Genomic DNA, 72089 nt, shown 5'->3' with positions numbered 1-72089 from the left:
CGCAGCTTCACAGACTATTTTTGCAACCAGATCCATTTCTGAATCCTTGGGTGTTGTGTACACAGCACTTTTCAGTGCACCCCAAAGAAAGAAATCGAAGCTGTTTAAATCAGGAGAGCATGTTGGTCAAGGGAACCGGTCCACCACGACCAATCCATCGGAGATCAAACACCTGATTCAAATTTTCACGAACACATCTGCCATAATGTTGAAACCACATATGGTGCCTGATATGTTGTGGCACAGGGTCAAGTAATGTTGGTAGAACCTCTTGTAAAAAGATGAGATATTGTGCAGATGTTAGTGGCGATGGAAACAAATCAGATCCGACTAAGACGTCATCAACCACACCAGCCCAAACATTCACTGAAAAGTGATGTTGGGCAGCATGTGGTCTTATGCCATAGGAATTCTCGCCAGCCCATAAATGCGCATTGTTGTAGTTGAACATCCCATCTCGCATTAAGTGCGCTTCATCATTCATTAAAACGTATGATGGGAAATTCGCATCTTGGCAACATTGATCGAGATACCACCGAGAAATGAAGAGACAAGATTGATAATATTCACGAGGAGGATAATATGCGGGGAGCAGTAACTGTATGCTTTGTATGGGTGTAAGCCTTCACATTGCAAAACACGATGAACACTATCCCGAGATCCTCCAACGGCAGTAGCGACGGCTCGTACTCTGGCACTCGGATTCTAACGTTTTCTAACGTTAGAAGGAATCCGAATTAACGTCCAACACATTTTCTTCCATCCTGGGAGTTACAGTCACTCGTGGCTGCCCTCACTATGTCTATTACCTCGTAACGACCCATATTCAAGCAAATTGTGATGCAAATTACTGAACATACGGCGGTCCGGTGCATCTCTCTGTGGGTACCTTTCCCGATAAAACCTTTCAGCCGCTCTTGCATTTCCTTCTGCCAATCCATAAATCAGGTGCATATCTGCCAGCTCCGTGTTCGTAAAACATTCCATACTCCTCTGCGGACGATCGCAGCTTAAATGACTGAAGGATTGCAGGTCTGCTTCCTTAAACGCCACCTAGCGCCGAATGAAGACGTTTCGGACCACGGGTTGCTGTGCAAATCTGAATCCTTGTGATGTCCCCTACCTCCCCTTAAAGTTTGTCCCAATATTTATGGGACACCCTGTATATTAATAAAGGACACATTTAACCCAATAGTTATTTATACCATTATTATTAAGCGCCATCTTTGACAGTTTAAGTGCAAACAGCTATATTGGGCAATATTAATCCGTGTCTGTCACACATAATTTTATGAACATACAATAATTGTCACCGTGTTTCTCTTTAAACTGGTAAGGAATGAAACAAAAACTTACAAGACAGTGATAAGAAAATTTAACGAAAATTTTCTTTCGAAAATCACTGAGAAATAAAGCGAAAGATTAATTTATTGGAACAACGTTGTTTCAAAGAAATGCTTTTTTGCAATGCACAGGAAACACTTCTCGGCAATGAAAGAAGGAAAATTTTTCGCCTGGCAGATGCTACTTTTGACAAGCAGATACAACTCGAAATATGTTCCACAAATGTTCATCATGTCTTGAAGGGAAATTTAAAATGATAAGAACTGTTTATCTATTTTATCATTTCTTTCTGTCTTTCTTTAACTAATCAGAGATTTAATGAACTAAAATCCGTAAATTGAGACGCAAATTTATTCAATGGACTTGTGCTTCAAATGATATTTTTCAAATGAAAACTCTCTGCAATAGTTTTTAATTAAATAAAATATTCAAGCAATAAACTCTGGACATTAATGATAAAGTGTATTTTATAATATTGCAAAAGAGGAAAATTCTGATAAATTTTCAAATTTTAGATCTGCTTGAATTCGAAAGAGGCATATTTGGAAATGCTCTTGTAAATCTATTCCATGAGTCATTAAATATATTCCATGTGAATTTAAACTTTTCATTCAAATCAGTAAAACATCCATTGCAAGAAATAGGGTACGTGCTCTATACATTGAGGTTATAGAATGTTTTTATGAATCTTTTGAACAAATTTTCACATTTTCAAAAGGAGAAACTATGTTTTCTCCACTCGAAGAAGTGTTGCGCAAAAAAAGTGAATCATTTTTCGAAAACACATATTCAATGCCTTCTTGCTATTCATGTCCGAGGAAAATATTATCTTATAAATCAATATGTTTGTCTGCATGCACGTTGCAACTGCATCCTGTGAAAATATTAAATGCATTCGTTTGTGTGCAAGAAATATTTACATGAATCAAAACTCAATTTTTTAAAGTACTGAAATAGAGAAAAAATACAAGAGAATCAATTTATCATCATTAAATGGAGATTTCTTAAATTTTTGGATGTCGCAAAATTTGTTTCTCCCAGATAATATATTTTAAAGTCATTTGCCTCAGACATTAAAAAAGGAAAATCACTCATAACTTACGAGAAATTACTAAAAAATGTAATTTTAGTAATTTTTGGGGGTGTAAACAAAAATACCTCTCAATATAGTTATGCATTAGTACAATCATTTCTGACTACACGCTTTTATTATAATTCTAAAGTGGAGGTACACATTGTCGTAAAGGGGCGAATCGTCATCGTTTTCAGTGATATACATGAGCTTTTTTGTTTTTTAAAAATCAAAAGATTATGACTGTTGACTGAACTTTAGCCGTAATCAGAAATGGAAACAATTCTTCAACAATTTAGAAAATTTAAAAAACAATTGGTAGCAACTAACAGTGCTTGAAAGCGATTATTATTACACCTATGGTGTGATTTCCATTTCCACAATTGTATTGAGAAGAAAATACAATTAGTTTAATTTGCAGGAAATGGAAAAGAAACCAGACATTGTTTTTTAAAAAAACTAATCGATCGAATAAAATTAGTTTTGGAATTTTTTGAAGTCTTTCCATGAAAAGTGAAAAATAAAGATTTTACGATGAAATGCAAGTAATGATTGTTAAAGTTTATAAAACATATTAATAATTACTTCTTTTTAGTAAGTTTCAAAATGTGATTTTCTATTTTATACACCTTCTTTTTCCTAAAATGTTGTTCAAGCATAGTTTTATTACATTAACATTCATTTTTGTAACTATTCAAGAACTGTTTCGCAGAACTCTTCATAACGGACCTCGCAATTTTAAACAGCGATCAGACGACGAGAACGGCATCTCTTACAGTCAGATTTCACGTGCACATTCGCGGTGAATATTTAGTGAAATCGGATTTCGACACCAAAGTTTTACCACTGAGGTCATTATTCATATGATTCTTCATGAAGTACTGATACTTGGAAAGAAATAATAAATAATGATACTGAAATAATAATGATGATGATACATCATTCAAACTACTCTGCACGAAGAATTTTGATGTTTGATTTGTATTGAAAGTATTTATACATGGAAATAAATCTCTTAATCCATATACAAAAATTAATTTCTCTTTTGCTTATATATTTTTTGCTCCTATTTGATAAATCCTTTTCTCTCGTTCACAAATGCTGCAAAAATGTGCAGAGTTCTCTAATTTTATTGATTCGTCCATCTAATTATGGTTGAAATTATTATTACAATTATTATTTTTGAAATCTGTTAAAGTGGATATTTATTTCAGGTTTTTTTTTTATATGGGTAGTTTTAAAAAAATTGTATTATGAAAATAAAATGAAATGAACACATAAAAGAAAAGAATTATTAATATCAGAAACTCTCATAAGAAACTTAAAAGCTACTCTTTAAATATAAAAATAATTTTTGTTTTAAATAATAGTTTTTTTTTTTTGTCTAAGTCTTATTTTTATAATCAATAATTGTACAACTTATTATTGACTGTTACGGCTTAATATCTACTTAACATTCATTTATCTGCGGAAACTGGAGGAAAAAGGGCGTAAAAGGGATACTTTCAATGTTGATAGGATTCGTCATATTATTAATAAATAAATTGAAGGGTTGACAAATATTATATATATATATAGATAGATACAGAAATAGATAGTTATAGATTTAGATAGTTATTGATATACAGATATATAGATATAAGAAAAAAGATTCATTAAAATAATTTTTCATTTCAAAAAATAATAATTTATGATTCGCAACTTTAATGTACGAGTCAAGCCTTTGAGTTTCAGAAGAGAATTTTACTTTGTTCCCTTCTCTCTAATTACTCGAGAACAGGATAAGGACATTTTTAAATTGCTCAAAGCAAGCAAATCAATGAAGAATATTTTTAAATTAGAAAGAGATGAAAAGTATTTAGTTAAATTTGAAAAAATACACGTTATTTGATAAATGGAGTGCCAGTCGACCATTAAATAAATTCTGTTTATTCTTTTCTTTCAATCCAGAATTAGCTTTGTTTTGGATCAAATAATTTTTAACTGCACTAAAGAGGAGAAATTATAAAACAAATATTCACATAAGCGGATTTGGAAACGGCAAATAATGCTTCGAAAGCTCGTAGACATTAATGAGCAAATAAAAACAGAGCCGTCTGCAATTTTTCTTCGTGTTATCCATGTCAGTAGCTTAAAGAAATTCATTTTCTCAAATTAAATTGATATATGCGGAAAAAATTTGGGTTTTGCTGGTGATTTCATTCGAAGCAAGTACTAGTAATTTGAATAATTTTATGAAAATAAAGAATAAAGAGAATAAGTAAACCTAATTTTAGGAACTTTTGAAAAAAGACGGAAAGGGGAGGAAATAAAGCTCAGCAGCCAATATTTTCAATCGATAAGAAAATCCTTACTTTTTATTTTAAATTGAATTTACTTATTTTTTAAGTTCCTATAAAGTATTCTATGTTATTTATTCTGGAGTTTAAAAATTCGGCTTTTCAAATTGTCTAAGCCTTAAAGAAAATACTTAAATACTTTCCACTTTTAAATAATTCTTATAACCTTTTTAGATTCTTCCACTTTATATTTGAAATTGACAAAAATTTGCCTAAAATTGTATTTTAGAACTAAAGAAGTAAGAATCAGAATTCAAAATACAATTTTTTGTTTCCTATGGTTCTTCTTTTAAACTGGCAAATCATTCGAGAACCAAGCATAAAGAATTTTTTAAGTATTTTCTTTTTGAACTCGCAATCATTCGAGAATTCAGATTTGTTTTTTAAATCATCTTTAAAATTAACATCTTTTAATGAACAATCTTAAAATGAAATTTGCATCATCTTTAAAAGGAACAATTTTGTCTGACTTTACTTCATAGAATTGTTAGCTATTTTATTCATTCATTTGTAAATCCATCTCAAAATCAGGTGTTATTTTAAAGAAATATTCATGGGTAAAAATCTCATTTGCAATTTGATATGTTACAACTGAAAAAAAAGAGTTTCTCACTCTCGTTTTCTCCTTTCTTAGAAATAAATAGAATACTTTATTAAAATTTACTAAATGAATTTATTTGTAATAAATTGATTTTTTTAACATTAATATTGAATAAGGATTCGATTTTCCAGATATTTTTAGCTGAAAATAATTTTTGGATTAAAATGGGAAGGAACACGTAATATTTGAATGTAAATCTGATTATACAGTCTGATATAGAAAATTTCAAGAGACACAGTTTTCATTTCATTGCAATTGCATGTTTTATCTTTTATTGAATTTTTACATTCTCGTGCACGAAGTACAGAGGTTGTAATCTTCAAAAAATTTGAATTTTAGATTTGGACGAATCTCAACATTTTTAGATTTCCATGAGTTCGAAAAACACATTTTTTTAAAATCCCCGTCTGTCTGTCTGTGACAAAGATAACTCAAAAACGCTTTGAGCAAGACGGTTGAAATTTTGTGTGCGGTCTTTACTCCGAATTTGCAGATTTCTATCAAAAATATCTTCAGAGGAAGTCCGTCTATCCTGCTGTTCTAATATTAGTTAATAATTACAAAACTGAAAAAGCTAGATAGATAAAATTCGGTACACAGATTTAACAACTATAGTATAGATACTATCATATGTTGAGCCAAATTAAATAAAGTTTGACCATCTGTCCATCTGTACTATAGAAAAAATGAGAATGCGAAGATTTAAATTTATCAGCAAGTTTAAAAAGTTTGGAAATATATCAAATTTGGTTAAATAAATCAAGCTTGTCTGTGACTACACACATATAGTTCTGTATCAAATAAATTTTTTTTTCTCAATTGGTTGGCAAAAAGGCATCTATGACATAAATTCCATTTTTATATAATACTAACAACATGTGAGTGATTAACCGCCACAAAAAGTCACCTAGGATAGCACGACAGATTAATAAAAATGCTAAATTCATGCAAACAATTAATATGTCATAACTATTAGACGCTAATCGGATTCAAGGCGCTGTCTGGGATAGCATCTTTGTTAGGGATTATATTTTACAACAGAATCAGGCAGGTTTCCATGGAAGATGACAATGCATTGCACGAATCGATTTTAGAATCTAGTCTTAGTTTTTCAGAAGAAAAAAAAATGACTGATGCCATAACAAACATTGCGACAAAGTGCAGTTGTGTTGGGCTGTGAGGTTATGTGAATTTCGCCATTCAACAAATCCTGTCTTTTTTAAATTACGGCTCACTATTGAGGCAGTATTTTGAGTATATTGAGACACTATGAGGCATGTGAAACGTAATCATCTTCACAAGCTTTCACAAAACCCTTGAAATGAATATCTTGATATTTTTGACACCATTCTGATAAAAGAAATTGACGTACTAGCTACAGTTTACTTTTTTCCTTAATTTGGTCACGCTTAGTTTTTTATGTTTATTTCAAAATAGTATTCTTATCGAAGAAATCCTATCGCGGGCTTTTACAATTTTCAAGTTAATTCCTAGCTGCTTATCAGAAAATATCCGGGTTTTGGCGAAGTTGAGAGATTTCTTTATCGAAATGGTATTGCTTCATCTTATTTCGGATTGCGAAACAACTGAAAGTGAAAAAATCTTCATGTTTGCATATCTTTTGCAAAATGGCGTGTGCTCGGTGCGCGTGCAGTAATTCATAAGTCGCTTTTTTCAAAACATGTTGAACGATTTCTTCTCTCATCTTTAAATTTGTTTTCAGTAACTGCCTTTTTTAATGTCATGTAGATTTGATCTATTATTCTAAACTTATTAGAGTGTTTATGATGTATTAAAATATTATAAAGACTAAAAGGGATTTTTGATTCAGGAAGTAGTAAAATAGAAATTTGAAAGAATTCGATTTAAAAAATTACAATTTCTGAATTTGTGAAAAAAAAATATATTTATTTTGAACGCCCAAATTCTATAATTTATTATATTAAAAGTGTTCAAAGTTTAACTAAAACATGAATACAGTAATTTATTTCGAGATAAGTTGATTATACAGACTTGGATATGGATGCATTGCTAAACTGAACACGGGGTGGAATCCATTAAACGTCTTACAATATTGGAAAGAATGTGAAATCATAGCTGAACTTAAAACTTAAATTGGCTTTATTCTGAATCGAGGTCAGATAATATGTCGTCACCGCATCAAAGTCGTTTCTTTGATCAAAATTCGACTTCTCAGTGTGGCACCGGAGAAGAATCTACAAATCACGTGATCAGAGCCTATGCATAATGGCGAGAAAGCAGACTCAGATGGCCAAGAAACTGGATGTCTTTTAATGTCAAGAACTCATAAAAATTCCAGTCATTAAACCTTCTACCAGGGACATTTTGTCAAATCTTTTATATTTAGCTCTTTCTTAATGTAAAAAGTGAACCTCATTTAATGTATTTTAGGCAACTTTAATGTTTCACAACTTAAGATGTAATGTAAAAGATGAACGTTTTTTCGATTCTTTTTCTGTTCCAATATGCGTTTTCTCTGGAGGGATCTTTGTTATTTGCAAGGGTCCAATGTCATCAAGTGTCGTTTGTTCCTTCGTGCTAGGTGGGGTTGCTCTTCGGTCGTCCCATCAAGTTTCCCGCATGGCCTCTGGCTAGGTCGGAGTATTACACAATGTATACAGTCATCGCATGAATATTTTCACTACAGATTTTTGTTTTTACTAACACTATGTCGGATGTCAGGAAAATGCAGTTCGAACTAGAACTAACTTCGCTTTGATAATAGAGCCCAGCGCCTTAAACCAAACTATCGAGAGCAGAAAGATTAGTAAAAGCAGAAATCTGTATCTGTTATCATGAAATCCTATGTATATTCTCAATCTCATTGGTATGATTTCCACTAAAAGAGAAAAGAGACAGTCCAGAAAAATTCCAAAAATGATGGAAAGAAGAAAATTCCTCGTTTAAAAGTAATTTAATCCCAATTCTTTTAACTATGCAGTCAGAATCTTAAAGCACATCGGTTAAAACGTATAAAAGTGCGATAGCTGTACATGTCATTTAACATATGTCGTAAGATAAAATATCGGGAGTGTATTCGCCTATTTCCACATGGTGCATTCTCCAATATGTATACAATCAGAAACTGCGAACGGTTGCCAAAAGGCAATTTAAAAATGCAATAAGACTTTAAGCGTTAGTTAATATTAAGCATACATTTAAGCGTTTTTTATAAAATAATTTTCATTATTCTTGGTTTCCTAATTTGGTTAGAGGAAGGCCAAATCAATGAAGAAATCGAACTTTACCTGAAAGTAAGTTTTGGTTCTTCGCTGACCAGATAAAAAAAAAAAAAAAAAAAAAAACATTTAACTCATCTGGAAAATATTTAATTAAAAATCAATCAATGAAGGTATTTTGATAATTATTATTTTAAATTAGAGAAAAATGCTCAAAAAAATTAAAAAGATAACGAAATGTTTGATGTATTACTTAAAAAATCTTACATTTTTCGGAAAAAAGAAAAATTCTTAAAAATTTCTTAAATTTAAAAAGATAATAATAATATTTGAAAATTTTGGAAAAGATAATGAAGTTAAAATTAAAAAAATGTGAGAAAAGTGCTTTAGATTCGAGAAAGGTTACGAAAAAAACTTACCTTGCCTCTTGAAGAAAGAATTTTTAAAAAATATTTTTTTTTTTCTTTCACATTTTTAAAGTTTCGATTACAAAACTCTTTTACTTACTCAATAACTCGGATTCTAATCCAAACATATTACTTTTATAATAACAGAAAAAAGCACTTAATAGGCTTTTTTTTATATAATTGAAAAATAAAACGATGAATTCGTAATTTGTATCATAAAATGCTATTCTCTGCATTTAATTGAGTGAAGAATAATTGTAAGCAATAATCAATTTCTTAAATATGTTTAAAAAGCAATGATTAATTTCTAGTTCCAAATCGATCACAGGTTCATTTAATTTGTTCACATCCTTCAAAAGTTGGCTTCAAGAGCTCGTATTTGACAATATAACTATCATTTGGGGGAGAAGTTTTCTTTCTTAATTGACTAGATCAGTGTGTTGGAAGGATCACTGGCAAGGCTTATTTTATCTTGTATCATAAACCAGTAAAAACATGCTTCAACTACATCTCCTAAAAACTTTGGAACATTTTAAAAATAATCAATTAAAAATCAATGACTGAAGGTATTTGGATCGCTGCGGTTTTACATTAATAAAAAATGTTTAAATAGTCACCTTAAAAAATTTTTTTTAAATAATGAAAACAAAAACCCGAAGGCTGAAATTTTAATTTCAAATTTTAAATTTTTTTTAGAAAAAGGGACCATTTTTTAAAACTTTCTTGGAATTTAGTAAATTTAGCAAAATTGTTTAGGTCAGAGATCCGGAACAAATTTTTCTTAAAGTAACAATAGTTTGTTCTCTTTAAAGCTGAGCTACATTTTATTCTACATTCCTTAGAAGCTATATTGAAGGAAAATGTGCTCAAAAAATCGTTCAAAGCAATACAAAACATTGAATTTTAAAAATTTTAAATTAAATTTTAAAATTTGACTTCGAATTGCATTAAGTCACCATTATGACTACCGTTGTAACGAATTTCAAGCTTGTAAGTGCAATAGACATCTGGACATCGCCGACACACAAGAGCATCTTTTTGTAGGTATAGATGAAAATACATTATTTCACACAGTAAATACTAATTCCGTTTTAATATTTTTATAAAAACGTTTGCAAGTTTTTGAAAGGACCCTCTCTGCGAAATTAAGAACATCATTTACAAGCAGGGCCGGGCGTTGGGAGAAGGTGTGCAGCACAAGATCGTTTGGATGAAAATATTCATTCCAAGATTCAAGAGGACCAATGAACGCATCGTAATAAAAAAACGCAATGAGGCCACACAAAGTATCCGATACCTTAAAGAACTCGGAAAAAAGATTTGTATCTTCGAAAAATTAATTTTCGACTTAAAATTGTGCCCTCGAACATTGTGCTCCGGCAAGCAATCTCAGTCCGTGGATTCAATTCAATTCAATTTCAGTTCTGTGACAATTGCCTACTGGCGTGTGTGGCAAGTCGTTGGCGATTCTGTAGTAAAAGCATTTCGACGCGTGTATCACGCCTTTCTATCGTAAGTGGTTAAGGTTATACATAATACATCGCTCATCTGGGTGAACGAATTGAAATTGTATCATTATTGACATGTCATTTTATGAAACTAAAAAGAAAATATTGTCTTGGGCCATTAAACATTAGAAAGAAACTTTTTTTAAACTATTTTTCCAATCTTGGTAATAGTTTATTTTCTTCCCAATCACTTACTGATATCTGCATTATCATAACGAAACGGCATAACTAACTGACGAGTCTGCCATGTGCGACTAAAAAATTATCATATTAATCTCGTTACAGCAAGTACAGATACTTTGCCAACAATGGGACTCCCCTACTTTACGAACAGGCTCGTACGAACATTGAGAATCTGAATAATTATTAATTAGTGTCGCTGCAGTAACCACTTTGCAAGGGATTGTAATCACTCTGAAGATACAATTTTTTGCCCGTCTCATATATCACTTAATCTACTTCTAATGTGAAAATAAAATTTTAGGTAACCTATGAGCGGTCGAATGACAAGTATGTCTTATTTTCTAATGAAGTCTTAGTCACATGATAAACACAATTTCGCTTGCCATCCAGCATAAAACTTTACATTGCCTTTCGCTGTGCAGTAACGTCACATCTTCCAGCAACATATGCGGTGGAAATCAAAATTAGGCTATCTTTGGCAATGCAACGGATTTTATATAACTCAATAACTGGAAAAAATGGAAAAGAACTACTTGTTTCTTCGTCAAAAATCAAATCCTTTTATAACCAAAATGCACTTCCAGGTAAACGGCCCCTGGGCTCATTTATTTAGTAGCCGTGTTAAAATTGTTTCAATAAATGATAAATGTTACTATATAAATTACTCAAAAACATTCCCTCACATAGCAAGATGTAATTCTAAATGTGGTTTGAAGATATTTTTGAAAGAAAATAAACAGAAATGCATGAGACCTGCATAAAAAATTGTAGTTAAATAGCAATAAAATAATATTTATTTTGACTGCCTTTGGCGACTGCTGTTCAAATTAATAGTATTAATACAGTCATATAAACCAGCTTTTATAAAATAGATCTTCAACAAAAGACCGTAAAACTTTATTTAAAATACATATTAAGCTAAAGTTACAGAGATGCAAGTAGCTTTTCAAAAAAAAGTTTAGTTTAAAATTCTAACAAAACACAAATTCTATCCAATTCAAATGCTTATATTAAATGTGGACTCCTCAATACTTCTAATTTGATAACATTAGAACATTTTTATTTACCAGTAATATAGTGCCTTTTGAGATGGAATAACTTCTGGCAAGCAAAGATAATGTATACTTGTATCACTGTCATTTTAACCTATCCATATATTAGAAATCTTTCACATTTATAATTAAAAAAATTCAGGACTCTTGATAAGCATTTGGCCTTTCTTAGTATTTGATTTTTCAATCATCATCATAAAATAATTTTTTTAATGAGAAAAAAATTTTAATTTGATCATTTTTTTTTCAAAATGATAAATGTAGTCGGGGAAAAGTACGCATTAAAATTTAATTCTGCAGTGTCATTTCAGCTGCTAAGATATCTGAAATGCAACCCTCTGACATCTAGCATTCCCCTTGTTTGTTCCAATAGCTCTGACCTTGAAACAGTTGATTCAATCTGGACTCAAATGCAAGTGCATGAACCATTGAGTGGCATGTTCCGTAAGCCGGCCTATCAGAAAACATTGAAAAATTGTCCTTTTAGTGCAATATACCACTGTTTTGGAAGAGTTAACCCTTTAAAGGGCACTTTTTTTTTTCATAAAGTTCTATTAAGTATGTTTGGGACTCATTTCAAAAAGATGATCTGTTAAAAGCTTATCGAGTTATTTGTTTTTCACATGATTTGAAAAACAAGAATGTTATACTTTTAAAAAATAGGACGACAGCAAAATAAAAGAGACTTCAAAGGGTCATTGTTTTAGTAAAGGCCTATTAAAAAAATTTTGAAATGAGGATAAATTTAGAAAAATGATCTATTAAAAACTTATTAAGTTACTAATTTCTCATATAAATTAAAAATCAAGGATGTCATACTCTTGCTTGAGTGTAGGTCAAGATGACAGCAAAACCAACGAGGATATTAAAAAAAAAAACTTGGCATCATCATGGATTCAACAGGAATAAAGGAAACAGGAACGATGGATGCAGGCCAGGAATGTAGCGGATCCCTTCGATGCAGGCCTTAATGTGGAATACATAAATGACTGATGATAATATCTTATGCTCTGATAAATATCGAGGACATAATGGCTTAAAAGTTGTTAGACTTGAAGGAAACAAATTTGTGTGCAGATCAAATACAGTTTTGTTTTTATTTTTTAAGATACGACTATTGCATTCAAAGTGAGAACTCTGACAACTCCAGCCTGAATACACGAAAAATATTTCTCCTAGCAACAAGGTTTGCATATGGAATTATATGAAACAGCCCATGAAATCAGACCTGAAAATAAAATTTAAAAAATAGTAATAAAAAAACTATATGACGTACTTATTATGGTAGAAATGAAAACAATTTCACTCTATCACTTTCTTTGGAGCGACACTCGTTTGCGTGCAAAATACATATTAGCTCTGTGAGACATGCATGCAAAACAAATAGATGGCACAGATGAGAAGTGACAAAAATTGGAACAAACAAATATACACATCAATTTCATATCATTCATCAATGAAAAATTCGCATATGATTTAATTTTCAAATTCGATAGTTTAATAAGTTTGAAAATTTTATAAGTTCCTATATTTTATGTCATAAATTTTTATAAGCTTATTTGATGTCGTGAATCCCTTTATTTGATTTCCATTTTTCTGTGATTTATAAACTAGAAAGTTATGTAAGCAGCTGTATTTTCTAAGCCTTTTTTTTTTTTTTGCCGAAAATAAAATAAGATACAGAGAACATAAGCTACAAAATATTTTTCATCAGGAACTTGATGTAGTTAAACTTATATATGTGTTTTTTCCAAGAATAAATCCATTTAGAACTCAACTTTATTTTTGAAGGTATTTTTGTGCCATTTTAAGAGTGAAGTGCTACTTTGCATGCATATTGCTTATCAACTTTGCCCCTCCTCTTAACTATAGCAGAGAAAATAAAGTTGAATATAGTTAAATACGCGTAAATTTGGGGAAAAAATAGAATGGTGCTCAGAGCGCGTTAACCTGGTCAAATGTTCTATGAAAGTAATCTATGCGTCTGTAAAGAAAAATATTACCGATATATTTTGATCACAATTATATGACATAAATATCGCAAATTTTATTGAATTTTTTTTCTGTTATTTCATATATTTTCAGTTGCTCAGGGAATTTTTTCTTCTGCAATAAATATCATATCCAATTCGATTTCAGTTGCTAACGCATTTATTATAAAAGAAAAGCGTTTTCCAACTGCGCATTGCGTATTATCGATCATTTTGCAATCTGTTCTAATGATGAAGTTAAATTAAATTTTTAAAAAATCTTAGTTTATGAAATGGAAAGGATTAAAGAAGAAATGAGAGCATTTATAACAATATTAGCATTGAAAACTTCTACGCAGTTTTAGCATCCTTATAAAAAAAATTTAATGAAGAGACAATGAATGATGAATCATTTTAAATCCTTTCATTATTTATCATGAGATTGTGAATTCCTTTTAAAGATTTTTCGTTTTTTATATGGATACAACCTATTGATTAAATTGCCTAAAAGTAATTCAAGCTAGAAACGACACATTTCATCATCTTAAAATGAATTAGTTATTGATAGCATAATTCACAGACATTCGTAAAACCGCACGCATGATGACGATGACATGAACAGCTGCATAAATCTTTTAAAACTCTTTTTTAAAAATAATAATAAAAAAACCTAAACATTCTGAAGGCTATCTATGCTGCACTTTCACTTTGAAGTTGGTATTTCCCGCGAAAAAAATGTTCCTTTGTTTCCCCGAATTCGGGCGGGAATTTTCCTTCGGAAGAATAATGCACCGGGCATTTCCGTCTTTCAGGCTGCGGACGACACGAAAGCCTGCATCGAAGAATTCAAACAGCATAGAGCTGCTGATATCAGCCCATTTACTAGGTAATCTGTAATCTGAAATTCATTTGAGCCTGGTTTTCCCCGAACGCGTTATCGACTGCTCTTCGACAGGTATAAAAGAGAGAAGAGCATCTTCTTCATTTACTCAATTCATCTGCAGGCGTTATCGCTTCTTGGTTCCGTCGACATTTCCAAGTAAGCCCTTATCTTCTAAATTTTTATAGCAGCAGGATCAAAAAAGATCAATAATGAGGAAACCTTAAAATTTCTTCTTTCTTTTAGATTAAAAAATATTATAATTAGTCCAGGAATATATATATATATATATATATATATCAAATTACTTGCGCTTTTAAAATGAATTATTTCTTGACTAGTTAAAATCAAACTTTAAAAAGCATTTAAACTTTTAGTTCTGAATTCCTTGGATATCCAGCCTTTCTTTGTTTCCCACTGTCAAATACCTCCAATTTTAACTGCCCACCGTTCAGTTTCAGTATCACGTAAGAATCAAGTGTCTCAGCAAAGCAGTTTCATGTAAAGAAATTAAAAGTAAGGGATAAATAGAACTTATATAGGATAGAAGTTTGAATGATTTGCGTTTTATTTCCCTATATTTTTTCAGAAATGGAAATATTTGAAAAAACAGCTTGAGGATTATTTTGAAACGAAATATACACAACTCTTTTCCAGTGCTTCTGAATGAACATTGACTCCTTTTTCTTGGAACCGACTTTCTTTGGTTTGTATTCTGTCAGATGATAGAGGAGCCTGTGTTCACAAAAATGGTTCAGTAGGTGAAAAGGAATGAACGTGTGTAGTACAAGAAAGCAGTTGGAAAATGTCTGCCATGAAAGAGAATTGCTGAAAGAAAGAAAAATATCGAATGCATCGTCGAAGGGTGAAGTTACATATGTTTCTATGCATCATATCGCTGTAGAAAGAACCCCATGGGATTAGAAAACCCTTTATTTTAAATATAGAATTTCATTTCACAACGTTGATTGCTAGTGCTGCAATTTAAATAGCTTCAAACATATGAGTTACTATCATGCACAGTTTCAACCTATTCAAGGCCATTGAACAGCTTTTTAATTTTTCTCACACTGTCGATTTAAGGTGTTATTTATAATAGAGAAAGGCTTTCGCAAGAAAATCACAATTCCGACAATGAAGTTTTAAATTCACGCTTGAATTAAAATTCCATATTTGTTTAATCTTAACACTTCCAACAAATTGAAACTCCTGTTATCTCACTTTCTGTGCTTATATCTCATATGACTTACTTTTTGTTGATAATTCAGTTATTATAGATTTGTGTATGATGGTGTATGATTTGTGTATAGATATGTATGATCCATCAAAAGAGCTAAATTTAACAACAATTCTTTTGTGAATTCCTTTGCGAGATACTATTTAGCATTCATCATTTGTTCTGATTGGTTTTCATTTTTTTCCCCCTATTTTTCAGAAAAATGAATGCGAGAGTCCTGTTGTTAATCTGCCTAGTCGTCTGTGCTTTTGGTAAGAACATTTTTTGAATTTGCAACTCTCATTCTTTAAATATTACCCTTTGATATGACTGCAGCTTAAAGGACAAAGCTTTTCAACAAAAATAGATATTAAAACGCGATAGACAATAAAAATCCATACGCAATGCTTTAAAAAAATAAATTTCCTAAATACGTATAAGAGAAACAATAACAAAAAAGAGCCTGAAGAAATTGAAAACCGATTCGCATAAAAACTAATGAATTTTTAAAGCATTATTTAATCGATTATTTATTCTTTATTTTTAAACTTTAAGATTTCGTTTTCATTTCATGATCAACAATCGCAAATATGATTATTTTAGAATAATTTTTGCTGTTATTTTAATTAAAAATATTATTGATAATAAAAAATTACAATTTATGCATTTCCAATTTTGTATTCATGCATTTCATCACAAGTCTGATTCATTCGCATCTATTATGTTGATGATGTACTTCAGTTAAACGACGCAAAGGGAAACAAAGTTACAGTTCCTTGACATTTTCCTCCTTTCTAAAATACACTTATTTTCTGCCTTAGTCATTATTTCTCCACCTATTAAGGGAGAAACTTCCATGAGTAAGAAATCGTTCACAGTTGATGAAGTAAAACGAGATAAATTGTGTAGTGCTTCTCTAAGGGATGTTGGAAAAAAAGAATGTGAAGACATTGTTCCATTTTTCTTTAAAGACGCGATCGACTCCCTGAAAAGCTTCCAGTTTAATTTGTTATACAAAACACTAGAATATACGGTGAGCTGAAGACGGTTCGTGTTGTTGTAGTTAGTATTCATAGACAATAGCATGTTCGACGACACTTAAAGATTTTTTTAACTAAACCGCTAGCTATATGCAAATATATCGCATAAAATAAGAAATATAAAATTAGTACACAAAATTTGCAACAAAGATATGATTTTTCACCCTTTTGTGATAAACATTTGATTTTAAAATGTAATAATTGTTTCCGTTACTCTGCAGTAAACTATTAATAGTGTCTTAAAATTGTTAAGTGTTACATTTCAATGATTTTGCGTCGTAGCACTGAATTCGTAAATTTTGAATTAAATCAAAATTTACGAATTTGATTTAGATTTTGATGAGATTTTTGATAAAACATTTAAAAACATTTAAATGGGTTTTTTTTTACATCAGTACCTTGAACAACATAGAAATGGCGCTTTACTGTAGTAATCGAAAAAAATTTTTTAATCCAGATTAAAAAATTACCCTTTTCATGCAGTTTCTTTTCAAAAGTTTTCTGAATTTTTGCCCATCCACCAGAATTTAAGATTTTCTCCAATCCAAGGATTTCACTCAGTCCATACACAAGTATTTTAAAATTTTGGGAAAACAATCGATTAAAAAGAACTACTTTTAGAAAGCATTAGTATAATAAAATCTATTATATTTTTTATTAGATTATAGGCTTTTATAGTATTCTTTATTAGTATACTATAAAGTAGAATTGTTTTATTTTAATTATTTCCTAGTTTTTAATACATAATTATAAATATTCGACATTCGTAATCAGGATTTACTATCATTCATTTTTTATCATTCAGTTACTATTATTCATATTTTTAACCATTTTAATTAAAAAATTCTTCATCTATTAAAAAATAACATGAATTCTATTATAACGTAACTGCTTACATCATTGAATAGCATAAAAATAGCTCTGATAAAATTAGTCAAAAATCTTACAGCTTTGTGTTTATATATATATATATATACAGGGTGTCTCAAAAACCTTGACCGCGGCTTTTATTACGATTATTTTTTACGGCTTACGAAATTTAAATTTTTATACGGACTCAGTATTAAAAAAAAAAAAATCGCAATCAGTAAAATGTGACACATCCTTTAATAAGGTCATGTACGAAATTTCAGCATTTTATCACAAAAAGTCTCAAAGATATGAAACTACATAAATGCTGACTTAAACCACTTTTCGATGCCTGGATATGAGTTCGCAAAGAGGAAAAATCATGTCGAATGTTCGTGTTTTAGGGGACGTACATAAATTAACAAAGAAAGTAATGATTGAATAAATAAATAATAATTTTGCTATTTATTGGTTCAAAAGAATTAAAAATTTGTAGAAATAATAACTTAAAGGAAAGATTACATAACTAAAGGAAAGATTACATAAAGGAAAGATTACATAAGAAAAGATTACTTAAAGGAAAGATTGCATAAGTTTTTTTACAAGTTCATTGACTTTGCTGTTTTTAAGTTATATTCTGTCATTCATGATATAAAATTTTAAAGTATTTTTCAAGAAGAATAGATTTTAAAATTTGTATTTAGACTAAAGATATGAAACATATTTAATTTTCTTATGATGCATTTCTGCGTCGCGTCATCTGCACTGAAGCTATAAACATTTTGTCTTTTAATTTGTGATTGATCCTTCTCCAACTTTGTTTTAACATATCTTTGAAAATTTTCATGATAAAATTCTGACATTTTGTACATGGCCTTATTTGAGGATGGGGCGCATTTTACTCACTGGGAATTTTTTGTATTTTTATTGTGTTAATTTTTTATTTATTATTTTTTTTGTAATTTTTATGTCCGTATACAAATTTAAATTTTGTATTTTTTAAAGTTTAATCCCCTGAAAATTTTAATCGATTTCATAACATTTTGCCCCTTTTTTTACGCAACTTGTAATTTATTATATATATATATATATATATATATATATATATATATATATATATATATATATATTTAGTAAGAGAGAAACCACAACTATCATGACTGATATTCGTTTCTTTTCCCTCTTACTTTGCACAAGCTAATAGGCTTCAAAAACGTTGGGATGAAAACTTTTTCTTGCCTTTAATTTATATTAAAAAAAAAGTTTATTATTTAACTGAAAGTCACAAAACTTCACAAAAACCTTCCACGTATTTCAATATTTATGACCAACACAAAGCAAGAGTAAAGGATCAAATAAAAATGTATTTAATATCAACACTCGTTGGAGTATCAACATGCACCTTAAATGAATGCAATGTTTTTGATGCAAAAAATACACAATGTCTTCTTGCCGTCTGCATTTTTTCACTCAGTGTGACTGAGCTCTCAGAGTTCTATTGCAATTTTTTAAATTAGTTTAATTTGAATTTACTTTAAAGTTTTAGGTCTGCACTGCTAGGTTTATTTTCTTCACAAACGTTTTGGAATTTTTACTTTCGTTTGGTATGCTGTTTGCTTTTATATTTTATCAATGTTTTTCAGTTTTATGATAAAATTGTCTTTTTTTTTGGTAGTTTGGTTTGATTCATTTTTGCTGAGGTATTGATTAGGTTTAAAATGTGAAATAATATTTTGCTTATTATTGTGTATTTTATTGTCTTTGATTTTAAGATACTAATTCTTATCTCCAAAATCTCAATTTCTTGGGATTTTCTGGCCACGAATGGTAAATATTTTGGACGAAAGCCTGACCCCCTTACAGAAAAAATCCCTGGTTTGAATCCCTGCCTGAGAGTGACCCTTGAAAATGTCTTTAGGTCGGATTCATCATTTCTTCTTTTTGATTCCATTTTTGTATTTAACTTAATATTTATTTATTTATTATTTGGCTTCATGCTGTATAGTATTTGTGAGTCAAAGTTGAAAAAAATTAAAAAATTTTTATTTTAATAGCGTCCAAACTATTTATATATTTTATTTTATTTCATTTTATATAAATATTGATTCTCTTTTTTCTTTTCAGCCACAGTGGCCGTGGAAGCTGGTTTCGGCTGCCCCTTCGACCAGATGCAGTGTCACAATCATTGCAGGAGCATCAAATACAGGGGAGGATACTGCACCAACTTATTCAAGCGCACATGCAAGTGTTACGGATGATGACCTCCTCCCCTCTCTGACAGGAGTTCACACCTTTCATTGACATCCGATTCCGATTTTCCAAATGCAAATTGTAACAAATGATGAATTTCATTCAAGTGCCTTAAATTTAAATAAATTTGATTTTACATTTTATCTTGAATTATTTTTATTTTGAGTTTTACTAGTTTTTTTTTAATTTCAAAATTAAATGATTAGGAGAAAAAATTCGATTGACATTAAGACTGTACTAAAAGTAGTAAACTAATATAATAGGAAAATTGATGTTATTCGAATAGATTCTGTGTTTTTCCAATAAACAATAATTTCTTATAAGTTTTTCCCCATCACCTTAGATCAATATTATTATTTAAATCGTATTAGTTGCAGAAATATATACTAGCCACCTTTGGCGACCAGCTAATTAGCTGGAATGAATGGTCTCTAAAATTTCAACTAAACCGTTTACGTAACTCAAACTGCCTGACTTCGGCAAAAAAAAAAATTAAGCTTTAAATTTTGATAGTTATACAGCTCATTCTATTTTAAAAAACTTACGCCTTTCTGTTCATTGTACTATGCGTTTCCCTCATTTTTTTTGGCATTTTCCCTAAAATTTGAACATCAGTTTGAAACGGATGTGATTAAATTTCAAATAAAACAAAACACTTTTTTTATTTGAAAAAGTGTTTTGTTTTATTTGAAATTATTTTTAGTGAAATCAAATTTGCTTGTTAAAAATATATATAGATTATAGAATCTCTCAACACTGAAATTTTATGTGTACTACAGAACAATCTTTTTATAATTTATGAAATATCTCACAGGATTATTCAATAAGAATTTGTCTGATTGAATAAAAAATTCAATTTACTGCTATAAGAAATAAACTTTCAAATAATGCGATAATATATTATTTTTAAAGACCCAATTATATTACGGTAAAAAGCAGCAATCTTTAAAGATGAACACATTTTTAAAAAATTATCTTCATTATGTGGTGGTGAAATTAAATCTTAGTTATAAAGACTACAAAATTACAAAAAAAAAATATTAAAAGCATGCTTTAAACAGAAACCTGTTTATTATGGAAAAATAAGTTGTGTCTTCATATTTTTTATCATCAACAATGAAAAAAATACCAAAAAAGAAATATCTGTAACAAGAATGAAAACGATATTTTTTTACAATTGTAAAATATGTTATTATTAAATATTCTTAATACATATTTTTTAATTAATTAAAAAAAACATTTTAAAAGTTTGACTACAATTAAAAAGTATTATTAAAAAGACAATCTTTCGAATCTTAAGGTTGCAAAAATCATTATTGCGCTGTAAGCAATCCGAAGCATATGGGGGTTCAAAGTTCCATTTAATTTTCAATTAATAATTTTGAATAAAAACGTTTGAAAATCATCCCGAGGCCCACGTTTTTATCTTTCAACATACATCTGTACCAAATGTGGCTCTCTGCAGAGCGCCAACAAACACACATTTATCTCTACTAATAATGAAAGATTAAAGTATGTGTATGTGTCTGTTGATGTGTTCAGGTGCTCTACAGACTGTTTGGCCTAGAGTTACCAGACTTTGGGCATATATGTAGTTTGGACGCTGGAAATGTACATGTCGGAGTCATTTCTTAATTAGAATTTTATATAGGCAAAAATAACGGAGAATTTTCACGTTTCTTCACCATGACATCGAAAATAGGACAGCATAAAAATATTGTTTACATCATCTGAAAATATTTTTTAAAAACCTCATCAATGATACTGATTTTCTATGCAGTATAATCTTTTTTTTTTTTTCCAACTTTTAATTAAATTCTAACAAATATATTTAGCAGATTTTAAGCAATGTTTAAGCAGCAGATTTTAAGCATTTCATTTCTAAATTGAAACTCAAATCTTTTTCACCATTGCTACTAATAAATGACATGAAAGCGACGGTGAAAAATAGGCAATAAAATTTTATCTCATACGAACATGAAACGAATCAAGTTAAACAAAACAGTATATATGCAGGTTCATGCCATAACACAGAGACGGGATTAAAAATACAAAAAGAATCTGTTCAGAAGGAAGGAAGTCCAGAAATTGGGCTTTGTACTTCCAAATAATATTTTCACAAATTTCGATACTTTTTTCTCCCACCTGGGGAAAAAAATACATTTTTAAATGTTATTTAAAAATATTTTTTTAAAAAATCGATTTGAATGAGTTAAAATGTCTTTAATCATGATAAAAAGGAACTGAAATAAAAGTATATGTAAACGCATTTTTTATTTTATACAGATTTTTAAGTATAAAAATTGCATTCTTCAGTAAATAGAAGGTGAAAATTTCCATACATAGTTTTATATCCTGAAGTTTCACATAAACTTTGACTCCCCACCCACCTAAAAGAATTTCAAACTACGCGTTCTGTACCTTTGCATTCCAGTATGTGTAAACAGTTTTGTGCAGAAAAATGAAAATGACTGCCCGCCATTATTAGCATTTTTTGCTACTCATGAGTGATCCTTTACAAAATGTTCAAGCCTCCGTTTTGAGTTTTGGCACCGGCCCAAAGCTCCAAAAAAAGCAAGAAACCATTTGCTCAGTCTGGACGAAATCCCTTTGGAAGGAGATTTTTCTGTTCAGAACAAAGAGGGAAAATAGCGCACTACGTGCAGATGTCAAGCCACACAAAATATTATTTTTTTTTTTTTAATCTGTAAGAGCTACAATGATGAAACGCTTTAATACTTTTAACAATCAAGATATCAAGAATGAAAAATATATTTGTATATTAATAATGAATAGATTCATCTTTTTTTTTTTTTTTTTTTTTTCCCTCACTTAAAAAATGTTTCTTTAGGATGAATAGAAACTTAAATTACATTTAAAAATATTAATCCGGTGTTTATCTTTCTCAAACATATTGTAACGAAATTTGTTCTAATGTGGTGCGAACTGAATGACTCTGTTTATAGAACATGGTATGAACTGAAAACGATAATTCGCAAGTTCGTATCTGACTGCAGGCCAGTTGCCTAAAAATAGCTTTGTTACTGATTTACTTTATGCTATTTCTCGTTTGTTCTAGAATGTTTTTATAATTTCTGTACCTTTCTAAATCTGGAAGATTCGTGTCATTTCGTCTTGTAGATAAAAATAGATGTAAGGTTTAGTTCCTTGAATAAAGTCTTGAGGTGAGATTAGCAAGTGTTAACTTTAGTTAATGCACGGTTTATCTGAGCTAACTTCATCTACACAATATACTTACCAAATATTTAAAGATATCATTTCATAAAAACAAGGTAAACTCTGAAAGAAAGAAGGAGAAACAGAAATCGAAGTAGTGAGAGATTTCATGGGAAAATTTCTTAAAAGCGATCCTACTCGTTTCAAAATAAAAGATCAAAAGAAGCACTGCTTCTATCATAGAAATTTTTTCGAAATTCAATGTCCATTTTTTTTTTTATTATTATTTTGATGCGTTATATAAATATACTTGCATATTAGGTTTTTAAAAAAATGCCTGACACACCTGAAAATGCCTGATTAGATTGCAATAAGAAATTCTTTTACCACCATTTCTGTTCACTTCTACAAACAAAAAGTGAAAATACTGTATTTTATTTTTTTTATTTATTTATTTATTTTTGCCGAGTCCGTTCCTGTCTAAACAATAGCGCATAATCCTTCCATAATTTGAGGTAAGTCATTATCTTTCTTTGTTTCAAGTAACAATCTTCAGTTAATTTCAAGTTTAAAGGAACAATATTCAAAGTTACTTTTATTTTGCTTCGATATTTAAAATTTTCAGAAAATTTGAAACTGGGTGACAGTATTAGAGCAAAATATTTTTCAGCAAAATACTACATGCCTTTCGAAATTGATTTACTATTTGCTGTGTTTAAAAATTGAAGAAGAAAAAGATGGAAGCTAACAAATATTAACTTCATTCATATTTTACAAGCAACGAAAATTAAAAACTTAGGAAAGGTTATTTATGAAATTCTATAACTCATTCATTCTGCTTCATTTCCCTAAAAACTCCATGCGATTGAAGAGAGAAAGATAATTCTAACGAAACATAAATTATTGTTCCAATTATAATGAAAAACTTTTGTACTCAGTTTTTTTTACAGCAGAAATTGTATAAACATTTAGAGTTTAAAAGTGATTTTCAACTCTTAGCATCAACTTATTTTTAATCTAACCAGAGAACAACACGATAATCATGAACAAAATTTTAATAAGTAGCAATCGAAAAAGCATAGTGAAAATTTTTTTGTGATACATAAATTATTTGCCCGCGTCTACCCGTATAGAGATATAAGGTCTTAAAATCTGGAGACATTTTAAGAAAAGTTTCCAAATTTGGCGACTTTTGGCGAGAAATGGAAAGTTTTGGAAACAGTGATCAGAATGTAGATATCTTGAATATTAAAGAAGTTATAGCGACTGTTCTAAAATGTTTCCTACTTGGCTATATAGAAAAGTCGCCAACGCTATATAAGACAGATGAGATCGAAATTGTAAGATTGGACGAGAGTTTAGTTTGTAAAGGAGTGATAGTTTCCCTTCTTAAAAGTTAGAAGTTCTTTGAGTAAATTGCCGGTATCACCGGATACTCTAACGCAATTTCCGTCCAAAGGCCCGGGTGTAGGAGCGGGAGCGAGCTGTCTCATCCAATGGCGATCTTCTGGGAGGGGTGGTGGAGAGAGTGAAACCAGTCTGGAGAGCAGTGAACCCCAAGATAGTGCAACCTTTTTAATGTTTAGTTGTTTTTTGCTGTGTATAAACCATTGTGTGTGGTTGGCGAATTAGATTATTTGCTCTGGGGGTGGGCGGTGAGACACGAGGACTCTAAGGCACTGTTTTGACATTACCCGATTAGTAGGACATTTCAGAATCTTTTAATATATAACTATAAATGGGGGGTGTAATTATTTATTTTGGCTACTGCGTCGTTTTCATTATTATCCATGTTTTCGAAAAATTTGGTTGATATCTTTTTTAATTGTTTCTATGAATGTGTTGAAACGTAATGCATTACAAAGATCAGCAGTTCTCATGAAACGCCTGGCTTTGCATATTTGTCTGATGATTTGACTATAATGTTGTTGAATTATTTTTAAGTTAGTTTTTGAAGGATATACCCTAACCGGGAGTGCGTAAGTGAGTTCTGGAAGCAAATAGGCTGTAAAAATAACCATTTTCATATCCCTATGCATATTAGAGTTCCGGCGAATAAGGGGGGGGGGATTTACGCTACTGAACTATGAACTTATCTCCAATCATAAAACTTCGAACTCGTCTGTCTTATATAGCGTTGGCGACTTTTCTATATAGACAAGTATGGAACATTTTAGAACAGTCGCTGTAACTTTTTTTTAACATTCAAGATATCGACATTCTGATCACTGTTTCCAAAACTTTCCATTTCTCGCCAAAAGTCGCCAAATTTGGACACTTTTCTTAAAATTTCTCCAGATTTTAAGATCTTATATCTCGATATAGGTAGACGGGAACAAATGATTCATGTATCACAAAAAAATGTTTCACTGTGCTCTTTCAATTACTATTTACTTACATTTTTTTCATTATTTCACTATTTGTGTGGTTCCCTGGTCAGCCTTTTTAAGTGGTGAATATATATATATATATATATATATATATATATATATATATATATATATATATATATATATATATATTGTTAAATAATTTAAAATTATATTCACCAAAATCTTACTTTTTTTGTAAATTTTTTTTAATTCTGTCCCTTTTGAATTATCTATTTTGTTTACTTAAATCTTAAATAGTTTTAATCCTGATAAAATTAAGTAATAAAAGCTATTGTGATTAATGTTGTTGATATCTCTATAATCATAAAAAATTTTATAGAATATTATTTTGAAATTTGGACTATCTATAGCTTTTAGCATCTACTTTTCAAAGATTACTTTATATTATCTTTAATTGTCTTTTAGTTCAGCAAAGGAAATAAATTATTCATTTTTTTTTTTTTTAATATTTAGCATCTTTACGAAGTATAAGATGCTAAAATATATCGAAACAGATTCAATAGAACTCCTTGTGTACAGCCAACCATCTCCGAAACCACTGAACCAAGCAGTATCGACAGGGATTCAATAGCACTGCAGGGAAAATTTTATTTTTACCATGAAGCGTTAATTATATCAAAAATGTACTATTATTTGTGATGAAAATATTTTGATAAATTATCTGTGTATCTATGTAGAACGCATCTACTTCTAACAAAACTCTGAAATTTATGCACAAACTGATACAAACATATGTAATGTGAAAGATGAATGATGCTGTTTATAACTTGTAATGGTGAACTTTTGAACTTGTTATTTATAAATTTTTCACAATGGTGTAACAAATTATTTTAGTGAATGAATTCCGCTCAGTGTAAAGGGCTTTACGCATGAGCAGCTAAGACGTAGGTCTTGGCCCTATTCGGCGTTACTGAAATTAGAGACACTAAAACTCGGCTTAAAATCGCTGACTTCGTCAGCGGGTTTGCCTGTGACAAGTGCCATAAGCAACAACAACAAATTATTTTTGTAAAGTGAATGGCTCAATTGTGTTTCTTAATTGTCTTAATCAGTGTTCATCATTATTTAAAACCTAAGCACATGGCCTTCCCCAATTTGACTATTTAATTATTAGCATTATTCAGTTAATTACAATTTAATTAATAATCACAGTTTATCGCTTCTAGTCCTTTTCGCCATATATAGTGCAACCTCCACTGCATGAGTGCTGATTACTGAAGGATCCTGCAAAAACTCCTCCATTGAATATCACCTTCAATTTCTTGAATGTGACTGCCAGAGATATTACAACACTGATGCAGCTGCATATTTTTTGTTTGTTTAATAAGATGCATCCTAGCCAGAAACGTCTGTGTTCCACAGTTATAGTGTAGTGCAATATGATTTTACTACTAAATACTTTCAATTTGCATCAATAAAAATCCTGAAATAGCATCAAAATTATCTTCTCTATAGTTGATTTGCCACCGTCGTTTCTGAGTATAGTTGTTTTGTGATTTTTTTTCCCAGTTTATTAGTACAGGGGCCATTATCCAAGGGCAGTTTTTAAGCCATCTCATATCTTAAAAGATTACCATTCAATTACCTCAATTACGTGCAATATAATCTTTTTGCACTGAATTTCACTAATTTTAAATTTATTTTTACAATTACGAGAATCATCATTCAAACAAATATATTTTCTATGAAAGAAAGTGAGACTGTAAATATATACACTTACGGAGAAAAAAATCCCAACACCACGAAAAAATTATTGTAGAGTAATGAAATTTGGACAATGCATTTGTCTAGTTAACATGTTTAATTGATTTTCAAGATCACAGGTTAATTTAAGCTCGAGAAATGCATTTCAAATGTGAAATGCCATTTCATTAATAGCCAGTGTAACCTCCAGAATTTTGAATGCAAGCCTGTAAACATGAATGCATTGAGTCATACAGGTGCAGAATGTCATTTTGTGATATGGAGTTCCATGCTTGTTGTACCTGTTCTGTCAATACTGGGATAGTCAGTGATGGCTGTGGATGATGCTGGAGTTGCCGTCCAATGATATCCCATCCGTGTTCAATTGGAGACAGATCTGGTAATCTCGCAGCCAAGGTAACATGTCGTCACTCTGTAGAGCACGTTGCGTTACAACAGCGGTATGAAGGCGAGTATTATTCTGTTGGAAAACTCCCCCTTGAATGTTGTTCATGAATGGCAGCTCAACAGGTTGAATTACCAGACTGATGTACAAATTTGCCGTCAGTGTGTTTTTGGATAACCACGAGAATGCTCCTGCCGTCATAGGAAATTGCTCCGCAGACCATGACTCTAGATGTAGGTCCAGCGTGTCTAGGCCTCAGACAGTTTGGTTGCAGACGTTCTCCTGACCTCTTTCTGACCAACACAAGGTCATCACTGCCACCAAAGTAGAACCTTTTTTCATCAGAAAACACAACAGATCTCCACTCCGTCCATCAATGAGCCTTGACTTGATATCACTGGCCTGATATCAGTGGAATACACGCTACAGGGCGCCTGGCTCGGAGCTGCCCTTGAAGTAACCAATTTCTAACAGTTCGTTGCGTCACTCTGGTACCAGCTGCAGCTCGAATTTCTACAGCAGATGCAGTACGATGCGCCACAGCCGTAATCCGAATACGGCGGTCTTCCTTCTCAGTAGTGCCACGTGGCCGCCAGTAACCCGGTCTTCTTGCAGCAGTACCATCCCTTGACCACTGCTCCCAACAATAACGCACAGTGGATAGATACATTTTGCCCAAGTCTGTCTGCAATATCGCGGAAAGAAAAAGCGCCTTCTCGTAGCCCTATTACATGGCCTCGTTCAAACTCGGTGAACTGTTGACAATAGCTTCTTCGTCTTCTTAACCCTTAACTGGGGACGTGCGGTCTGTGAGACCGTTAGCGATGGATTTTCTGTCACCCCCTATTCTATTTTTAGCTCAATTGGATGGATTGATCTTGTAGCTTCCTGTTTTGTGACCTTCAATACACGTGCACTTTTTCAACCGATTTCAGCAGATGCTTTTTAAAATAATTCAGTTATCTCTAAGACCGCATCTCCCTGTTAGTGTCCCAATGATAAACAAGGCTTAGCTGATGGCGCTAAAACTTGGGCCACGAAATATCATCCAGTTTATTGATCCTGTTATGAAGCAGTGCTCCAGACACTTTTAAATGAAGCATAAAGTGATTTTAGTGATAAGGATAATTGTGCAGAAGAGTTTTTCGATGAAAGTTCGCATTCAACTGATTTTGATATGTATGTTCAAACATAATTAATTTTTCTAGTGATAATGTATTTTGAAAAATTTATAAAATATATTAATATACCAAGAGATATATATATAGAATTTATAGGTTGATTTTTATATTAGTTCTTAACCTGTATATTTAAAATGAACTAGAAAACCGTGCTATGAAAGTCACACAAGCCGATAAAATAAGGGCCAATTTTACCCATTGTCATTTTTTTTTATATAAATGTTGAATTTTACATCATGTTGTCTTCTATATACCTTCATATACTGTAAAAACAAATATGATTTAAAAAGTAAAAAGTAATATGCTTTTTCAAGAATATTATTTATAGTAACATGTAATTTGAGAAGAAAATGTATGCTCCAACGCATTTGCTTTTTTCAATAATAATATATTTTGAAAAATTTCTAAAACATATCTATACATCAAGAAAAATATCGGCAAAATATATTGGCAGCTTTTCATATTAATATAATTATTAGAAAATTTAATTTGAGTGTAAATGAAATGCGGTCTCGTAGACCGCACCTCCCCAGTTAAGTCCTAAAATTTCACCTCCCCTGTTAAGGGTTAAAGGCATTCTTGGCTAATATCAACTCAATACGTTAAATTTCAAAGATAAATAACGCTCACGAACTTTACAGCACGCATTTAAAGCAAAGCCGCGTTACAAGTTCTGAGTGACGCTACTAGCGCCACACTTATGCGCGAAATTTGAATCAATGTCATCTCTCAGATGTATAAACACACATACAAATTTTTTTTTATCTAACACAAGTCTTTCTTAATGTTGGGATTCCCCCCCACCCCAGTCAGTGTATATATATAAAAAAAAAGAAATTAGTATGTCTTCATCTATTCATAATTACTTTCTTTGCTACCTTATTTTTCTTTTCAAATTTTATTTAATAAAAAGTCTATAAGAGTATTCTTAATGTTATAATAAAATTCAACCTCATTCATCAAAACATTCAATCAGGTACTTTTGAGCATGCAAATTAAAAAGTGTTCAAATTTAAATTTTTAAAAATTGCTTTCTGAAGACACAAACTCAATGCTAGTGGAAATTTCATTTTTGCTTTTATTTTGTAGAACTTATACTTTTTTTAATTTGCATACTCGGTAATAATCATTCATGGTTAAATTAAATTCATGTTTTTCAAACTTGTCAAATGAAGTGAAATTTGAAGAAAAAAATGCCTTCTATATTAATAGACTGACAGCCTGGAAATATCAATCAATTCGGATGACAAGCTGGTTATTCAAATAGGTATTGTTAATAAAATAAACCCTGCATTGAAATTAATGTTCAATGAAATCAATATTTATCATAATTTTATCAATGAAAAAAACATACGAGAGAAAAAAAATGCATAGTGAAATTATTTTGAATTTCCTTATAACAATCAAGAAACATTTTTATAAATTGTTTTTTAAAATTAATTTTGATAAAATTATCTCAATTTGGGGAAAAATAGTAGAACAATGAAACTGGTGTCACTGAAAAGTTAATAGTATAAACTAGCCGCCTTTGGCGAGCAGCTTTTTCACCAAGAGTGTTGATTATTTTTAGGTTAAACAATTAATACTGAATGCATTTTTAAAAATTTCAGTGTATTTCATACAACTTAAAAGCAGGAGTTGAACTGAATCATTCTGCAACAAATTATTGTGTGTGCAAATATTTTAAAATATAAGTGGAAATGAAAATCATATTTCAGAATTAATGATAAAAAAAGATATTTTTTTATCTTAATTTTAAAATTAGCAAAAGCATGTGAGTGAATATTTTGATGGATGAGTTTGAATTTCATAACATTAAAAAAGTTATTAAAGTGACCGATACTCTTAAAAGACTCTTTTCAAACCAAACTAACAAAGCCTAACATTAAAAGCATCATAACATTGGAAATTAAACTTGAAGAATTTATTAAAAGTGTTTAAAAAACTGTATAGAAATGAAATCAATACCATTAATGAGATTTTTTTTTCTTTCTTAGTTTAAAGATAATGTAAAAACCTTTTGGGGAAATTAATGCAAATCAATTTTAAGTAATTTGTAAGTCATCTATTTCCAGTAAATAAGTCATAGCAAGTATCCATAGTCATAGTCAAGTCTATTTTCACTCTTGATTATAAAACTTTCTGATTAAAGTTCATTTCTTAATTTCTTTTACATATTCAGACTGAATGAATGAGTGTTTGACATGGTGAGCAGCATTTAAAATACAATAATTTTATTTAATTAGCAAAGTGTTGAATTAAGTGCAGCTGTAAAAATGCTGAATAAAGTGGTCAGCTGAAACTTTCGTACATCGATATATTTACATTTCACTGCCGCCATTCCACAATAAGTACTAAGAGCAATTTTGGTGCCATGCACATTCGAGTTTTATCTATATATATAGAGATTATATATATATATATACAGTGTGTCTCAAAAAAATGTATACACATTTTAGCAGCTGATAACTAAGTTATTTCTTCTTTCTTTACATACTGAACCCATTGAACCGAGTGGTGGCAGACATACTTAAATTTGAAGAAAGGAAATTTTTTCTAAAATGCTACGGGAAGTATGAAAATGCAGTAGAAGTGCAAAGACAATTTAAGAGGGAGTTTAACAAAGAACCACCTACACGAGTTACCATCACTCGAATTAGAGATAAGTTTGAAGCTGATGGAACTGTTCAGGACGTCCATAAACCTGCAACAGTTGTTCAATTGAGGGAAAACATTGAACATGAATGTACGAATATCCCAAGGGAATTGTTCCATCATGTGTGCTATTCCATCGCTTTGCGTTGTCAGCAGTGTCTGGAGCAGAACGGACATTAGTTTGAGAACATGCGATAACAAGGCAATAGAATGATATTTGTAGAATCTTTTACATGTTGAAAATTATTCGAATTATAATAAACCCCAAATTTACAATTATTTAAAGTGTGTATACATTTTTTTGGGACACCCTGTATATATAAAATAGATAGATAGATTTTAAGAGGGCATCAGTTTTTCATGCAATATGTTCAGCAATATTATGGCAAAATATTCAAAATTTTGGTTGCTTTTAAATTAATTAAATATCAATTTAAAATTCTAAAACACTTTACACTCTTTTTAAAGAACATTATTATGTTAAAAAATTGAGTAAAGCCAAAGCAATTACTTTTTTTTTTTTTTCAAATTTTATCTAAAATGCAGATTTTTTTTTATTAACATTTTTGGGGAAAGAACCACAAGCTAAATTCCAATTGTTTCATTATTGAGTTCACATTAACATGATGTACAGATATAATATTTATTTTTATTCAATACATAAAATTATCAAATTAATTTTAAGATAATGACTTTTCTAAGTACATTTAATATATAATAAATTCAAAATAAATAATTATTGAATAAATAATGATTAAAATAGTTATAATTATTCTACATTCTAAAATTCTCATACATTAAGGTAGTCTCAATCAAATTTTAGTTTGTTTTTTTTCCCCAAATGAAAACAAAACTCTACTTCTTTTTTCTCTACTTTGCATTTAATATTTTCAAGCTGAAGCAGCTTTACAATGAAACCCAAAAAGATGATTAACTACAATCATTATTAATTTTTTTTTCAAACTTATGATGAATTCATCACGAAAGATTCTCAAATTTTAAATGTTATCAATCATCCAAAATTTGTGAAGACTCCACTAAGATGGGTCAAAATCTTTTCTTGAAGGGACCTTCCTATTATATTGAAAGAAATTTAACTCTTATTAACATATCAAGGAGGAGAAAAAGCCATGCTTCTAAGAAGGGGGGGGGGGAATTACACTCATTTTTTAAACTTTTCACGAGCAGTGGACATAAAATAAAATATGAATAGTGTCTTCTGGACATTCTTGTATACTTATAGTAAAGATGTCACCTATAGCATGGGGTAAAATATTATTGTTCCTTGGAATTGCAGAAAAAATCTTTAGATGAAATTTGTAACCAAAATCCAAAAATATTTAAAAGCATGTCTCCCATTGAAGGTTTATCTCTTTTATTTAGATATTGGAAATTTCAATGATTGCCAGAGCCTGACTAAGGCAGGGGCATATGTGGCAATTCCCTCGGACCTCTACATCAGAAGGGGGGCCAAATCGAATAGAAAGTTTATTTTATATTTCTTTCTTTAATAAACTTTTTTTAAACAAAATATCAGTAAAGTGTAAACAAAAATAGTACAGTAAAAATTGTGTCAGTTTTATGTTAGCTTCTTCATTAATCTATCATATGAACACAAAAAATCTACATTTCGTAAATGATTAATTGAATATAAATATATATCCACCTTGGATGTAACATTTATCTTTAACGCATATACATTAAAATTGTCTTTTTACTGGAATTTGAATAATGAATCTGTCTGGATATATTTCATTCTGTTAGAATAAATATTCGACCTTTAATGTCCAAATACTTATTGTAATAAAATGAGATAATAATTACCTTTCTTAAATAATAAAGTTTGTTTTCTTTGTATGCAATAAATGCAAGAAATAATTAAATACTCCTACATATGAAAATAACTGTTGAGAAATTTGCATATTTTTCATTTAAAAATGTACTAATATTTAGTTTGTGAGATTTAGAAGTTTTTCTTATAGAGAGATGCTTAAGATAGTTGTAAAAAGAATTCTAATATAAATCTTGCCTTAGCATTTTGTCAGATAGCATTTTAAATTCAATGGTTAAATGTGGTACTTCAAATTAAGACTAAGAGTGTTTTTAGTTTTAAGTTTAAATAGTATTTTGAATTAATTAACAAAAAATACCATAGACAAGTTCTATGCATGGTTCTTCATTACTGAAATAGTGAAGCAGAGGGGGACTCCCAAAGAAGTTTTTGTTCCGGACCCCAATTAGGCTAAGTCAGGCCCTGATGATTGCAACAATTATTTCATTATCTTATTTTCAAAAAATTTGGTATCTTAAAAAAGAAGCTATATATTCACTGCTGTCACTTTGATTGCTGCAATATTTTTTCTGTCTTTTTAAAAACATTTGTAAAGAAACTGTCATGATTCCTTACATATAAATCTATTATAAGTTCACTAGAAATGCGAATAAATTCATATAAAAAAATGTATATATTTTTCTATGGATGTGAGTGACAATTCACTGGAAAATAAATAAAATTATTAAAATGGATACAAAGATTTCATTCAATGTAAATCGCAATGCCAATAAAAACTGTCTTTTATAAATTAATTGATATAATTTAAGTCAATGAATCTTTACAACATAAATAAATGTAAATTTTAATAACAAGATAAAACAACTTTTTCTTATAAATAATTGCTCCATTTTGGTCATAAAACAGGATTATGCACCGATATATTTATATTTTCTTTAACTGTAGCATTCAAAGCTGTCTTATCTGCCGCAGATATTTCTTTTGCAATTAAATTTTCTTCCCGGCTCTTCTTTTTTGTGTAAAACAAAAGCTTGTGACCTGAAGAATAAAAAATCCAGTAATTTAAGAATATGATATCCAGTAAGAACAGCAACAGTATAATTACCTCATTGCTATTAATTAATAACAAGAATATGATATATTTTTTATCATTGCGAAATTATTTTTATATAGCAAGAAAATATCCTACCAAACAATCAAAATACCAATCAATTTTTAAAAATCCACATTAAAATATTACATAAAAAAAGATAAATCTGCTAAGTATATAAAGATATTAACAAAAAGTACACATACAGTTTAACATTATTCACATGTCTATAAAATACTTTTGAAATATTATGAATACATATTTTATAACACTGAATAAACAGTAATTTGGAAATATTTTTTTATATATTCAATAACAACTCAGTACCTAAGAAGCAGGATCATTTGAATAAACTAAATCAGTCAAAATAAATCAAGAAATTTTCTAGCTATACAGATAAGAGTGGTTTATTCAATACTTGTTTTTTAATAACAATCTTCCTATTTATTTATCAAAAACTCAATATCTAATATGTATAATTGGTTGAATAAGCTGTATTAATTTTCAAATAAAATGAAGCAGGAAATTCAGTTCAAGCTACACAGATGAAATGTTCAACTCAATATTTGTTTTTTTAATCAAAATCTACTCAATTTACTATCAATCATTATAAAGATAAAGCTATTAAAAATTAAACACTTGAATCATTTTATAGTCACCAAAATTCGACAATGTGGTACAAGTTAAGAAATGTATTATAATGTCTCATTAGCAATAACTAAAAGTTTTTAACTTTTTATATCCTAAAACCCTTGAAAGTACAAATTTAATCAAAACTCATATCTTTATAAAATCACTACATTTTCTGACAGTATTAGAAATGATGCAATGAATAATTCAAAACAATACACTGCGGAATAAACAGTATTATTACAAGCATAAAAGGAATAGTTATGGGCATGATAGCAGCTGAAAACAGAAATTAATTTCATTTTTTTTAACTATTCTACAAAAATGCAAATACAAAATCAAAAAGTTGCAAGCAAATTAATTTAAGATAAAAAGGTTTAAAAGAAATTCATATATTTGTACAGAATGAGTCTTTAAATATCAAAGAACCTAGACACATTTTAAAAAAATCTTGATATTTAGATAATTTGTATTTAATAGCTTAAACATATTTATATAATTTTTCCACGTTTTCTGAAGCTAAATTTTATATTCCAAGCAAATTTTTTTTAATTTTATAGAATTCTTTCTATATCCTGAAGGACATCTATAAATGTATTATATGTGTAACATATAAATGTAAAACGGTATCAGCCATTATTTAACTATTAAAGATATAGCATATACAGCTCAATTGTATCTAATTATAAAAACATCTAAATAAAAAAGAAATACTTATTTCTACAAATATAGTTTAATTACACAGAATATAAATTATTGCATTTTAAAATTTGTTTAAATATAAAAGCATCATATTCAAAACATTTTTTTTTTTTTTTGTAAATTAAAATTGCCACTGGCTATAAAAATTTAAAAGAGAAAATTTAATTTTTTTTTATTTCAGATTATTCCATATAACGCAGAAGACAAATCCATATAATGATACACTCTGTTTCTCTTTTAGTCATTTCATACACAACAAGAAATAAACAAAATTTGAAAATTTATGACATACAAACTTGCATTACGAAATATCATTCATTATCAACAACATAATCATAGCTTCACAGTTTTAAATAAATTCTACATAGTTAATTTTTTATACTAAGTACTCATCAACGCCACATCATTTTATTCCCTCTTAAATTATATGTTATCGTAAAAGTTCGATAAAACTTTCATTTCATTTTAATCACACAAATTGCATTTTTTTTTTTTTTTAATTTTGTAGGTAATTTTAAAAAGTTTAGAGGATATATTTCATAAAACACACATAAAAATTCTATAGTATATAATTTTGCCTTTATGTAATTTCTAAAACGTTTTATTATAAAAAAAATTTAAAGAAACAAAAACAAAATAACTTTACATTTTTATCAATTCAGCAGTCAATGGCAAGATGGAACCATCTTTTTAATAAAATATATAAAACAATAATTAACATTCAAATAGTAATTTTTTTCTGGGGAAAAAACAAATAACAGAAATTTTATTGGTTTAATTTGTTGAACTGACTATCCACAGGAAGTTTCCAAGTTTGCACCCAGAAATATTACTAGATAAGAGGATGCAAGGAGTAGAAAATTTGTAAAAGTAAGTTTTTTATTTTTTAATAAAAAGGTGCTAATCTTACAGGTTACGATTTAGTTAAAAAGTCGTCGATATGAAAAAGATATATAAAATGAGCTATCAAATGCTATGATAACTAAATTAGGTTAAAAAAAATTTCTTAAAAATATGCACATTTTTAAAAATATATTTTTTAATTTAAATTTGGGTAAAATATTTGGAACTCTACTTAGACATATGCTTTATAGAAAGAAATAACTGGTAAAAGTTTCAGATCTATGATCTGCTTTATTTTTTTAAAAATCCTAATTTGTGGAGAAAAACAAGTTTGTCAAAAAATGTCTATATATATTTTTCTATGTCAAGAAGTATGAACTGAAAGAAAAAAAAAATTATTCTTTGTAGAAAGAGAAAGCAAGGAACCTAATCTGATTTTCATAATAAAAACTGTGTTAACCCAAAAATGGAATACTTTATGAAAATGAAGTATAAGATTATTTCAAATTAAACGAAATTGAAGTAATTATCTTTAAAATTGCAATGAAATCTTTTAAATTGCAATTTTAATTATTTTTGTTTACAAATCTCGAAGAAGAAAATCCTTCGAGTTTGTACTAGTTTTCATTATATTCCTGAATGATCTCTTTACAAATAGCAATTCACAGTTTTGCAATTCATAAAGCACTGACATTTTACAGAGATGTTTTTAACTAATTTAACAGATATAAAACTCACCAACACAATCCAGAAGCTCATTAAAAGTTTTTTTCCTGCAACACGCTTTACACAATTGATAAGAGCACTTTAAACCCTAAAAATTCCAAACAGGATAAAAGCCTTATTAAATAACATAGATGCATATGCAAAGTCATATAATTAAAAAAAAAAAGGACAGGAATACAATCTAATGACAGTGATTACAATTCATATATTGGTGCCTTCTAGGATGCCTAAGGTACATATACCACTAATGTCACAATACAATATTTTTGGAGATAAAATACAATTATAAATAAAAATATATAAATAAATAAATGTAAGGCACTTTATTTTAATATATGATTCAAAGATGTATTTCATTTTAATTTTTATGGGCCTCTTAAATTAGTATTTAGACTCTAAGATTGGGTAGATAATATCAAGAAATCTTGAAGAAGAAAGTCCTGAGAATATATTTTGCAGTTTCCAATATATTCCTGATTATATTCAAAAAAGGGAACACTTTTAAACTAATGCATGTGACAAAAATTTCATAAATGATAACTTATGTAATTTTTGGTTAAAAAGAAGATATAAATGTAAGTAGATTCCTGACAAAGTGAAAACTTCCAATAGCTTTTTAGCAATGCTATCTTCATGAAATTAAATTTTCAAATGTACTATTAATCAAAAATATAGGACATGATTGCAACTTGAACCTGACTTACATTTGAAGTAAATAAATATATCAAGCCTAACACTTCAAATGTTTTGCAATGAAGTAAGTTGAGGATCACAATCTTCAACAATAATAAATCATAATATTTATTATTATGTATTAATACCATTCACAAGATTATACAGTACATTTATATTTTATTATGAAGTAAAACTTTAATTTATGAATATAATAATATAAATTTAAAATATTTTTTTCTTTGATTATAAACCTTCCTTTTTTTTTTTTTAGGATACATTGATTTTTAATTAGAAAATAATGTTATGGTGGTCCACAAATTTCAGATTTTTTTTATATGAAGTAAAAAAAATATAAAAAGGTTAAAAATCCTGGCTATAAAAAAATTCCATCTAAAAAATACTTATATTAAACTGACCATCATAAATTCTCCAATCAAATTATTTTAAAAAGACAAGCCAAAAAATTATATTCCTCAAAAATTAAACTATTCCATTATAAAAAATATATACAAATTACTTGATGTAAAAAAAATGAAATAAATTCATGTATTTCTCATAATTTTTATATACATGGAAAGATTACGGGAGAAGGAAGGATATAAATTAAGATTATTTATTTATTGATATTATATATATATAATTATTAAGCATATTATTATCGAGTTGTTCATAATAACTTTTTATCCTGCTCTCTTATTAGCTGACCTTCAATTATTCTAATTATTGCATTACTTCTAGAGTTTGAAAGATAATACATGAAATTAATTTTAAAAAAATTATAAATAATTCTTCAAAATTCACTTCAGAAAATTATTAAAAGGACAAAAAAGCAAGATTATGTGCACAGTGTTTCAGTTTTTCTTCTTTTTATATGTCTTTCTCAAATTTGCTATTCTTGGTTTTTCAAACTATTGTAATTATATATAAGAACTAAATTTAGATTTATTGAAATAAAAAGAATTTCCAATTCTCTCAAACTATCTTGCAGAGGACTTCATACAGAAGTTTTGTTTGATTATTAGGTTATTAAAAAGTCATATAAAAATTCCTTATTAATAAAAATTGCTAATTGAATGAAAGAACATAAAAAATTACTTTGCATGGATTTTTAATTTTTAAAAAATGCTCATTACAGAATTGTCTTATTCACAAACAATAAAATATTTGCTTGAATATTTTGTTTTGATGAATGACTTGATAATACAAATCGATATTAACTATAACAAATATTAAAAATTTTTAACAAAAATATAGCATAAATATGATAAATATTAGAAAAAGAAGGAAAGGGCATTCACTTTATTTAACTCATTATCAAAATGTGTATATCAACAAATGCGTTTTAAAAGGACTTTTTTCATAATTGTTTCATATTGCATGTATTTAAAACATATCCAGCATATTAAAAGTGCACTTATATTACACTAAAATTAGTACTATCTTAAGTTCAAGTGATTTTCTTAAAGCTAACTTAAATTTCTTTTATTAAACAATATATTATAGTTAATGAGATTTCAATAATTCTTGCAAGGGAATTTTTAAAAAAGATATATAAAATGTTTCCCATGATTGTCAAGTCACAAGTGCATAAAAACTGAACCACTAGTTGTGCTATTTTTCACAAATCTGCATTCTTTCTTTCTATTCTTTGTAACAGCCCTCTACTTTATTTCACCTACATAACATAAAGCCATTTAGCCACTGCCATTACCAATGTACAAGCTAATTGAAGATCACTTTAAAAAAAATGAAAAATGTAGATTAAAAAATATACTGTGTTAACATTTATCCTATTAGGTGCATCCTCAAAAGAAGACTTTAGATTTTTAACCATTGTGGTTCAAACACACTTGTGAAGAATTAAAATCTAAAGATACTATATTAAGTGAAGATTATATACTCAATGATAATTGAGTGCAAGTCCTGTAATAAAAAAAAACAATTTTTGCTACATAATAATGAAAAAGAAATTATTATTACACACATCTATAGAGTAATTAAAATCATGCATCACACACTCACAGAGAGAGAGAGAGAGAGATCTATACAATAGGAATGAAACCAATAATCTAATGATGCAACAGTAATAACAGTTCACAGGCATAGGGAGAAAAATCACTAATAACCAAGTAATTAAATTCTGACTATATTTTTATGTGTATTTCTAATTATTCAATTAAATATTATTTGACTACATTCAGATGCATATCCTATTAATCCTTTGCATTCAGATGTCTCCTTTCAGGCACCATTCAAGATGGTGCATTATTTATATGTTTAATATACTTATCGTTTAATTTTAATTGTTAAAAATACCTACAGAGTGATAAGAAAACACAGAATAATATTTCGGTGAAATTCAACCTAAGTCAATTATACATGCTTGTTATTCGGAGCAATAAATAAGTCTTTTTATTAAGTAAATAATTAAACATTGAATTATTTTTTTAACAGCAAAGTGTTACAAAATTTTGGGTAAAATTTCACTTAGAAGAACAAAGCCATATTCTATAGTTTAAAATTTTTGACATAAAATTTACAACTAGAAACATTATAATAATTTTTTTAAATACAAAACGCTTTCTTTCTTCTTTTTTTTTTTTTTTTTTGTAATACAAATTGGTATGTATTTCATTTAGTCTGTTTACATACCTTAGGATTAAGACAATTCTCACACTTCTCAAAGGTAAATTTTTTAACACCAAATTGTTTTTCAGGATTTTTTTGCAGTTTCTTCATTTTTTTTCTAGATATTGCACTTTCAGAAATAGATCTTTTCTCTCCTGAAGAAGGATCTTCAGAACACGTTTTTTGTTTATCAACAATTTGCTTAGGAGCTCCTTGAACAGGTCTGAAAAGAAAAAAGAAAATCATTGAGAGAATTACACAGTTAAATAAAAACAGAGAATGATACTCATTTAAACAACTTTCAATTAATGCAACTGAATATTTTTAAGCAGTTAACAAAAAAAAAAGATTAAAAATTTCCCATACTTACTGAAATTTTAATGAAAAACAAAATTATACAAAATATATTTATCTTTTTATGTATTATTCTTAAATAATCATCAAAGGAACAAAACTGCACTTTCTATTCTTAATCAGATTTTCTTTGATCATAAAGCAAAAAACTCTGCAGTCAATTCTCATTTATTTATGTTTTTATAAATGAAATGCATAAAAATTTTCTCAGAATGCAAAAATTTGATTACATGAGATGATGTATTGTTTTTCTATATTAAATGCACATTTCTCCAATTCAACTGTGAGATCAAAAGAAATGAATATTTCAGAATGAAAGAAATATTGATTATAAATAGCAGCTTCAGAAAATTTTAATACACATCAGCTAAACATCAAATGAGAATAAATTAATTTCATAAAAAAAGTAAAACTCTAAAACATCAGCTTTTAACTACTCAGAAAGTAATGAAATAAATATGCCCTCAGTAATAAAAAAAAATAAAATTTGATTTTTATTTTAATTTTGGATCACATTTATTTTTTTATCACTTTTAAAAGAAAAAAAAATATGTAAGTCATGGTATTAATCCAATCATGAAATTTAATTCTAGAACATTATGGATTTGTGAGGTACATTCAGAATGGTCTTAAAAAATTTTATCAAAATCTGAGTTTAATTTTTAAATAAGAGTGAGTAATTAAAATTAAGTGAATGATTCTCTAAAACAAATAAGTTTGTAAGAAATTTATAGATGAAACAGAATTTATCAAGGTAAAATCTTGACTAATCATTTTATAAAATTATAAAATGAAGAACTAAATAATAATGTGAGTAAATGAATTCTATCAATTTCGTATTGAAATATTTGCCTTTGAAAATATAGAACAGGATTATATTGCATTTTTTTAAAAAGATCATATAGAATTATCAATTTTCTTATGTTTTATATTTATTTTGTAACAAATGAAGTATTCCAAACAGTTTCATAGCTTATGCTTCAAAATAAACTAAATATTAAACTTGGAACTAATCATTCAAACAGAGGTATCATACTTAAAGTCACTACTTGAAGGGGGGGGACATTATTTTGCTTAACATATTTACCTCTGTCACGTAAAAGATTTAAATGTTTGGAAATTAATTATATCTTTACTTAGGTGTCGTTTGATTTTAAATTGACACTTAAATCAATTTTTCCTTTGCCTTTCTCATGCATTAACACAATGTGTCATATTTGTGTTCCAGAGTACAGTGTAGAAAATTAAATATGGATCACTTCTTAAGTACTCTTTACTATGACTTGATTCCTAAATTTGATAAACATCTGTAACGGCTCACCACTAGCGCGGAAAAAATGCCAATGCGGCGAGAAGAAGAAAAACTGGTTCCAGCGGAGATAAGGGGAAGAGCACGACCTTCGACCCTTCACTTGATCTGTGGAAAGCGAGCGGTGAGCGACTTCCTGCATCCTGCAGAATAGGTATCAAATTTCATTTGTTGAAGTTGTTGAATTTTTGAAATACTCACATATAGGCAGATAGACAGACAGTCAACTTTTTGTCTGATTGGGTACAAAATATGAAACAGATTTCCAATCCTGATTATCTGCGGGCTTAATTTCATCCATCTGGCTATTTGCATTTTTTTAATCATCATGTTCTTATTGACATAGCAGACAAATTGATAGCTTCCAATTTATGGATTTCATAACAAATTTGATAGAAATTTGTAAATTTGATGAAAAGATCACAAACCAAATTTCATAATTGTATCACATTGCATTTTTGAATTATTATTTTCATAGGGTATATGACAATTGGCACAGAGGCATAAAAATGTGTTTTTCAAACTTAACAGGTCTATAAATGCAGATTTCTCAAAATCTCTACATTGACTTATCAATCTAATATTACAATTTTCTCTGTGTACTTCATACTGCAGAAAGTAGATGTTGGAAATGTTCTGCCTCATTTCTTCAATTCAATTTCCTCTTATACTTCTACAAATGTGTACTTAGTCCATGTGGTCAAAAATTATTTATAATTTATCCAAACATCTTTCATTAGCATCCCCAAAAATATAATAAAAAACATCTGAAAATTACTTTTTTTATTGATGATTAGTCAGCATTTCTTTTTCTCATTTTGCTGTTTTCTGGTTGACCCAGAAAATAAAAAAAATAAAAAAAAAATCCATTGTAAAATTGAAAAAATTATGCATGCATATTCAAATGATTATCATGCTATTTTACTTGATTTCCATAATATTTTTATAAAATTATTTCAAGCTACAGGCAAGATACAAAACATGCAAACAAATGCATCAATAATTTTCAGCATTAATAATAAGTGAATGTTAACTCTTTTCAGATGAATATGGGTTTTTACATTATTGTATTTGTGATAAGCATCCTATTGCAGATAGCAGCACAAAAGAGGCCAGTATTTAAAATTTGTTCTTTTCCTGACAATAATCATAGCCTGGAAAGCATTAAAAGAAAACTTTATGGTAATAATTATAATTTTTGATGTAAATCAATAGCACAGTGAAAATAAATTGTTTATGAAAAACACATCCACCATTAAATGGATATATTGAAAAATTTGATATAGATCTATAATTTAAATAAAATGACAATGAACCAATTTTATCTGGCCAATCTTTTTCAGTTATTGAGTAAACATACTTAAGAATAAATATTCATGCACAATTTTTTAAACACTTTTTTCTTGTTTTATCAAATTTTACAGTTATGGAGTTTATTCAATATTTTATCAATATCAAGAGACTGGAAAGTAAAAATGTCAGTTTTATATCCAAAAAAAAGCAACTGAATTGAAAGCAGTAAAATTTACATCAAGAGTGATACATTAAATTTTATAAAAACATAGCAAAAAAAAAAAAATATTTAACATTGAGAAGACCACAATAATACAAAGCAATGGCGTTTAACCCTCCAAGTGGCAAACCCATGAAAAGACGGAATTTTTTCTCCCTTCAAAATGGCGGGCCCGTCTATAGGTGGAAACAAAAATTCCCTTAAAACTGTCACTGCCCATATTTTTACGGGTTCCTGTTTTTCTCTTCCCCCAATCTCAAACTGTGAGATAATGAGATGGGAATGTGAGATAAGGAAAAGTGAATCGTTATCAGTGGAAGATATGATTGACGTCTTCCTGCTCACATCCTTTTATGCATTTTAAAATCTCGCTTACGTCCTGAGCCGTTACTTTTGAGATTTTGATAATAAATATGTATCCAAAATGAATTTTAAATAAAGGGAATAAAATTGAACATATGAAAATATATACATGGAATGAATAAATATACGTATTATTAATAATAATTTGATCAATAAGATCTTATAGCTTTCTAGCATAAGAAAATAGTTTACCTAAAAAATAAATAAAATATAAAATTAAAATTTACGAGTTTCTCTTTTATAGCGTGCTTTCATTTAAAGATTGCTTATGCAATTTATTTTTGAAAATAAGACACTAAACCTATGTACAGAATTTACTTAACGAACGAAACTTTTTAATTTTTAATGAAATAGTTTTTTTATTTTTCATTAATAAGTGTATTTAAAAATGGAGATATATATAGAGCCAATATATTACAGCGGGATTTTTAGGAAAGATTAGCATTCATTATATTAAATCCTTATTTTTATAACGTAATAATCTATATATGAAAATTGAATATTTGCTTAATTCTTTAAACATTATGGAATTTCACACTCCTTGACGAACTAGAACAAAAATGTAAGCATTGTAGAGATATAAGTTTCATTGCTTTTATATTTTTTTCTGGTTTTTGATAATATTTTCAAAGTTAATATAGGCGCAGTTTTTATAGGTTCCATTTTTTTTATCGAAATATTAATCTTATTTCACTGCTCAATCTCATATACATCGAGCGGTTTTATTAATGTTAAACTGGTTTCTACTGACATTTTTACTTATACGTTTAATGTTCAGTAATTTAATCCACGTGAAAGTAAATGAATGAGTGAGTTAAAAGTGAGAATTTTTTTTAATTTAATTAAAATGAAATAATTATACAATGTTTTTTTTAATTGCTGCCATTTTTTTAACTTAACTGCTGCTATTTTTTTAACTGCCATTAATTTATGCCAACTTACATAACTTTATTCAAAGATTAATGAATTTGGTGATGAGCGTAACTCCCATGCCCTTAGGTAGGGTAAATTAAAATTTTAAAGAAATGAGCTCCACTGTGCAGTAGTTGCTGATTTTGGTAATTCTATTTCAAACTGTGAGGTCTGAAGATCAGCAAAACAAACAGACAAATAATGAGGCACTCTAATAGAGCTTACATATTTATCTGAGGGGAATATACATCTTAGAAAATAAAACTGTGCATTGTAGATATAATTTTTTTTTTACTTCTGAAAATTTTAAAGAATTATTAATTAAAAATTAAATGAGATTTTAATGAGTTTTTTTTATTACAACTTTCACAATTATTACAGTATAAAAAGGATTTTTTCTGCATAATCTTAAAATTCAAAAGATTACTTTTTCAATGATTATTTGTTTTGTACTACATTTTTTTTATTTATTTATAATAAATTCAAGAGCATATATTAAGCTGTTTTAACAGTAGCATATTTCATTGTTATAAAATAATTCAAGCCGTTTAAATTATTGCTACATATATTTGATCATGGACTTTTTTTCTATTGTTCAAGATGAAGTTACTAAGACATGGCTTATATTTCCATAATTAGTAAATTTCTGTTAAAACTTGCTTTTAATATACTTTTAGTAATTTTTTTGTAGTTGAACTAAAGTTTAATTTTACAACCAAGCAGTGAAGAAAATTTTTCAACGTTACATTCATTTTAAAAATATTTGCACTATCCTGTAATATAATAAAAAACATAACAATATATGATTGCTTTTATCACTTGAAAATTACATTATTATTATAATAAGCTGAATTGTAGTTGAATCAGAAAAATTTTCACTGCATAAGATATATGATACATCATCTGAAACATTTCAAAAATTAAAAAGAAATATTCAGTAGTATACATAAAACTTTATTGCTGAATGATTCTATTCTCCGAATTGAGTAATTTAATAAGCCTAATTGGTTTCAACAAAAAAGGTTTTGCATTAATTGAAGTTTATTAACTCCCGTTTTAAATTAAGGATTTACGGTCGTGTAGCTGATAGAAAATTCAAAAATTATGCAGTATAGAATGATGTATGGTGTCTGAAACAATAGGAGTTATATGACTATCAAAACTGAAAATTCCAAGATGTTTTGCTGAAGAAACCATTTAATTTAAAATTTCGTATTGACCAGCAATCTCGGCACATGTGTTGGTCGTCATAAGCAGCTAGGAAGAAATAAGTAAAAAAAGATCAATGCAACTGCATTTGCAAAGATTTTAAATTCAGAATTTTTTTTAATGATCCGTTTACACCACGATATGTCGTTATCCGATTGCAAAATAGTGAGAGCTTTAATTCTAACCCGAATAACTTAAAGTTGAATTTTTTTTAATTGTAATTTATTTTAAAATGGTTCTTAATATTCTGTGGGAGCTTTCTTTAGAAGCATTCGAAACTTTTCAGTTGCAAATGGTTAATTATAAGTCTAAATAATCTGTATTATTTAAGTCATTTTTCCAAGCCAAATTTGTATCATGGATATTACAATGAAATATTTTAACAATTGCTTTTATTTGTTGCAGTCATAAGGTGCATCTTAGCTGCATAATCCAGTTATTTCAGCATTACTGAATTATTGTAAAATATTTTTAATTACAAAATTTTAATCATGCAGATAAACACTAAAAATCGATATCTCGGAAATTGAAATATCGTATGAAATTCCATAATTATATAATTATTTTCTAAATACTGAAGAAGCAAAATTATAATTTTATGTTATTTATCGCAATTAATATTTTAAATGCGCATTTTAAAATATTAAAATACATTGGCAATGCGCTGAAACGAAATTTTTTTCAAGAGTTAAATCGCTTGTACGTAATTTCGAGAAATAATTTCTTAGTAAGAGGGGATTAAAAATTTTGCGAAACATATTACAATGTAAAAAAAATATTAGACAAACACTTTCAATTTATAAAAATTAGATACTTATCAAGTTAAACCTAACAATAATTTATTCCTAACGCAAATTTAATGCGGTGTTTAATGAAATAATCAAGAAACCTCTAATAAACAATCACACTTTCTGCATTTTCAATCTATGTTATTGTCACTTTCTTCCTAACCACTAAAAGAAAAATGCTCTTAAAAATCGAAAGACAGCGATAACCAACACCTGCCACTCACACCATGTGGTTGGCTAATGACTCGGACCCAGCAGCACTGAACTGACCGCAAAAGGGGAAAGCAATCCCTTTGTCAAAATCCTGACACTTTTAAGAATTAACCTGTTATTCAGACGTGCCACTTTCGGTAAGTATAGCAATCTGAACGCTGCCGACAGGAGGGTCAAAGTACAAATATAACTGAAAAAGTCGAATTTAAAAGCAAAGAAATTAATTAAAATAATGAAAAATGTAAGACATATATATATATAAAGGTATATGAAAATATATGAAAGTAAAAAGAAAAAAAAACTGAGTAGAAAGAAAAATTAACTCCTTTCATAGTTTTATAAGACAAAGAATTTTTATATAAAAATAAACAATTTATTTATCAGAAAATGACAAAACTATTAATTAAAACTTTTAAATACATACGGTGGTCTAACATAAGGTTGGCATATCCAAGGTGGATATGGAAGACCATATTTTTCCAATAAATCCGAAGCATCTGTCAATAATTTAGCCTAAAACAATATACATATAATGATATTCTTTTATGCATATAATATATAAGTTACATATCATGGAACATAAAGCACATCATAATCTTTTTTTCTTTTTAATGTGATAATGTTTATATGCTGACATAGTGTCTTTAAATCATATGATGTACATATGGAAAAAAAACTGTCCAAAACACTTTGCAGGGCAAAGTGTTGAAACAAAAAATAACAATTTGGCGCATGATTAATTCTTGGGTTGTAGGTGCTCATTAAAAAGAAAAAAAAATGTCCTTCTAAAATTAAATTAGCTTTTTAACAAAAAAATTAATCAAAATTTAAAGTCCATCCGAATAACTGCTAAACACATTATTGCACCAAGGCCATTTTCACAAACTTTTTTTTAACTAAGTTTTTTAGGGATGAAAATTTTATTTCCACACCAACCTTTCATTAATTTAAATATTCTTTGCAACAAATGTTTTTAATGTTTTAATTACTAGATTCATATTCAACAGCATTGTGATGAGATTAAATAATTTTTATGTGCTTGATAATGACTGCTATGAAATTAAGCGTAAATTTAAAAACAGAATAACAATTTAAGACTCAATTCCCCTTAATATATATATAATTTTCAACGCATTATTTATTCAGAAAAAATTATAAATGGAACTAAGAACAAGAACAGCAATATATAACACAGCCTGAACGAAGAAAAAAAAGCTGACCTTTATGAATAATAAATTGCACCAAACATAAACACTGTGAAATAAAATAAATTTAATTAATTGAACAATTAAATAAATTTATGCAAAAAGAGCTTAAGTTATTAAAAATATTGAAGAGTTATTATATTAAAAAAATTAATGGACAAAAAAATATAATAAAAAATGAATTACTTAAAAAGTTTTGTGAATATAAAAATTATGGTAAAAATGACACACAAAGCAACTAAACAAACGATGTATATAATTAAAACTATTTGGTCACATAAAAACTTATTTATACATTATTTTTAATTCTTTTTTTTGCAACTTTATAAGTCAAAAGTTCAAGCTTAATTTTCTATACCAATCTGCTTTTTTGGACTATTTTCTTTTATTACTCTCTTTCTATGTAGGGGATTATACTTTTTTCCCCCTTTATCATTTTCTTGCAAGCATTTTCAGTGATTTTAAATTTTTTCACAATTTAATAACATCATCCAAGCAAAATTTCTAAAATAATCAACAGCAAGCTGCAATTGCTCATCATTTTGAATGTTTCAGTATTCATTCTTCTTAACGTTATATTTATTAGGTCTTGCATCTCCCCTAAAAGTCCTGCATTGCTGCCTCATCGCAGCAGGGAAGTGTTCCTGCGCAGAATAGGCAAAGTATGTTGGGAGAGTATTCTCCTGGTAGGGTCACTCAAGGCGTGAACGCCATTCCATTATGCTCAGCTAAATGCAATGCAGGCATGAGGCAAAATCAGACTTCAGTCTTTGGTGCCTATGGGTCCTTGACCTCTTAAAGCTGCATTTTAAACCCTTTTATCATGACTCGTCGATTAGGAGACAATGAACAAATTACAAATGCATTCGGGCTCATGGACCTGGTTTAATGTTACTGTCGACCAGGTGGGATAAGCCACAACAATACACAAATACATTATGATGAAAGTGCTTTCATTTCAAGGTCCATGAAAATATCTAATGTTAGTTTTTACCACCTTGCTAAGATTAGTATATTTTTCCATTGTGAATAATTTAGATCATCAAATATCTGGAATGATCTGAATCATCAACAGGAAATGGCAGTTTAAAATCAACTTGATATGAATAACTTTCTTTATTCTCAGTACTTTCAAATCATAAAGAAATAATAGAACTGTAACTTATCTTTATAGTAACTGGATAAATTAAGAAAATGCCCTTCATTGCATTTTTTTTTTTTTAACTTCATAAAGAAATTCTTCTTTTATACAATATTTAGGTCCATTTAATATGACAGATTCAATTTCTGCACCAATAAATATTTTATTTAAATTTATATCATTCATTGTTAAAATATCTTTTCATTCATTGCAAAAATGCTTAAAATATCTTTTCAGCTTTTATCTAGCAACAATTCCTGCAACATAAAGCAAGATATAGAGGGGAAAAAAATCAACAAATAACCATCCAGATTCTTAAAACAGTTTATGAACAAATGACTGTTTAGATTGGAACATGCATATATATTTGATAGAAATAAAATTTCAACATAAATATGAAGATTCATGACTATCTTCCTCCTATAGTAAAATAATTTCTTGATTATTTTATTTTTTCTTCTTTTTTCATTTTTAATCCTTTTTTTTATAACCTAAATAAATATCAGCACCGATTCCAAGAATAATAAATTTCAGTTTAAAAAACACCAGAAAGCTCCATTTTTGCAGAAAAGCGTCATGTCTGTATATATATAAAAATTGATAATCATGACATTAAAGTCACAAGAAGCTTGCTAATAGCACTGGTCCAATTCACAAAACTATATACATAACACTTCAGACAAATTAGACTTCATGATTTAATAGCAGGTTCAAATTACAGCTTTCTAATGTAAGAACATAACTGAAAACTTAGCTTATTAACCAAGATCATTGCAATCCTTACTGGAAATAATTATTCCATTTGCCATATTACGAAAATAATCAAGAAATGATCCAAGAGATATCTGACAAAATATCATATTATCATAGTTTGATCCAACAGTTTGAAACATATGCTGTTAGATTAAAATGGGTTTTGGGAGTATATATAAATAAGTGAGCTCCTGCGATTACATAGAATCAATTGTGATTATATAGAATATATCCAATCACAATTGATATTGGAAGTAAATGTTTAAATTACTGATCTGTGGCCACTGGATTCAACAAAGTTCTTGCTCCAGTAACTTGATAATTAATAGCAAACTATGTGAATCAATGAAGTTATTCAGCAAATATACCAAATTTTATGATATTTCAAGCTGAATTATTCCAATGAATATTTCAGTTTGAAAAATCAATTTAAATAGCTAACTATTTTTAGTTATTCATAATCAATTACAAAAAAAAGTAGTTCCCCACTAGTTCCTGAAAAATGTCCCCCAATGATTACAGTAATAAAGGCAATCAAGCTATCATAAGAAATGGTGGGAAAAATTTCAATTTGGAGAATCATCAAATAAGATAACTTTCATGATTAATAAGAGGTATACTGATAGGCCATTTGTGGGAAGCTTAAATTGAGAAAGAAAATTTAACACGAAATAGAACAGATAGCTTACTATACAACTCCAAGTAGTAAGAGCAAAACGTTCTAGAGACAGAGATCAAGGTCAATTATGTTCTGAAATCTAAAATTTCTAGAAAGATAATAAATTCCCAATATAAAATGTCCATACTGAAAAGATAACAAGATAAACTAAGTTTTGAATTTTGAAATTATCTAGAAAATAATTTCTTAATGAAGAAGAAATGTAAATTCATGCAACTAATAACCAGATGTTAAAAACAACGTTCATGACAGTAATAAAGCTGCAAATATGAGGAAATGAAATAATAAAAATTCAGGCAACTAGCTATGTTTGGTGCCTAGACAATTTGCTAGGATTAATGGTCACTAAAATGTTCAATTAAATATTTCATGTAACTTGTCTTAAATTAATAATAAAATAAATGAATTAAAAATGTCTTGAATTAATAAAAAAATAAAAGCTTAATTTTAAAAGATTATTTGAAATTACCTTACTTCATATTTATCCTTTAGCTCTAGCACAGCAGAAATGAATTCTTCTATGTTGATGGCAGTAGCTATTTTTTGACGTATTTCTTTATTTTCTTCCATGATAAGACTGAAAGCAGAATTCAGTAAACTAAACACATTAAAAGAATTTGAAAAAAAAATTTCTAAATAACATTTCTAAGGTCAGCATCCCGAGCTGACAATTAAAAAAAAAAGCTACAGAATATATCATCATGACCAATTAAATAATCCAGGATAAGATTTTAATGGATTTAAAGCAATTCACTCAAAACAGAATTTAGTTGTAAATATCAATTATTCAAGCTTTCAGTAATAAAATGAAAATAAAGAAATACCTAACAAATATAATAATCTCTCTTGCAATTTAAATTACTTGTAGCTTTTTACAAATTATCACTTTGAATTAATCATTCTTAAAATTTAAATTTGTAACAGGAACCATAAATTTAATTTTCCTAATGCAATCATATTGCTGTATAAATCAGAATAACCAGCAAATGCCATAGCTCAATCGGTAGAGCATCTCATTTCTGATTAGTTGATCCATGTTTCGAATCTCAGCCACAATGTTTTATCATAGAATGGAATTCTTTTATTTAAAATGTTATCTATTGTTTTTTCTAAGATCTGGAAGGTTCTAGATCTTTCTTAAATATTCAAATTGGATTGTCCTTGAACATTACTTATATGCGTAAAAGCTGAGGTCCATCAACGTAGGGTAAGTTCTCAGTCTCGTGCTGTTGCAAGTTGCTTAGTTCTAATAAATATAACCGTTTGTTTAAACTAACAGAGTAGTTCTTTACATTTTTGTGACAATATTATTTGATGTAAAGAAATATCCCTAATACAGAAATAAATACATGGAACTTCTTTTAATATATACATGTGTTAAGTAAAAAAAAATGAATTAAAATAAAGCAATGTTTACAAAAACAATTTTATAATTACTTAATTTAAAAACAAGTATTCAAGACTTCATTCTCACTAGAATACCAATAGCTTTAAGTATTATAAAATTATAAATATCGATAATATGCATTTCATGATAAAATGGGATTATTATAATAGAGCATATCAATAAATAATTTCTAACGTGTGTGTGTGTGTTTTTAAAAACCCCAGAAAAGGCATTTTGTTAATATGTTCTACAAAAAGAAAAATATCTACCTTGATATCCTGTTTAATTTAATATTCTACTTCAAATATTAAGATAAACAGAAGATCAAAGCATTACAATTTTGCAATCCTATATAGGAAATAACTTTTATAAATTATGTAGAAAACAATATATATTTTCTAAATTGTATAATGCAAGAAGGTTTACAATATCAAAAAATGAAACTGGAAAAAAAAAAGCATAAATTAAAAATACATTCTCATTAGCAAATCATCAGCAGAATTTCTTACCTGCACTAGCAATTCAGGAAATATAATGATTAAAGAATATTATGCTAGAAACCGATTCTTCAATTTTAATCTGAAGTTGAAAGAACACAAGATGAAAAGGCAGAACTCCTTCAATTCAAATCTGCAACAAATTACACAAAACCTGACTTTGTTCTTAGCAAACTTCGAAATCATCCTCCCTACTGAACACTGTATTTGAATACCTCCTAACAAGTTACTAATAATGTATGCAGACATTTTATAGTGAATATCAGTTTTAGTTTATTAGTATCAAGTTTAAGGATTTACTTCTTTAAAAAATCTATTCAATGGTCAATAAAAATATCTTAATTATATTTTATTCCATTTCTATGTAAAAACTACAAAGAATTTTTTATTTAGTAGTTTTTTATTATTAGTTATTTTTCAATTTGGAAATGGCAAAATATATATATCAAGTACATTTAATGATTTCAAATTATTAAAAATTTAAAATTATTAAAATTATCAAATTATTAAAAAAAAGTGTTGTCAGTAATAATGTATGCAGAATTTTATTTGGAAAAGTAACTGAAAATTTTCTCAAAATAAAATTTCATGTATATAAGGTTGAAAAATAATAAAATATGGTTAAAAAAAGAATTGTGAAAATTGCCACAAAACATATTATGAAGTAACATAAAACGTACAGTACAAAGTACAGTTAAGAGTACAAAATAACTTACCTGAAGATGAATTTCAGCAATGCTTCTCGAAATTAATTATAAGGAAAAAATAGAAATAATTTATCTTACCTTTAACTTTGTTCTCACCTTCTCATTCTTTCAAAAAAAATTAATGAATTAATTAAATTTAAGAGGATGGCACTCTTATTGCACTTAAACATGTTCTGAGAAAATGTCATTAGATTTTTTTCAAATCCGAAATAGTATTTATTATTATTATTCAAGTATTGCATAGTAAAAGTAAATGCTAGAGATCATATATATATATATATATATATATGACAAAACAGCTCATGATAAAACTAAATGATCAAATTTAACAGCAAATAAAATTTGTATCAAAAAAGAAATAATAGACTAGCATTGATTTATAATAATAGTATTAGAATTGGAATGGAAAAAAGAATTTATATGAGTACCAAGCATGCACTTTTCTAATGTGATAAAAAAAATTAATAAAAACATCTTAAACAAAACCAAATCTCTGAATTGCTTCCAAAGATTGCATATATAAACAGAAATTAATAAACTTTCTATTTCAATTCATATATAACAATTCAATAGAAAATGTTTGCCATGCAGCATTCATAATTATAGATATTTTATAGATTTTTTTTGCAGATTCAAAATGTTATAAATTGATTTTTAAATCATTGTAAAACCATCTGACTCAATATAAACAGTATTTTTTGTTTAATATGTCATTTAAAATAACTTTTTCCATCTAATTTCTTTATACAAAACATTACATATTGTGCTTGTATCAATGAAATAAAAACCTAATGATCTATTTATTGATCGGAAAACCATAAAAGTAAAAACAATACAGGAAATAAAGATATTTATGTCAAATAGATTACTGAGTGGTCTTTTAATTTTTTTTCAGAACAATAAAGGATAGGAAATATTGTAATTACCTCCAGTTAAATCAAACAATTTTGTGTTATTTAACGATTAATGTTTTGTTTTTCTTCCCCTAGTTTAAGAATGATAATGTAAGTGCCAATGCTTTGACTTAATATTCTACAACACATAAATAAATTGCTTTTTTGTGTGTGTAAATGCCATGAAACTTTTGCCTGCTTCAAAACGTATAATAATGAATCTTAGACCCTAAGCCACCAATTAAGGCTTAAGTACGGCACACTACTGCAACCAGTAGTTTATGAATTGCTTGTAAGCAACAATTTGCAGCTGTCGACAGATATTATTTTTCTGTTATTTTGCTGCTATTTATGAACCATTTGTAGCAAGCCAAATTTTGTCTTTTTCAATGCAAATAAATAATTGGCTGTATAAAATTACCAGGAATCATTTCATACAATATTAGTTTTCTATAACTAATTTGTAATTGCCAATTAACTTTGTTTTACATATATAACTAAATGCCTTTCATGAGCTACTTGTTCGTCCAAAGTATTGACTTTCCTAGATGTTAAATTATTAACTCAGAATGCATATAGAAAATTTCACATTTGTTGTTTAAATGAAATATAAGCTAATGAAATTCAGGTAAAAAAGATTACTTCATTATACTTGCTTTCAAATTAAGCAATTTTAGTATTAAGTGTTTTGAATTAGATTCAGAATACAGCTAAATTTAATTACAAAAAATTAACAGATGAAAAAATTTGTAAAATATTTACTTTATTTAAAATATCAAATGAATAATATAATGCTTTGAGGGAGAAAAATGAAATAACCTAGGAAAAAAATTTCCAAAAAGGGTATCAAAACAAATATATTAATCGCTTCAAGAAAGCTAGCAGATAAGTCAGTAAGCTGCTAAAAAATTCACAAATGCAAAATAAAATTTTCAAAAAATAAATAATTATAAAGCATTTGAATTAGCAAAGTAAGAGAATACTTGTCAGAGAAACTAGACTAGAAGCTAAACAAATAATAAAAATGTTTTGCAAAATTTTGATTTCGTTTTTAGAACCCTAATATCCTCTGAACTTTGCTACTTTTCCATTTAATTGGAGATTATCTATGCATTCACTATTTCCCATAGTTTGCTATGAAAATTTTTTTAATGGTTCATGAAAAATTCGCAAACCTGTCTGCTTGCATTCCTGTACAATAAAAACTGTAATTGAATTCATGTTTTAATTCTTATCTACTCTTAAATCTAACTAAGCATCTGAAATTACTTCGATATTTTTAAGGGAATATCATTTAAATACTTTGTTAATCCTATAATAAGACATTATAGTAGGATTAATAAAAAGAATTGTCCATTAAAATACAAAAAATTTTTAAACAATTTTCTCTTGCATAAAAATGTTTTATCTGTTATTTATTAAAATATGCAAGTTGATACATAAGACTGCTTATATTACGTATATAAGTACAAACACTATCTTGATTAGCAAATTCTAATTAGAACATGGCCATCAATAAGAGTTCAGTCACACCTACTCTTATTTGATCAAACACAGAAGCTCAATTTTGTTTCATTAGTTGATTTAAATAAAAAACATCAGATTATATATACACCTAAAAGAACTTTAAAATAATGTTAATGAGATTAAATATCCATCCTTACCAATGATGGCACAGTTTGAATATATGCCCTCTTGCATAAGATATTGGACAAGGATATAATTTGGCAAAATGTAAATACTCCAAAGACATTTCCCAAACCGTAGGATTGATTCCATGAAATAATGCAGGATTATGGAGACTACCTTCTACAAAGAAAAAAATTTAATTGCTTATATAAAATTCACTGAATTTATACTTAATATGTATAAACACTTTATGGGAACATCTCTAGTTTCTAGATATTATTTTTAAAAAAAACTATGAATTTTTAAAAATTAAAAATAAATATTAAATGTAAATGCAAACAGATAACTGACAAAAAAAAATATTTTCTTTCAGTTCATCAAATATATTTATTAGAATTTCTCAAAATAAAGCCTATATGCATTTAATATTTATAAACTTGTCAAAAAATGTGATTTTGTCAGCATGAAAACAAACTATTCTCGGAGGATCATGAAAAATTCAGGGCAACAAATAAAGAACTGCAATGCTTTTAAGTTAATGATATATCACAGTTCTTGCCAAACAGGAGAAGCAATATGAAAACTACCATTTTTAGTAGCCTCCTTTAATAAAAATAAATCAAATATACTTTTCAAACAAAATTAAAACTAAGAAAATGTTTTATTCTTGGTTAGGTGTGATATTAGTTAATAGATAATAATTTGCAGTTACAATTTTTAAATCAATACATGTCACTCAATAAAGGAATAAAGATTATAATGGACTTAAATAAATCAGATGGATGTATACAAGATGTTTCATTGCAATTATATATTAACTAAAATTCATGTTTCTATATGATAACCTGAAATATGCTTCTAACAATTTCAGTTTTATTAAAATTGGTATAAAACTTTGTATTGATTTATAAAGTAAAAAATGTCATTTTAGGGTATTATTATTTACTTTATTGTTAATATATAATGCATACAGGAGAATACAACACGCAACTGATAATTACCAGCAATCATTACTCCATCTACACCAGTTTCTTTAAAACATCTTTGAACATCTTCAAAATTTTGAATATTGCCATTGGCAAACACTGGAATTTTAACATTGCACCTGCAAGACACAGAAAAAACTAAACTTAGCAGCTAAAAATTAAATAAAACTAGAGGCTTTAGCCCTTGCTTGCTGGTATTTACAACCCCGAAAGGACTGATTAACAATCCTCCTAGATTTGCAGCCCAAATTATGTTTGCTTCATCCAATATGATGAAACACTATGTATTCTAGCATAAATAACAGTGTTGGACTGTATCTGAAAATAGTGGTTGCCAGTTCACAATGAGAAATGGAACATTCATTTTCACTCAAACATATATACACAATTATAATAAAAAATTAACATATTTTATTCACAATCTAAAAAATATGTTAGATATGTTACTAACTATAGTATACATATTTATAGAAGAAGAAATATAAAATATATGTGCAAATTTACAATTGAATTTTAAATTATTTTTGAGTGGTTGTATAGCATACTGATATTTTGGAACTATATAGTTATTTTAGAGTTGGTGGGTACCAAACTTAAATTAAAGTGCAAACTTTCTACTATTATCAATATTCTTTAAAAATTATTTCTTATTTTCAAAAATTAATAGTTTAAAAATACAAAATTATATCACATGTGATTCAACACTTTAACGATAAATCAACAAGCATTTTAGTTCTCTAGGTAATTGTGCAAATCTGTCAATCATTTTTGCATTTAAATCATCTAACAATTCATTTTCATTTGAAAGCAACATATAGGATTCCAAGTTTTCTTCAGGTAATGAATTTCTGAATTGATCCTTATTAATCTTCATCTTTGAAAATGTTCTTTCACAGTACATGCAAGTGACAGTTTTTATAAAATACATAAAAACTGCCACATGCTCTGTTATGAAACTTGTTTGATGTACAAATGCTATAATTTTAACAGTTATTGCAATGAGAATCCCTTAAGTTCTCATTAATATTTCAAATGTAACCAGTACAGTTGTCATGATGTCTCATTCTTAATTTTGACCATTTTTTAAAAGCATTTTTAAGCATAATTTTCCACAATGATTTCCAGTTTTTCAAAAAATAATTCTAATGTACACATTTTCAGTTTCCAAAGAGTATCTTTGGCACAGGCATGTCCAACGCAGAGGCTACCATCTTTTTCTGGGCCATCTCCGTTCTGCAAGAAAAAACATTTCAAAAAACCCTTATCCTTAATGGTTAATCAAACTAAATACCATAATGTTGTGCTTCTGAATCTGCTGTGGTCTCCATGAAAGGTTCCATCAAACTACAACATTCTTTTGCCTCCTTGTAAGAATTTTAGCAATCCACAAAAGATTTTCATTTGTTTTATAAAGGCCAGTTAGCTTTGTCTATCAGTTTTGTAACAATAAATTGCAATTGTAAAACAATAAAAATAAAACTGAAAAAAGTACACCATTTAGTCACTTCTCACAAGGACTACAAAATTCCAACAGAGGGGTAGCATTCCTTCTATCTTCTCGCAAGACACTAATAATCATAAAAATCTAAAAAATCATTGCAGCTGGGCTTGTATAGAGAAGATGTGTTTTAACAAAAAGTAATTTTTGCTTTATTTATTTACTTATAAGGCAAAAGTTTATAAAGGCAAAAAGAATTTTAGCAATTCTCTGTCAGACCATATTCTTTCCTTTTTCGCACTCTCTTTCTTTCACACATCATCTGCGCAAGGGGGGGGGATTATATTATGTGTAAGAGAGTCTATATGCCATCAGCCAAGCTGGCAACCTATGCAGTCTGCCATTGACAAACAATAATGTTAAATTAATTGACTTTCTTCCAGTGCTTTTGACTAAAATTAGCAAAGAATAAAATAATATTTGGTCTTGAAAATGCTCTTTTAATTAGAAGACAAATTAAACAATCAAATAAAAGTGAGAATGTAAAAAAGAATTTTAATATATATATATATATATATATATAATCCTAAAAACAAATTATTCAAATTTTTTAATAAAGAATTTGCGAATTTAAGAATTATCTTTTCAATGATACCAATTCTTCTGCTGCATAATTTCTTTCAATATTTCTATACTTTTAATGTAATTTTTGATGAAATATCAGTCTCTACTAATTATAAAGATGAATGCATGTATAAGAAGGTTGCTGGTGCTCTGTAGGCCATATCATTTAACTTAGAATCTACCAAATTTATACAACATGGCACATAAGTACTTTAGAGGGTAAGAATGTGCATCATAAAATTATTTTTTTAAACTTTTAATTAGGTTTGTAAAAAGCTTTTTGTAGTGCCCATTTGCTTTAAAAATATCTAAAATTGAAAATATTTCAAATTTTTAAAAAAAATTAATTAAAATTTTAATAATAAATTAACTGAAATTTTATTTTTTTATATTTTTTATTTATTTATCTCATTTTTTCTAAAAATATTACTGCACAAAAATAATTTTTATATCATCTTAAAATTTCAATAATTATTTGTCCAACAATATTAATTTTTTGCTGAATAATTAATTCTATTTTTAATTCCTTTAAAAAAAATATTTTAAACACATTTTTTACAACAATAATATATTTTATTGTTGAAGTGAAATTCCAATCATTTTCTCTATTTCTACAAATATTTCATCTTGGCATTTCTTTTCTATCGTTGATGATCAAGATATTCAAGGTACAGAAACCTGACCAATTAAAAGCATACAAGCAGACATTAATGATCAAGATATGGAGATAAAGCTCATTGTTGAGTGTTGAGTAGTTTCAACAAAAGATATGCTTTTACTAATTTTTTTAAATTTGTTGCACTTACAATTAAAGTTTAATTTCAGAAAATATGGTAAAAAATTTTAATGCGCCCATTTTTAAATATTGCTTCTTTTCCTTGAGATATAAATGAATATATAAGTATAATGGGAAATGCAAGGCTAAAAAACTATACCGTATTTTATATCTATCAAAATTTGCAATTTAAAAATATTTTGCTGAGAATATCATTTAGACACAGTTACACAAAATATTTAACTGAAATTTTTAGCAACCATTAATCCCAACAAACCAATTAAGTTGATAAAGACAGTAAGCATATAATGAAGGAATCATGAAGACAAACTCATCTAACAAATGAACCAAATTCATAAAATTACAAACGTATAAGAACAATTAATACAGAAATTTAAGATGCAAGAAATTATGATTAATAAATATATAATAGTAAATAGCTATGTACATAGACAAAACATTGATATCCCTAACATTACGACATTTGATATACATTAACATAATCAGGTTGAAAAATAAACTGTAAAACTAAATTATTGCATTAATTATACTCATTCATGTAAAACTCAATAATGACAAATTTTCATAGAGCAACAATGACTTGTTATTGAAAACTGTATGTCAAGTAAATTTGTATGTTAATATTATGAATTTGTTACAGTATTTTCTATATAAGCATAACAATCTACAACTGCATCATGAATAGAAAAGTGAAACAGGAAATTAATATCAATTTTTTCATCCTGATAAAAAAGTTATTTGTTTTCAATTGTAAAGATAAATACTAGTTATAAAAAAAATAGAACAAACATTGATTGTGAGTCATAAAAAATTGAATAATTATTATATAATATCATATCAAATTTTTTGATGTCCAAAACAATTGTAAAAACTTCAATCTCAGATCTAATCAGAGTTAGATTAGCAATTCATAATGGTACTACTCTATGATATATAAGAAAGGAATATTTTCTAAAACAAGGATATGTGATGTATTATGAATTTGTGCAATAATATATTATATTAGTAAGCAATCCATAATTTATTCATTAATATTGCATTCACCTTTTTCATAGTTAGTGTGCACTTAATCTCCAAGATGAGTAATTAGCTGAAATGATGCTAAGATTCAGCACAAACCTCACCACAGGACACCATAGACTTGTTCATACCAAATGACGGTCAGGTTTTATTCCAGCAATGACAAGAATAATGGAAACGATGCATTATTGCGAAAGACTAATTTGAAATTAATAATATTCAAATTTACGTAACCAAACTACTAATCGTTACTTTTCTGTCAAAAAAGTACTAAAATCTTTTATATATACAACCAAACTTAAAGTTCAAAATAGCAGTTTTTATTCATCATTAGCTTTTATAATTTGGTTTGTAATTAATAATATTTATAATAACTATTATTTATAACTATTAATATTATTATTATAACTATTTATAATAACTATCAGCTAATAACTATTTAACATATAAGGCAAGCAAACTTTGGAAAAAAAATACACTCACTCACTTTACAGCTTTGATATGCTCCCAACTGGCCAAACCAGTAAGAGGGCCTTTCTGTTCTTTAGTTCTGCCATGAACCGTCAATAACTAGATAGAAAAGTTTAAATGATATAAAATAAATAATATCTCTTGTACAATTCAATCCATTAGATGTAAAATAAGAATAACCAATAGCAATAATGCTGCAAACTCAGAAAAATAAATGTGTTTCATTTTACATAAGTATAATATGGTGTAGTGTATAGTACTGAAATAATAAAGGGGATATTAGCTGCAAAAGAATGCATACAGTGAAATGCTGAATAACCTGAACGCAACAGTAAATCTGCAAAACAAATAACTTTAAATGAAATCTTAATCTTAAATTTTCTAATACATATAGTTATTATTAACAACTATCTTAAATTAGAAAGTACTCTGCAATTTAATTTTTTTAGTACTCCATTTTGAAGGTATACAAGAATTTTTGAGCCTCAGAACTTTAAACTACGGTCAGATCACAAGAATCAACACTCCTTTCGTAAAACTTCCACATTATGCTAACAGGACATTTGACCCTCCTTCAAATAAACATAAACTAATCATACATGCAAAGCAAACTTTCTTTGGAATTATGATTTGACAAAAACATTTGACCTTAGAGTCACAAGTAAGGGCAAATTTTTAATTAAATACCATCTTGCAGGGTTACCACTCAAATCTGGAGGAAAAAAATTCCTTGTGTTTTCCCTGTTTTTCTACTGTATGCATATTCAAGATACGAGAAAATGGACAAATAGCACTCATGTGCTAGTTATAATGGCATATGGTTTTAAGGAATGGAAAAATATTGAAAAAAAAACAAAATCTGTTTTAATTTGCTTCCATCAACTCACTGTTGGCAGTACATTTAATTTAGTACTATATTTACAAATTTAGTACTATAACTAGATATTTAAAATATGTAAGACAAAGTATTGAAAAAAACATATAAAATCCGTTTTAACTTGCTTCCATCAACTCACTCTTGGCAATGCATTTAATTTAGTTTAATGATAGAACAAACAATATCCTTGATCGCTAAGAAATTAGAAGCAGCAGGTTGGATATTATTTATTAACATGACACAAAAATACATGTGATGTTTTGGGGACAAAAAAAATCATCTCAAGACTCTACTGATAAGGATTATAGAAATTATTTGTTAAACAATTTAACAAAATATTTAAATGTCACTCGAAGAAATGTTTTCTTCCAGTGATTATTCATCTCCTATAACTGATAAGTATGTAGTTAAGATTTTAATCAAATAATATTTAAAGAGTTAAATAGAAAACAACTTTTTATAAAAAAAAAGTATCTTGTTGATTAAAGAGAGTTTACAGTTATTAGAATTATAAGCATAAATGCAGTAAATCCCAGAACTTAAACTCCAAAACACAAATTAATTTTAATAATCTTTTTTTTTTTTTAGAAAGATGAAAAATTAAAGAAATATAACTTTTTCATATAATGTATTTCTCATACATTTTTAAAAATTACAATTAAGTAATATCTTTTTAGAAATAAGTATATAAAGACATGTACGTAAATTTCAAATAATATTAATGGAATAATATTTCAGTTTTACTCCAAGGCAGATTTTAGGATTATTGAAATACGTCACAATTAGCTTGCTAATTTCAAAATGTGTATTTTGGAAATAGTTCCTAATCCCTTCATATATCCAGTAATTTTTTTTAAAAAAATGGTTCTTTATTAATTATTGCACTCACTTGACAACCAGCAGCTTCCAGCATTTGAGCATATTCGATTGTGCGTTGAATATTTTGAAAAACTCTAATTTTACATGTAACAGGAATATTAACTTCTTTATGGACTCGTGAAACTATAAAGAAAGAAAGGTAAGAAAACATTTTAATTCACATTAATTAGGTTACTCTTTGCAAAAATTAAATGGGCCAAAATATCATTATTCAAATATTTAGCTAAATTAAGTTTATGAGCTTTTCTATTCTTTCAATACAAGATGTTTATATGCATCCTAGAGATTCTTAGGAGAAAGAATGTTAACAAGCTCACTAACTAGAAGAAAATTTTGAAAAGTTGATTAACAGATTTCAAATATGACTGTCAAGACTTAGTATACACCTTCAATTGCAAGTTTGGGATAAACGTCCTCTCAGCTGTATAATTGCCAGGGTTATGAGTTGTTTAGAACTGAGAAAATTGGTTACACAGGCTTATTTCTGCTATAACAAATGCAAGCTATTCTCTTTCTGTTCTTATGAATTGCAAGCAATTAAAAGAAGTAGAATATAGTTCTGTTTTAATAATATTAAACAACTTTTTGAATGATGTGACTAGTAATTCAATAAATTTGAGGATTTGAAGTATCAGAGAAATGAATTGATAAATTTGATCAAAATAATTTGAAGGTCAAAAATTTTATCAGAAATTGTAAAATGCAATTCAGATTCTGATGATTCAGTGGCAATCCCTCCAATAAAAAGTATGTCCTATCAATAGTGAGAAGGAACTCAATCTCACAATATTGCTATGCTCACCAGTAAAGTAAGAACCATCTTTATCCAGCAGCTTCTCATCCATGTAATTGCGGTGCCTGCTGTTGGCAACGACTTAAAAAGATAAGGATTCTATCTTGTTTTTTTTTTTTCAAATAATATACCATCAAAAAAGGATTTTTTGATGGTATATTAAGGATTGTGAACTAAGTAAAAAGTAGCTCATTCAGATGAATTATCAAATATTCTCTTTGACTTTTTAAACTAAAAAAAAAATAATAATTTTAAATAAAATTACAAAAATTACTATACGAAATACTAATATAATATTTAAAACTGAGCAATTTACCCATTTCTTTTAAAAGATCCCATTCTTCTTGTAAAAAGGCACCATAATGACCCCGTCGTGCAATAGCTTGAGGACATCCTAAATTTAAATCCACAGCATCGCAGTGGCCCACAGCCAGTTTACAAGCTTCCACAAAAGTATCTGGATCATTCGCACAGAACTAAATATGGAAAGAAAGACCAAAATGAGAAATTTCATTAACCCTTTAGAGCTCTACTGAACTTCTTAGTACAAAATTATCATACAAATAATTACATTTAATTTTACACCCTCAGCAGCAGACCCAAGCAATCTGTGCCTTTTTTTTCATGCAGGTGATGGTATGATTCATTGAATACACCTGGGTATTCAATGAATCATACCTTCATCTTTCCGTTCATGATTTGTTAAAAAAATGAAAATTATTAGATTATTCTAGTCATTTAAAGAATAAACATGCATCCAAAATGAATCCTAATTAATGAACATATGCATGCAAACACAAAACATGTATGTACATATATATATGTATTATTAATAGTCTGTTCTATAGAATTTTAAAGTTTTTTTAGAAAAGTAATTAAATATAAAAATGAACAAAAGTAATATAAAATCGAAAATAAAAATTTGACAGTTTTCCCCTTTTCTCATTAATAAATAAGTATCGTTAATATATACTTTTATTTAAGGATAATCAAATCAAAATAGCTTTTGGAATTTCAATTACAATCTAAAACACTAAAAATATATACAAGATTTACTTAACATATGAACACATTTATATCTGTTAATGAAACCATTTTCTTAATTATTTTTGATTAGTATATTTAAGTAGGATAATGCACAAAATATATATAATCGACATGTGGTGCTCAGGTTATAAAAAATTATGATATCTCTCTCATCTTTGAAGTTTAAAAATATAGGGTTTTTTTCAACATTCAACATCTCCAAAATTTAAGAAAAATCTGCATTTTAACCCAAATGCAAAAACAAAAAATAAATCATATTTTAGTTCTTAAAAAAATTTAAGCAAAATGAGATCAAAGATTAAGAAATGGGAAAAAAATGTGTTAACAATTTTTACTTTTAATAAACAGTGGAAACAGAATCATGAAATTAAAACAAGGTCAACAGTTAGATGCAAAATGAAAATTTTTAAAAAAATCAGATGCCATATTTTTAAAAAATATTTTTACAAACATAGTAAGTAAGTAAATAAGTAAACTTTTAAGTAAGCATGGTAAGTAAACTTTTTCAAGCCAGTGTGAAATTATATCACATTGCCTCAAAATTTAGCAATACTCATCAAATAAAGGATCTTATTCAATTAATTTCTTCAAAATTTTTAGTTTCAAAGAAAGCATTTTATTTATTCATATGTTTATTTAATCAAAACAGTAACAATGGGAAAGTCACATGACACAAAGATTTGTTAAAGCAGTTATATTAATTTGAAGTTTACTACCATAAAAGAAAAAAAAAACATTGTTACAAATTGTGTTCAATTAATTTTTAAAAAAAGATCATTGAAACTAGATAAAAAAAATGTATTTATTCAAACAAAATTAGTATAAATGAAAAGTTTTTTTGTTTATTTGTTTGTCTGTTTTTACCTTTAATGGAATAAAAAAATTTGTGGGATTATATGCTTTGATGTTATGGTACGAACAAATTAAAATTCTGCTTTTTTTTTAAAGTTAAAAATCTAATTAAAATTTTGCAAAAATTATTCTTAAACCTCTACGAATGAGAGTGCAACTTCCTGCCGAAGTTCTGTTTCTAACTTCAGTGATTTAGGCTTGCATTGTTCAGTCAGTCAAGACAAACCATTACATAGAAAGAGAGATTTTACTGGGAAGCTAAAAAATTAAATAATGGTTACATAAAGAAAAAAAAGAAAAAAACAAGAGCATCTGAATTCTGTAGAATAAATTTCAAAAACTATCTTTTCAATTTTAGGTACTAAATCCAGTAAGATGTTTTATGTATAGAAAAAAAAAATAATGTAAAACTGCTCCAATAGACAATAATTTTTTAAAGTATGGGAAGAAGATCATTACAAAAGAAATTGCAAACATTAAAAATTTACTGCTTCAAATTAACATTTCAAGATACTGGAATGTATGTATTCAACTAATACATTTACACATGGCAATGAATTAATTCAATAGAGGACAACAAAATCTGGAGTAGATCATTTAAGAGATTAATCCAATACCATGCATTAATGAGAATGATAATCAAATGTATAACATACTAGAGAAGCTTAACTGAAAATAGAATAATTATCTCATAATAGGAAATAGAATTATTAGACTATCTCTTTAGCCCAACAATACAATTTGTTTTATTCTTATTTCACAAAGATCAGTGTCAATTTAGGTATTTTTCACCAATAACTTATAAAAAGTTAAACATACATTAGACAGGCAGTCCGTATTACACCCTGCCCCCTTATAAGATAAGCATTCCAATATTTTAATATACAGCAGTTCCCATTAATAAAGAAAAAGCAAGTAGAAAAGAAAGTCATTAAGCGTTACCTTAACATGTTTTGACATCCCTAAATCTACCTTACACTGAATTCCTACCCCAAACTATTTCCTTTCAGTGTTTTATATATATATATATATATATATATATAACTGTTAAACAAAGCTTCATGACTATATTTTTGTGTATATGAAAAGCTTCATGACTAAACTGCATTCAGTGCAAAAAAGAAGAAGAATGTTTTCTTTGCACTTCTAAAAAAAATTAACACTTTTTAAGCTGTTTTTATTAAAACTAAGCACTTTTAACCCCCTTTCAAGATGCCACACAAAATAAAAATCTATTGATAAAACTCCGTAACTGAATATAATTAAATATCTGTCTTTGTCAGGAATTTAATCACTGATTACCATCACATTCAAAATCTGATTTAGTCAACTTAAATATGCATTTTTTTAAAACATCATAGTTATATAAAAGCATAAGTAAAAATTCCAATTCTCTTAGTTCTATAGCACACTAAGAATTAACAAAATATTATCTTTAAATTAAGGTTACTTTTTAGTAATTATTTTTGTTTTTTGTTTCAATTAATTACACTTTGTATTGATATCTAGACATTAGTCAAGTCTGTTTCAGTTAATTATAACTAATAGTTCACTGAAACAGTTCATCTTTCAGTTAACTATAATATTCTTAAATATATATATTTTAGGCCAGACGAACATAGGATAGTAAATATATACATAAGTCAAACGGAGGAAATGAATCTTGAGATTCATTTTTAAAATGAATTATTTCAGAAAAGTATCAGAAAAGCATGTTGAAACATACATTGTAAGGGATCAAAAGAGACAAAAGTAAAATGCAATATTATATAACGAAAAGTTTGGATTAAAGTTAATACTGTAATAGTGCAAGAGAAATACTCCAACCTATAAAATTTATGGTAGCTAGCATTTGGTTAATATCTTTAATGTGAAATTAAATAAAAAGATCAATTAAGTCAAAGCAGATAGTTCATCACTTAATTAAATTTATGGAGCAGCTCAAGTATATGACCTATTGGTGCCATTTTTATTTTGTCAATAATGCATTTTTGCTATCTTGTGATTTGTCACCAGAATACACCAGGTCATGCAAGGCTTAATCCCTAACCTACAAAATACATGAGATTTTTTTATGTCAGGGTGTGGTGCTGCCTCTCCGACATCCCCCCCCCATATTTCTTTAAATATTTAAAAAATGAATACATGAAAAAAATACAATAAAAATTAACTGAAAACTAATTGTGTAAAAAGAGACTTTTTTTTTAAACTTTGTGTAAAAGAGACTTTGGGAGGGGATTAGGGGGGGAGGCACTGCCACACATATTTCTTTAAATATTTCTGAAAGAAGATCAAAATTAAATTATTTATCTGTACTCTTAATTTTATGCTCAATGTGTTCTGGTGACTACATATACCATTAAAATCCAGTATAAAATATAAAAACATTAATATTTTTCCCCTTTTAAAAACATACCTATGTACATATAAAAAATATATAGAAATACACTTTTACTCTTTTTTTTTTTTTTTCATTTTACACAGAAATAATCCTTTTTTTATCAGATACTAATGGAATACTCCATTCAAAGAATGTCTCTGATAATTTCCAAAAACTTTTGAACAATGGATATTTTGGTCTTTGCAAGACCTATCAAAAAGAAACATTGCCAAACAATACACAATATCAATTTGACAATTATATAAAGGCAATGATTTTTTTACTACAATCCAGAGAATTTCCACAGTATTAATGTGAACAGTAGGAACTCAATTAACTAAATGAACAAAATGCAGATTGTAACTTTCAAATGCTCATAACAAAAAGCACCTAAACTGTCATACGCCTTTAAATAATCACTGTAAATAACCACACCTGGTTCAATACATTCCTTGATACAAGCAATCAACGTTTCAGCAGACTTTTTGTGGATGACAAGAGACAAATAACCAGATCCTCTCTCAACACCACCTAAAACCTACTGACCCTCAACTCTGTGATCTCTATTATATTTATACTAGCCAAATTTTGATTCATCAATTTCCAGAATTTTTCCAACACCTCTGATCTTTTGTGAATTTTCCTCAACATACTCTAAAACATGTTCTTTAATGAACTGCCTCCAATTAAAAAAGGAACTATTACCAAAAAATAAAGCTGCTGAATTTCCACAGTCCTAGTTTCAATGATTATCTCAAAAGTAAGCAAAAATATCTCTTCTAAAGTCAATTTGGTGTTATTAAATAATGATCCATACCTAAAACTTACCTGTTTCCCATACATTTTCCTTGAGTTACCATGCATAATAATAAATAAAGCTAAAGCCCTCCGACATATAATTTCTCGTTCGCACATGCATAACAACAATGCAAACAGTGCAATTCGGTGTCTTAACCCTTTATTTACTGAATTATTTTTCAACTTTATTTCTACACCAGTAGTTAAATTTCCTTGCATAATAATCCCAGGGAATCCAAGGAAAAATTTTAATTAATTGAAATATCTTAATTTAGTTAATAATTAATTATTTTTAATTTTCTAATTTTAACTTATATTGACTATTTGTATTTTCCATGTTCTTTTGAATACCATAAGAAAAAATAATCATATTATGAAGATATAAGCCAGATTTAAATAGTACATTTAAGTACCATCAATAAATAAAGGATTAATCAAACCTATTATCACATTAATTCAGTAACAGAATACCTGGCAGCAACTCCAGGATTTCCTAAAATAGGCCTTGGTCTGCAATCATAAACCTTGATTCCATGTCATTTTTTAATAAAAAAAATTTAATATTTTACATCAATATCCTTAACTGGTATCTTAACATATGTCACATCAATAAAAATAGAAAAATGAATATGAAAAAAAAAAAAAGAATAAAACAGAAAAATATAACCTGGCAACATGGAAAATGGTGAGAGCTAACAGCAAGTGGTCTGATCAAAGCAGAAGCACGAAAAGTACGAACCAGTAAAGATTAGATAAGTTTAAAGTTAAAAGTTAATGTTTAAAGTCAAGAAATAAGGTTTAAGGTAGCCATAAAGTAAAATAACAAGGCCGGTTAGGGCAGCCAGAAATTACTATGATCAACAGTTTTGCAAAGACAACAGTTTGGCAGGAGCTAGCCAACACTATCTGTATACAATGTACACAATCTGCATACAGCGGGATTTTAAATAATTTTCTGAATATGAATCAAATCAAGTCACTTATAGCATTTATAATTACTCCAAATCACACACAATAAAATAAATATAATGAGAAAAGCTTCTTGGTCCAATCATTTCATGCATTAAAAATTGGTTGCCAAGATATTAAAAAAATAATAAACCCTTTAAAATTCTAAACAGGAAACATTAATTGATTATTCCCATTATGTCTAAAATAAATAATAACACGGATGTGTGACATGTTTAGCATTTTAAAGTAAAATAAAGTAAATAAATTTTAAAATAAAATTTAAAGTAAAATACACACAAATTAATTAGGTGGAAATTACAAAAATAGGGGAAATTTATTGATGCATGGTAGTGGAATCTAAGGACCATTTTTCTATTAATATGCAGCACAAGTACAAACTCTGAATTTGGTTCGATAGCGTCGCCCTCCAATACAACCGATATCTATTATTTTGTCATTCAGCAAAAAAAGTCTACTCGACTGTTCTAAATTTATTCATAGCATTAATTTATTTTTAACTGAATATTTGTTCAAAGTGTCACAGGTAAAAGCCTGTATTTCCATTTAGAATAAGGTAGTAAAAACTCTCTTCAATTACACACAAATTAAGAAATCTGTTTCGCCGAACTTGAGCATTTTGATTGCCCATTTGAAGGATGGATCACAGAGTACTTGCATTCGAAGTTTTTAACCTCCATACTTAACAATATTGAAAACAAATACAAAACAGGTAAGCTACATTAGAAAAGATGTTGAAGGCTGACGAAAATAAAACAAGGAATTACATTCTTTAAATAAATTGTATTTACCTGTACAATCAAAGGACGATCTTCAGGGCAAGACAATAAATTTTCTTTTCGATAGCGAGGGTCTTTCACGAAAACTGAAGCGTGTAACATTGGTGTGAAACACAACTGTGCGCCGTATTTACGGCCTAAAGCACGCCACGCGAGTTCACTTTGATCAACCATTGGAGCTAAAATTAATCGCGGCGACCCTAATTTTTCCCTCCAAAATTTATAGCCACTATTTTCGAGCATATCTGAGTTGATTTTTAAAGAAAATAAATGCAAAGAAAGTCCAATTATCCAATTATAATTCAAACAGAATTTAATGTTTACAAATAAAGATTAAAGAGTGAATGTTACAGTAACAGTTATAGTTACTTCTTTTCCTCCTTGGAATTAATGTTGCATTATAGTACAACAAATTTTCACTAGATTATTTATCAATCGATTTTTTTTATAATCTCAAGAAATTTCATAGCATATAAAAAAGTATAGGGGATCTTAGTCGAATTCTGAATCTACTTGAGAGGCTTGACAGTTTTAGTATGACGATAAAATTTCTAATCCAGTATTTCTTGATATCGCATTAGGTTAAAGAGTCCCTCTCCCCCCCTACCTCTTGACAATCCTCCGACGACAAAAACAAGGCTTTTAGAAAATTTTCAAATTTTGACGAAATCTCGATAAGAAGTTAAGATACGGGTTCTATCCAGAAATTTTCATATCCTGTTATTGAATATACATAAGTGAAGGTACACAACTGACTAACAGTATGAATGAAGGCTCTGTGAGGCGGTAACTTCGACAACCCATCAGAATCACGATAAGTAGTAGCTGCAAAAATACATTCTGTGACCACTTTGTGTGTTGTTTAATATTGATTTGATTCTTGGGATTATTTTCTGCATGTAGCATTTTGTTTTTCAATGTCTGTGTTTACGAGTATTTCTTGTAGAATAAAACGTTGCTATCCATTATCGAGACTATTAATCTTTTCACTGAGCATGCACAGGACGAATTTTCTACTGCGATATTGGTATTTTTTTTTTGTACATGTGTAAGTTCGTTGCTTAATAATTAAGAGCAAAATTCAAAAATGAAATTAAAGTCAAACCATTATCAAGAAATAATATAATGGTTCAAATCGATTATTCTAATTACTTTGTATAATAAGAGAAAATTTTAGATATTAACCACCTGAAACTATACTCTGTTTCACCCTAACTTGACAGTATTGTAAAAGGCAGAAAATGTGACGCTCCGCGTTGGGAAAGAGTTCCTCATCAATTCCGATTTTAAAATAGTTAAAATGCTCAAAAATTTATCAAATAATATCATAAATTAC

General features: G+C 28.1%; 1 protein-coding gene across 1 annotated transcript; it reads right to left on the bottom strand.

The window, feature by feature from the left end:
- Positions 1-34026: 34026 nt before the first annotated feature.
- LOC129963220 (tRNA-dihydrouridine(16/17) synthase [NAD(P)(+)]-like) lies at positions 34027-71118 on the bottom strand. Its single transcript, XM_056077415.1, has 11 exons — positions 70766-71118; positions 64245-64404; positions 63146-63258; positions 61396-61478; positions 57046-57149; positions 56080-56224; positions 51406-51508; positions 47578-47666; positions 40517-40715; positions 37202-37277; positions 34027-34236 (listed from the first exon to the last, which is right to left on the bottom strand). The coding sequence occupies exons 1-11, from the start codon at positions 70994-70996 to the stop codon at positions 34094-34096; spliced, it is 1446 nt and encodes a 481-aa protein (XP_055933390.1). The 5' UTR covers positions 70997-71118; the 3' UTR covers positions 34027-34093.
- Between the last annotated feature and the right edge of the window lie 971 nt (positions 71119-72089).

The sequence above is a fragment of the Argiope bruennichi genome, chromosome 1, assembly GCF_947563725.1.
Source record: "Argiope bruennichi chromosome 1, qqArgBrue1.1, whole genome shotgun sequence".
NCBI classification, from domain to species: domain Eukaryota; kingdom Metazoa; phylum Arthropoda; class Arachnida; order Araneae; family Araneidae; genus Argiope; species Argiope bruennichi.
This window is presented reverse-complemented; position numbering and strand designations above follow the sequence as displayed.

Bases quoted from the DNA above. Each gene is read 5' to 3' on its own strand.
- LOC129963220 (XM_056077415.1), bottom strand. From the start codon at position 70,996: ATGCTCGAAAATAGTGGCTATAAATTTTGGAGGGAAAAATTAGGGTCG. The intron at 61,479-63,145 runs GTGAGTGCAATA...TTTTCTATCTAG, and splicing joins TGGAAGCTGCTGGTTGTCAA to TTATTGACGGTTCATGGCAG. The intron at 56,225-57,045 runs GTAATTATCAGT...TTTTCTTTGTAG, and splicing joins AGATGGAGTAATGATTGCTG to AAGGTAGTCTCCATAATCCT.